Raw genomic sequence first — 72089 nt, forward strand, 5'->3', positions numbered from 1 at the left:
TCTCCCTGAGCCACATTTCCCAGCCCTCTCTCCCTGAAGCCCCATTTCCCAGTCCCCTGTCTCCCTGAGACCCCATTTCCCAGTCCCCTCTCTCCCTGAGCCCCCATTTCCCAGCCCCATCTCTCCCTGAAGACCCATTTCCCAGCCCCCTCTCTCCCTGAGCCCCATTTCCCAGCCCCCTCTCTCTCTGAAGCCCCATTTCCCAGCCCCCTCTCTCCCTGAGCCCCATTTCCCAGCCCTGTCTCCCTGAAGCCCCATTTCCCAGTCCCCTGTCTCCCTGAGACCCCATTTCCCAGTCCCCTCTCTCTCTGAGCCCCCATTTCCCAGCCCTCTGTCTCTCTGAGCCCCACTTCCCAGCCCCCTCTCTCCCTGAAGACCCATTTCCCAGCCCCCTCTCTCCCTGAGACCCCATTTCCCAGCCCTCTCTCTCCCTGAGCCCCCATTTCCCAGCCCTCTCTCCCCGAAGCCCCATTTCCCAGCCCCCTCTCTCTCTGAAGCCCCATTTCCCAGCCCTCTCTCTCCCTGAAGCCCCATTTTCCAGCCCCCTCTCTCTACCTGAAGCCCCATTTCCCAGCCCCCTCTCTCCCTGAGCCCCCATTTCCCAGCCCCCTCTCTCCCTGAAGCCCCATTTCCCAGCCCCCTCTCTCTCTCTGAGCCCCATTTCCCAGCCCCCTCTCTCCCTGAAGCCCCATTTCCCAGCCCCCTCTCTCCCTGAAGCCCCATTTCCCAGCCCCCTCTCTCTCTGAGCCCCATTTCCCAGCCCCCTCTCTCCCTGAAGCCCCATTTCCCAGCCCCCTCTCTCTCTGAACACCCATTTCCCAGCCCCCTGTCTCTAAATTAATGCATTAGAGATTCCAGCCTTGGCAAGAATGTATTACAATATGGGGAATAGCATTTAACTCTTTGCTTGCCTGAGATTTAAAAAACTGGTCACAATGCAGGTTGATATGTAACTTATAGCTACTTTATTTCAGGTCTCTTGCAAGAACAATGGAAATGTGACTGTTGAGATAATCACCATAAACAAAACAATAATTTGGTTTCAGAATTACAATTGCACCTAAATTTAAGGTTCAACCTAAAAGGAACGTCTAACAGGAGAACCTTTATATGCAAATTATTGCATTTTATAAATAGAATATTGATTTAAATTTAAATACATTTGGCCTGTTTTATGTTGAGAATATCGACTCTCCTGCCTTAAGTAAGGCTTTTCACCCTGCCCACATTCTCTGGTGGCATCAATTATAAAGATCATCTCTGGGATTGGGACGCTGCCGTGTGGGGTGGGAGGGTGCGGGTAGCATGGGTACTTTTAAATTCCAGCAGGTTTCCAGTTGATAGCTACTAGTTTCAGTTAATGTCTCTGATGCTTGCAATAGTGTTAGGCCACAGCAATTGTAGCCACTGGGCCGCATTGCCATTCCACTGCTGGCCTGTGAAATATTGGCCAGCGAAATGCTGCCCAACAGCAGTTGAGTACAGGGGCTTTTGAGGAGGGGGGTTCTGGTGATCGGGCACAAGTTAGAGGCAGAGATAAAAGTAAGCAGTCTCGGTAATGGGCAGGGTGTGTTGTGTATTTCTCCTTTGCAACAGTAATCTATCTTAGTGCTCCGGTTTCCCCCCACAAGTCCCAAAAGGCGTGCTGTTAGGTACCCGACCAGGCGCCAGAGTGTGACCACGAGGGGATTTTCACAGTAACTTCATTGCGTGTAATGTAAGCCTACTTGTGACAATAATAAAAATTATTATTATTAAACACTGTTGTAACTTGCAATTCAAATTGGCCAGATTATCAGCACTCACAATCAGAAATTCCTAATGTGTACAAATGTAATGGCCTAGCTAATGGTTACATAATCAGGTGATTATAAATAAATGTTAATCATCAATAGTTGACCTAATATAACTGTGTTAAAATACATAATAGAAATATATTACACTTTTGGAAACTATCCTGGACTCCTCAATCAATTGACCTGCAGAATTCCCCGTTGCTGCACCTTGAATCAGTACTGGGCGATTTTGAATAATCAGCACGAGGTTCATGGTCATGGGTCTGTAACAGAGATGGAACAAATAACGCTTTAACATCACTGCAAAAGCAAAATACTGCAGAAGCTTAACTCAAAACAGAAAATGCTGGAAATTCTCAGCTGACCTGGCCGCATCTGTGTAGAGTGAAGGAGGTCACTGTTTCAGGTCAATGATCTTTGATCAAGACTGAAAAACGTTCAAGGTCTAGGTTGTATACAGGCTCCAAACAAGAGGGGTGAGGGGGGGGAGGATAGAATAAAAGAGAGGGTCTGTGATAGGGTGGAATAACAAATGCGATGATGTTGCAAGACAAAAGGAGGTGGCAGTGGGACAAGTAAAGAAATAAATGATGGATCGAGAGGAGGCGAAAGGGGAATAATGAAATCAATACCAACAGGTGCTGCCTGAGAAAATGGGAACAGTGGTTACGATCTGAAATCGTTCAGCTGAATGTTGAATACGGAAAGCTGTCAGGCATTGGAGGCGACCCAATGCAGGTTGAGCGACTGGTTTGCAGAACGCGTCCGTCCAGTCTGAAAGCGTGACCCCCACCTTCCAGGCCCCTGTCATTTTAATTCTCTGCCCCGCTCCCACTCTGTCCTTGTCCTCCTCTACTGTTCCAATGAAGCTCAACACGAGCTTGAGGAACAGAACTTCATCTTTTGATCAGGTACATTACAGTCTTCCAAACTCAACCAAAGGAGAGGATAAAAACTCAGCAGTGGTGCTGGGGAGGACGCAGCGCTACCAGGGACTGGCTGAAAACAGAAAGGGCTTTCTGTTCGGTTCTGAATCCTGTAGTCCTTGCAAGTCTCTTTACAACTTTGTGGGGGTGCTGTTCTATATGGTCTGTGAACACAATATGCAGCTTTCTACACCCTGCAGTTGGCAGTAATAATTGCAGCAGCTTCCTTTTTGCAGTAATTTCAGTTTATTGCATGTTGGAGTTCCAATCATCCTCCCAGGCCTCCAGTTCCTAAGTTTTCTTCCTTGCTCTCCACTAGCTTCCAATTACATCCTGGTGGATGCAGACTGCTGATTATAGACAGGTGGCTAACTGCAGATCTTTACTGGTTGGCTTCTGACTGCTTGCCATGGATGGCTGTGTTTCAGCTATCTGCAGGTAGTAGCGAGTTGGCTTAGTTGTTAAGTTGTCTAGACTTTGGTGCCCAATTCTGGACACCTGTGGTTATTGTCCCTCTAAGGGCAACACAGCAGAGTATGGGTCACCTGGCCATCTTTACATCTGGCGACGAGGATAAAGTATCCTGACATTGCCTCTGGCCTGACACCTGTGAGTATCCTGTTTTAATCGAAGTCTAAAAACAAGTATTCACCGGAATGCCACTCTTTGGGCAAATAGATCCATTTGACTCCTCCAAGGAGGACTAGACACAATACCTCGAGCATCTTGGGTATTATTTCCAAACAAACAAAATAGGAGAGGAGGCAAAACACAAAGCGATTCTCAGAAGTGTTTGGTAAATTCAGACCTATAATCTTATTCATAGTCTTACAGCCCCAGGCATGCCCGACTCCAAATCATTTAATGAGCTTATGGATTTAGTGAAGGCTCAATTGGAACCTCAACCATCAGTCATATTCCAGAGATTCAAATTTAATTCAAAGGTGAGAGCCCCAAGCAAATCAATTGCGACGTACATTGCTAAACTGGAGTAATTGTCAGATTATTCTGACTTTGGAGCCACCCAAAATGACATGTTATGGGATAGGTTAGTCCGTGGCGTGAGCAATGACGCCATTCAATACAGATTGCTTGGAGAGGTCAACTAATTTTAAAATGAGCAATGGAGACAGCTCTGAAAAGGGTCCACAAGAGCTGCAGAGTGCACAAAATGGCGCTATTCATCAGCTAGAGTGAAGCAGCTGCAAAGCGGGGAACAATTTGAGCCACCAACAACATAAACAAGTACGGAATAGGCAATCAGTCAGTAATGGTTCAAGATGAATGTTACTGATGTGGACGTAACCACACTCCTGAATCATGTCGGTTTAAGGTTTTATTGATACAAAAGAGGACATTTGATAAAGCAGTGCAAAGCTCAGTCAAGATCACTGAGTAATCGATCAACCAAGACGTGACAAGTATAGAATGTGGAAGAGCCTAGAACAATGGGCGGGATTCTCCGTTGGCTGATGCCGAAATTGGGAAACGCGATCGGGTGCCAATTTGACTGCAAATCGCAATTCCCCAGCACATTGACAACGGCATCAATGCGGTCTGGAACTCATGTACAGTAAATACCGTTTCCACGTCATTAGCGGGCCTGACCTGGTATTCTCCGGGGCCTCCGCGATTCTCTGCCTCCGATGGGACGCATTCCAGACAGCGCGGTTCACCTGTGCTTTTAAAAAGCGTGAAGCCGGCATCGTGGCTGATGAGGGAGAGAGAGGATGTAGGACAGAGAGCAGAACTGTGAGCTGCTGGCAGACACTGGTCTTGCTGGCTGGGGTAGAAGGGGCCGGGGGGGGGGGGGGGGGGATTACAGGGGAATGGGCCAAGTGGTCAGGGTGACCCCCATGGGACTGGGGCAGTGTCCAAGCACGGACAAACTTTGCCGCGGCCTGCAAGGGAGCCATCTCGCTGCGCACCCACTGACCACCCAGCTTGGCCCCTGGTTCTGTAGACTGCCACCGGCCATATGGGTGCCTCACCCCATCTCCACATCCCACCTTCCGCCATACCCTCTTCCACCTGGCCGCCACCCGCTGGCGGGGCATCATGCGGCCCACCCAGGGCAGCGCCCACTGTAGCCTCTATGGGGGTGTCGGAACGTACTGCTGGAAAGGGCAGCATCAGCCGACGGTACCCTGGCATCAGGGATGGATGCCAGGCCAGAGGCCCCATGGTGCCTGGCACCAACGGAGATTGGGGGGGGGGAGAACATACGGGTGCAGAGCCTGCAATGCCAACTGGGGCCACCTGTAGACGGTTTGACCTGGTTGAGAACGAGGGTACACACCATCTAACATGTCAGCCTTTCACCCCCTACAGACAATGGATATTGGAATTCAACCAGCAATGGTGGCCTTCCTACTAGTCGCCACAGCCCTGGGGGATGTCCTGCGACTGTACGAGCTGGCGCTGCTCGAGGAGGGGGAGGATGCTGCAGCAGTAGAGGGTACAGCAACGGAGCATGCTGCACAGGGATAGGAGGCAGCCGCCCAACAGGCCGAGGATGAGGAAATGCCAAGGAGGTGCCGCATGAGGCCTTGCATCCACCAGCAGCACCTGTCATTCGAGGACCTGCCGGACTGGGCATGCCAAAGACGCCGACTGAGCAGGGAGACAGTGTGACATATCTGCCAGATCATGGCGCACCTGGCACCACGGGGGTAAGGGGGAGATCACCGCTTCCGGTGACCGTCAAAGTGACAGTTGCCCTGAACTTCTACATCACGGGGTCCTTCCAGGCGCCAAGGGGGGACTGGTCCGGGATCTTACAGACCTCGGTGCTCAGGTGCATCCACGCCGTCATGGAGGCCCTATGTGCCCAGGCGGCTCAATACATCCATTTCAATGTGGACAGAGCCCACCAGGATGCCTGGGCAGCGGGGTTCGCCACCATGGCCGATATGCCCCGGGTCCAGGCGGTGATCGATGGGATGCATGTTGCCGTACGAGCACCGGCGAATGATGGACTGCGGTACACAAACTGAAAGGGATTCCAGTCAATGAACGTGCAGATGATTTTTAACCATGAGCTGCGCATCACGCACGTCTGCGCCCCTTTACAGGAGCAGCCCATTGGATTTCGGCGGGAACCGGAAGTTCGACCTCTGGCAAGTCCCCCCCCCCCCCCCCAATAAATTCTGGTGGAGAGGAAACCCGAGACACTACACGTGTAGTGTCTCCCACCCACCCTCCTCCTCTAACCTAATAATAAGACCCATTGGTGTAAGGTAAGTGCCATATTATATTATATATTATTAGCATTGTGCAGGCCAAGGATTGGAGGTGGAGGAGCAGTCTCTGTCAGCGAGAGAACCTGAGAACATCTCAGAAGGTAAGCAAGTGATTTTTACTTTTATACCTTTTTTCAAATTGTGTGTGTCGGGGGGGACAGAAAAGCTGTGACCTGAGTGGCTGGTTGGGATTCTAACCTAAATTTTTTTGACTATTTGGGAACTAATTAAACATAATAACTTAATTATAATTTAGAGGATATCTAAGCCAGAGATCGGAGGATATTATAGTTAGCTATCGCATTTCTATTAGAAATCTAGTGCTAGGAAACAGATAGTTGACAGTAACTTTGTAATTAAAAAAAAAAAAAAAGTATTTATAAAAAAAAAAGACAAATTTTGATTTTAATTAATTGACGCAATGTCAGTTAGAGGGGTGCTGTGCTCTGACTGTGAGATGTGGCAGGTCCGGGAGGCTTCCAGCGTCCTGGATGGCTTCATCTGCAGAAAGTGCACCCAACTGCAGCTCCTCACAGACCGCATGGTTCGGTTGGAGCAGCAATTGGATGCACTTAGGAGCATGCAGGTGGCGGAAAGCGTCATAGATCGCAGTTATGTAAGTGTGGTCACACCCAAGGTGCAGGCAGAGAAATGGGTGACCACCAGAAAGGGCAGGCAGTCAGTGCAGGAATCCCCTGTGGTTGTCCCCCTCTCGAACAGGTATACCCCTTTGGATACTGTCGAGGGGGATAGCCTATCAGGGGAAAACAGCAGCAGCCAGAGCAGTGGCACCACGGCTGGCTCTGATGTTCAGAAGGGAGGGTCAAAGCGCAGAAGAGTAATAGTTATAGGGGACTCTATAGTCAGGGGAACAGATAGGCGCTTCTGTGGACGTGAAAGAGACTCCAGGATGGTATGTTGCCTCCCTGGTGCCAGGGTCCAGGATGTCTCCGAACGGGTAGAGGGAATCCTGAAGGGGGAGGGCAAACAGGTAGAGGTCGTTGTACATATTGGTACTAACGACATAGGCAGGAAGAGGCATGAGGTCCTGCAGCAGGAGTTCAGGGAGCTAGGCAGAAAGTTAAAAGACAGGACCTCGAGGGTTGTAATCTCGGGATTACTCCCTGTGCCACGTGCCAGTGAGGCTAGAAATAGGAAGATAGAGCAGACAAACACGTGGCTAAACAGCTGGTGTAGGAGGGAGGGTTTCGGTTATCTGGACCACTGGGAGCTCTTCCGGGGCAGGTGTGACCTGTATAAGATGGACGGGTTGCATCTAAACCGGAGAGGCATAAATATCCTGGCCGCGAGATTTGCTAGTGTCACACGGGAGGGTTTAAACTAGTATGGCAGGGGGGTGGGCACGGGAGCAATAGGTCAGAAGGTGAGAGCGTTGAGGGAGAACTAGGGAATATGGACAGTGTGGCTCTGAGGCAGAGCAGACGGGGAGAAGTTGCTGAACACAGCGGGTCTGGTGGCCTGAAGTGCATATGTTTTAATGCAAGGAGCATTACGGGTAAGGCAGATGAACTTAGAGCTTGGATTAGTACTTGGAACTATGATGTTGTTGCCATTACAGAGACCTGGTTGAGGGAAGGGCAGGATTGGCAGCTAAACGTTCCAGGATTTAGATGTTTCAGGCGGGATAGAGGGGGATGTAAAAGGGGAGGCGGAGTTGCGCTACTTGTTCAGGAGAGTATCACAGCTATACAGCGAGAGGACACCTCAGAGGGCAGTGAGGCTATATGGGTAGAGATCAGGAATAAGAAGGGTGCAGTCACAATGTTGGGGGTATACTACAGGCCTCCCAACAGCCAGCGGGAGATAGAGGAGCAGATAGGTAGACAGATTTTGGAAAAGAGTAAAAACAACAGGGTTGTGGTGATGGGAGACTTCAACTTCCCCAATATTGACTGGGACTCACTTAGTGCCAGGGGCTTAGACGGGGCAGAGTTTGTAAGGAGCATCCAGGAGGGCTTCTTAAAACAATATGTAAACAGTCCAACTAGGGAAGAGGCGGTACTGGACCTGGTATTGGGGAATGAGCCCGGCCAGGTGGTAGATGTTTCAGTAGGGGAGCATTTCGGTAACAGTGACCACAATTCAGTAAGTTTTAAAGTACTGGTGGACAAGGATAAGAGTGGTCCGAGGATGAATGTGCTAAATTGGGGGAAGGCTAATTATAACAATATTAGGCGGGAACTGAAGAGCATAGATTGGGGGCGGATGTTTGAGGGCAAATCAACATCTGACATGTGGGAGGCTTTCAAGTGTCAGTTGATAGGAATACAGGACAGGCATGTTCCTGTGAGGAAGAAAGACAAATACGGCAATTTTCGGGAACCTTGGATGACGAATGATATTGTAGGCCTCGTCAAAAAGAAAAAGGAGGCATTTGTCAGGGCTAAAAGGCTGGGAACAGACGAAGCCTGTGTGGCATATAAGGAAAGTAGGAAGGAACTTAAGCAGGGAGTCAGGAGGGCTAGAAGGGGTCATGAAAAGTCATTGGCAAATAGGGTTAAGGAAAATCCCAAGGCTTTTTACACTTACATAAAAAGCAAGAGGGTAGCCAGGGAAAGGGTTGGCCCACTGAAGGATAGGCAAGGGAATCTATGTGTGGAGCCAGAGGAAATGGGCGAGGTACTAAATGAATACTTTGCATCAGTATTCACCAAAGAGAAGGAATTGGTAGATGTTGAGTCTGGAGAAGGGGGTGTAGATAGCCTGGGTCACATTGTGATCCAAAAAGACGAGGTGTTGGGTGTCTTAAAAAATATTAAGGTAGATAAGTCCCCAGGGCCGGATGGGATCTACCCCAGAATACTGAAGGAGGCTGGAGAGGAAATTGCTGAGGCCTTGACAGAAATCTTTGGATCCTCGCTGTCTTCAGGGGATGTCCCGGAGGACTGGAGAATAGCCAATGTTGTTCCTCTGTTTAAGAAGGGTGGCAGGGATAATCCCGGGAACTACAGGCCGGTGAGCCTTACTTCAGTGGTAGGGAAATTACTGGAGAGAATTCTTCGAGACAGGATCTACTCCCATTTGGAAGCAAATGGACGTATTAGTGAGAGGCAGCACGGTTTTGTGAAGGGGAGGTCGTGTCTCACTAACTTGATAGAGTTTTTCGAGGAGGTCACTAAGATGATTGATGCAGGTAGGGCAGTAGATGTTGTCTATATGGACTTCAGTAAGGCCTTTGACAAGGTCCCTCATGGTAGACTAGTACAAAAGGTGAAGTCACACGGGATCAGGGGTGAACTGGCAAGGTGGATACAGAACTGGCTAGGCCATAGAAGGCAGAGGGTAGCAATGGAGGGATGCTTTTCTAATTGGAGGGCTGTGACCAGTGGTGTTCCACAGGGATCAGTGCTGGGACCTTTGCTCTTTGTAGTATATATAAATGATTTGGAGGAAAATGTAACTGGTCTGATTAGTAAGTTTGCAGACGACACAAAGGTTGGTGGAATTGCGGATAGCGATGAGGACTGTCTGAGGATACAGCAGGATTTAGATTGTCTGGAGACTTGGGCGGAGAGATGGCAGATGGAGTTTAACCTGGACAAATGTGAGGTAATGCATTTTGGAAGGGCTAATGCAGGTAGGGAATATACAGTGAATGGTAGAACCCTCAAGAGTATTGAAAGTCAAAGAGATCTAGGAGTACAGGTCCACAGGTCATTGAAAGGGGCTACACAGGTGGAGAAGGTAGTCAAGAAGGCATACGGCATGCTTGCCTTCATTGGCCGGGGCATTGAGTATAAGAATTGGCAAGTCATGTTGCAGCTGTATAGAACCTTAGTTAGGCCACACTTGGAGTATAGTGTTCAATTCTGGTCGCCACACTACCAGAAGGATGTGGAGGCTTTAGAGAGGGTGCAGAAGAGATTTACCAGAATGTTGCCTGGTATGGAGGGCATAAGCTATGAGGAGCGATTGAATAAACTCGGTTTGTTCTCACTGGAACGAAGGAGGTTGAGGGGCGACCTGATAGAGGTATACAAAATTATGAGGGGCATAGACAGAGTGGATAGTCAGAGGCTTTTCCCCAGGGTAGAGGGGTCAATTACTAGGGGGCATAGGTTTAAGGTGAGAGGGGCAAAGTTTAGAGTAGATGTACGAGGCAAGTTTTTTACGCAGAGGGTAGTGGGTGCCTGGAACTCACTACCGGAGGAGGTAGTGGAGGCAGGGACGATAGGGACATTTAAGGGGCATCTTGACAAATATATGAATAGGATGGGAATAGAAGGATACGGACCCAGGAAGTGTAGAAGATTGTAGTTTAGTCGGGCAGTATGGTCGGCACGGGCTTGGAGGGCCGAAGGGCCTGTTCCTGTGCTGTACATTTCTTTGTTCTTTGTTCTTTGATACCCGGGCAGTCTGTACAACGCCTTCATCTTGGTGCGATTCCTGACATGTTTGAGATGCCCCCTTGCTGGGGGGATGGCTCCTGGGTGACAAGAGTTATGCACTGCAGTCGGGGCTGATGATACCTATCCGGAGGCCACAGGCCGCTGGGGAAACCCGTTACAACGACGCCCATGCAGCGACCAGGAGCATGATCGAGTGGTGCTTCGGCCATCTGAAAATGCAGTTCAGGTGCCTGGACCGCTCTGGATGGGCCCTCTAGAATGATGCCGAGAGGGTCGCCGCATCGTGGCAGCCTGCTGCATCCCCAACAACATCGTGCAGCAGAGAGGCGACATCCCAGAGGAGGAGGATGAACACCAGGCCTCCTCCTGTGGTGATATGCATCACTGTAAATACACAAGGGGTTAATGTAAATACACTACAACTATGATGTGTTATGTACTCTGGGATAACACAGGCTGCAACTCGATGCAGCTTTGACCAAAAGATACTCCAGACTTTGAAGTAAGTTCAATGTGATTTATTGAACCATTAGCACAGTTCTCTATGAGTTCGACTCTCCTGCTAATCTTGCTATAGTAACTCAGTCGAACGAACCAGTCTGCTCTAAGCCACGTGGTGGGTGTGATGCTTCTGATCTGCCCCTGTCCTACTCTCTAAGTGTCACCTGTGGAAAGAGAAAGAGCATGTGTGCCCTGTCCTTTTATATGGGTTGTGTAATGCCCCCTTGTGTAATGCCACCTCTGAGTGTCCCGACTGCTCATTGGTTGTGTCCTATTCTAAGTGTTCATTAGCTGCATGTCTGCATGTCATTACGTCTCTGATGCTCCCTCTAGTGTTTACTTAGTTGTAGTGTATTTACATTAACCCCTTATGTATTTACAGTGATGCATATCACCACACCTCCGACAAGGAGGATGTGGAGGAGGGGGAGGATGGGCAGGACATGGAGCCCCGGCAGGCATGGGAAATCGTATGACGTGTGCACCTGGGCCAACGCGCACGGGATGCTCTGATCGCCTTCAGGTTCACCGACTGGAGGGGGTGAAACTGGCCAGAGGCACGGACACTGCATCCCACCCCCACACACCCCTTCCTCCCCCGGCCACTCCCCTTAGCTTGAAATCCCCTCCGTGATACATACCTGCTGCACTACGTAGTGTGGGCCCTGGGTTGGCAGTAACAGCGGGTCTGGTCAATGGGATGAAGGCCTACTCTCGTCTCGACAGTGCCGGCATGCTCGTGGCCATGAAGCACAGCAGGTTGACCATCTCCGCCTCGGAATGCACCCCATCACCCATTGACTGGGCCACCACCTTCTGGGACTGGGACACTTCCCTCTTTGTCTGCAGCATGTCAGCCAACGCCTGAGCAATGCCGCCAACGTTCCCAGCCGTGGCCTGCTGTGACACCTGCTCAGGAGCGCAGCTGCAATTTCCAGGTGGCTCTGGCACATGGTTGCCTGTGAGGTGGCAAAACTGTCCTGGGCCTCAGTCAGTGCCTGCATAGAATGCCCCAGGCCTTGGACATCCTGATCCATTGCCAAAACCGTCGCCTCCAATATTTCCACCACGGACGCCACACGTGCGGTGTTGGCCTGGGTGGCAAGCATGGTCGGCACCACCTCCTGCTCCTGCACGCGGTTGGACTCCTCCTCCTCGCCGACAACCCCTCATGCGATCCCTGGCTCTGCAACTGCATCTACACAATCAATGGAACTGTTCGTCCCAGAAGTTAAAAACCCATCTGGACAGCAGCTAGTCCCTGGGGTAGGCCTGCCCTCCGACTGTCCGCTCCCTCAGATGTTCTTACCTCCACCTGCTCTACCGGATCAGCTGAGTGGTGGGCACCAGAGAGTGCCCCAGGGGCCGATTCCCTAAAGTGCCCAACCGAGGTGAGTGCCTCTGGGATGGTGGAGGGTGTTAGAGACAGCTGTGACGGGAAATCTGTGTCTTCCTCAAACTCGAGCTCCAGGGTGTCCTGCATCTCAGGGTGAGGGCTGTTGTCCGAGCTGCTCTCGTCGTCAGTGCTCGGCTCACGCATGGGGACTCAGCTGTGGAACTGTCTGGGGGCGGGGAGTGCCAGATGGAGCCGCCCCATCACCAGCAGGTCCTGCACGACATAAGACAAGACCATGATTAGACCACGGGACATGGGGGAATGGGGGTGAGGGTGGGGGTGAGTGTGAGGGTGGTGTGGGGGTGAGGGTGATGGTGAAGGTGAGGTCGAGGGTGAGGATGGCGTGGGGGTGATGTTGGGGTGAGGGTTGACACGTATCAAGAGGAACTGCAACTAAGCGGGGTCTCACATCCTTGCCCATGGCCAAACTCCACCCTGGTGACCTCCCTTTCCTCCAGGCCGCTGACCACGTCCAGGGCCCTCTGCGCTGCCATGGTCAGGTGCCACAGGTCCGGCGGTCCCTCTCCAGTTTTCTCCCGCTCCCAGCGGTTGTGGCAAACCTTCTCCTGAGGGGTGGGGGGGGGGAAACGGAAAAGAACAGTGTTAGACAGTCCGATGCAGGCAACCCAGGTGGTGGGTAGCTGGTGGCCTCAGTGGCCAGGGCACCCGATCATGCAGGGTGGGGGCTCGGCTGCGGGCGAGGGGGTTATGGGTGTGTGGGATGGGGTTAGTTCTATGGACACAGTGTTGCCTACTCTCCCTGGCCACCCTGAGGTCATGCAGTTTTTCTGGCACTGCTGGCAGGTCCAGACGGTGTTACGAGTAGCGCTGACCGCCTCTGCCACGTGTGCCCAGGGACGGTGAATGATGGCGGCTAGCAGCCTCCTTCCCGGGCCTGGGTACGGGCTCAACCGCCTCTCCTCCACCGCGTCCAGAAGGGTCTCCATCTCGGCATCGGTGAAGCGTGGGGCTGCACATTTTGCGGTCATCCTGTTGGCTGGGATGGTGTGTGTGGGGAGTGAAGTCTGTATATGTGGCTGCAGCTTGTCAGCCTCCTGAGTATCAATCGCGGAACCGGTGAATCCCGCACCTTTTATCATTGGAATCAATGATAGTGTCCCAAGTGTTCCACGTGGCGCCGATGCTAACCCCTTAACAGTAACTGAATCAGTTCAGGTGGTTTTACTGTCATGGAACTCCACGAATCCTGCATCGGCATCAACACTTAGTCTCAGGAATGGAGAATCCGGCCAAATGTTTCTGGCATTCACTCTGTTTAATCTAAAAACAGGCAAGACAGGCCCTATTACTGTGATGCTCCAGGTAAATGGGAAGCCTCTTAAGATGGAAGTAGATACAGGGCCATCAACCACTGTGATGGGCGAACATACGTTTCAGTACTGAAGAGAGGAGTCCATGGGCAGCACGGGGGCGCAATGGTTAGTGCTGCTGCCTCACGGCGCCGAGGACCCAGGTTCGATCCGGGCCCTGGGTCACTGTCCGTGTGGAGTTTGCACATTCTCCCCGTATTTGTGTGGGTCTCATCCCCATAACCCAAAAAGATGTGCAGGCTACGTTGATTGGCCACGCTAAATTGCCCCTAATTGGAAAAAATGAATTGGGTACTCGAAATTTATAAAAAGAAAGGGGAGTCCAACTATTGAATTTTAACAGCACTTCTGCCAAGTTGAATACTCCGGATACCTATCCTCACTGGAGCCAAAATCTTTAACTGTTAGGAGAACATCTGGGCCAATTCTACAAAACAACTCGCCTCTTGGAAAATAATTCATGGGGATCTTTCAGGTCAGCACACCTAGCTGTCTAACGGGGGCATGTGTGCTTCATGATGCATCAATACTTGTTTTTGTGTGTGTGTGAGGGGTTGTGTGTTTGTATTTTGTGTATTTTGCCTTGTCTGGTGTTCAGAACATAGAACATAGAAAAATACAGCACAGAACAGGCCCTTCGGCCCACGATGCTGTGCCGAACCTTTGTCGTAGATTAATCATAGATTATCATAGAATTTACAGTGCAGAAGGAGGCCATTCGGCCCATCGGGTCTGCACCGGCTCTTGGAAAGAGCACCCTACCCAAGGTCAACACCTCCACCCTATATCCATAACCCAGTAATCCCACCCAACACTAAGGGCAATTTTGGACACTAAGGGCAATTTACCATGGCCAATCCACCTAACCTGCACATCTTTGGACTGTGGGAGGAAACTGGAGCACCCGGAGGAAACCCACGCAGACACACTCCAATAAAAACATAGGCTCAAGGGCAGGCTATTCAGCAACTCCCCGAAGCCTGTTCTATGATTTAATCAGATCTTGCTGATCAACTCCATTATCTGCTTTTGTTCCATAACCTTTGATACCCTTATCTAACAAAAAATATTTCAATCAAAGTTTTGAAAACGTCAATGGACTCTGTATCCATCGGCTTTGGGGAACACGTGCCAAATCTTCAATACCACTTTATGAAAAAAAGTTTCTCAAATTCACTTCTAAATGGCATGGGTTTAATTTTCAGATTGCATCCTCTTGTTCTGGATTCCACCACCGGAGCAAGTACTTTATCTGCGACTGTCCTTTATCATTATGAAGACTTCGATCGATGCTTTGTATCGCAATATTCACAGTTTTCTTTTCGTGGGATTGAATGTTTTGCTTCCATAGATTTGCAGGGAACTACTAACAGACATGCCTCCTTGTGAAATACATCCTCTGTATCTACTTATTGAATTCCTCAATCATTTTAAATATCTCAGTTGGATTATTCGTCAATTTTCTAAGCTAATTGGAACATAAGCAATGTTTAGAATTTAGTCCATTATGCCCTCATATAATTCTGGTGAATCTGCTCTGTGCTTTTAAATTATAATACATTAATGATAATACATTTAATTCACAATCTATGTTAATAATGTAGATGTGGGGACTAGATGCAATATTTCCAAGTTTGCTGATTCAATACAACCAGGTAGGGTTATGAGTTCTGAGGAGGCTGTACAGAAGCTTCAAGGGGGCATAGCCAGGCTACGTGAGTGATCAAGAATGTGGCAGATGGAATACAATATGGAAAAATATGAAGTTATCCAAGGTGGTAGAAAAATAGAAATGCAGCTTATTTCTTAAATGGTGAGAGATTCAGGAGGGGTTGATATCCAAATGGATCGGGGTGTCCTTATTCCTGAGTCACTGAAAGCTGACGTCCAGGTGCAGCAAGCAATTAGGAAGGCAAATGGTATGTTGTCCTTTATTGTAAGAGGATTTGAGTACAGAAGTAGAGATGTCTTACTGCAGTTATATCGGGCCTTGGTGAGACCTCACCTGGAGTAGCACGTGCGGTTTTGGTCTCCCTACCTAAGAAAGGGTACACTTGCCATAGAGGGTGTGCAGCAGGGGTTCACTTGACTGATAGCAAGGTTGACGGGACTGTCCTATGAGGAGAGACTAAGGAGACTAGGCCTGTATTCTTTAGAATTTAACAGAACGAGAGGTGATTTCATTGAAACATATAAAATTCTTACAGGGCTCAGCAGGATAAATGCAGGATGTTTTTCCTGGCTGGGGGTCTAGAACCAAGGGTGACAGTCTCAGAATAAGGGGCGGGCTACTGCGATGAGGAGGAAGTTCTTCACTCAGAGGCAGGTGAATCATTGGATAAAAACAAAATACTGGAGATGCCGGAAAACTGAAATACAAACAGAACATTCTGGAAACAAAACTCAGCTGGTCTGGCAGCATCTGTGGAGAGAGAAACAGAGTTAATGTTTCGAGTCGTCTTCAGACTTGGAAAAGTATTTTTAGAAGGGCAAACATAGAAAGAAGTGTGGGGTACAGGGATGTGTATAGAGATGGCTATGTCTCTGATTGAGACTTAGGAGAATAGATAGGCTTTGCGTAAAGGCAAGATCAAGTGAGTGATCATGGAAACAAGCTTTATATAGAGGGAAAGGTTCAAGGAGGGCATAAGGACGGTGAGGAGCAACGGCAAAGTGAATTGAAACGAAGGTCGAAATAACCCAGGATAATTAGATACTTAAGCTAAAGTATATAATTATTTTTGGGAGAAATTGTTTTAACCTCTGATTTGAACATCGTTCATTGGGACTGCAACCGATGTCTCAGTCTCTCCCTCCACTGGGATAGCGTTGGGTTCTGCAGCTTCTGAAGGGCTTGCAGGTTGTTCGTCGGTTTCAGCCGTAGGGACCTTATCCTCTTCCGTTACTGACTCCGTGTCCTTTTCAGGAGACTGGACCTCATCTGGTTCTAATCATAGTTCAACATAACCATGTCAAAATATGTCATGACACACAGCATTGGCTCTGCTTAAAGTGAAATTTTACCCCCAGTCAAAATGACGGACGGCTGCTTGTACCAGAATCTACCGTAACACCAGGGAATAGATTTTAACTTTGAGGTCAACCAGGAGAAAGGTCAAACAGGCTGTTGATTCACTATCACCCATGTTACACTGTGGCGCAATGTCAAGATCTACCCCTCAGCAGTTCATTCAAAAAAATAAGAGCGGTGTACTGCACGATCTGATACAAAATCCATACATCCCAGAGGACCCATATTGAAATCTCAATCTGTGCTGTATTATCTATCCTCAGCCAAAGCAGCAGTTGGGCATAAAGAACTGGCTTCGGTGCCAGTGAATCAAGAAACAGGACAAATCAGCCAGGCTTCCAATCTTAATCAGTATCCAGTGAATTTTGCTGGGGATTGAATGTGTGAGAGAACAAGGGGATAATGAGTGGGCTGCTCACTACAGTCCAAGTGGCTATCAATAGCTGGCCCACGCTCCCACAAGAAGAATGGCCACTCGGGCAAGGTGTCACAAGACAACTTGTGTCAATGGAGTATGGAACTTCCCGCACATGACTCAACATGTTGAGGAGATGAAGGGAGCGAGCCAGTGGGCAAGGAGAGATATATTCAGCTTTCAAAGAAGGATAACTAATACGTTTCTAATTTTTATTCACATCTTTCATTTAAATTGTTTTGCTGAAAAGCTTTTAAAGCTCTTCCTTATCACGAATAATTTTTAGTTTATATTTTTAAAATAACATTAACAAGAAGTAAACAGTCATTCAGGAAAAAAATAACTCCCAATGGGATTGTAAGACATAAAAGCAAGAGGACTACCCTTGGTATCCAGTTTTGGACAGTTTTGTATTATCTTACCTTACCAGGTGTGGAGCAACAAACAAACCAATAAAATTGTGAAAAGGAAATTAAAATTGTATATTTATTATTACACTTGGTTCAATGGTTAAGATCAGTGTTGGAAAACCCCAGTTCTGAAATTACTATTTCCAATAAACTCCATGAGAAGTGAACATTGACAAGAAGGGAAACCAAAAGGAATTTAGCGTCAAAGTGCCCAACCCAGCTCAAACAAAGACAAAGAAAAAATTCACCCCCACCCTGAAGGAGAGGGCAGTCGTACATCAACACAAATACAGGGTTGGAAGGGAAGAAGAATGTAACAATCTGAGCCTCCCATGAATAGCACTTTACCACTACTCCTGTGATATCTCAAATATGAAAGGTTCTTGTTGTTATCTGAGAGCAGAGAAATAGTGAAAGGAGCTTTGGAGAGGGGCCATCCACTTGTCGATAGTGCAATGAGTGTGATTCATGCATTTGGATGTGGAGTACAATGTGTTTATTATTGAAATGCACGTGTGTACCTATGTGTATATATGCATGTGCATATGTATATTTGCTTTCAGGCGGCTCCATTTTCAGAACATGTGCACCTCTGAGGTAGATTTTCAAAAATCTTTTGGTAGGCAAGTATTTATTGATTTAGCTTGTAAAATCTGTTTTTTTTTAAATTTAGAGTACCAGCGGGAGGGCCAGGGTACCACTTTGCCCAGAGCTCAAACACCCAGGAGTCTCTAATGGCCTGGGAGGATCCCACCCCCCAAAGGGTGCCATAACTTCTAATCCACGTTTGTGGAAACCAGTGCTAAAAGCCACCATGGCGAAATCTCCCAGGTGAACCCTGTAATTCCCGGGTGACGGGAAATCCGATTATTTAAATATGGCTCATTTAAATATATTCATTTGGATCTCGCCCAGCGAGGGCAAGATCCAGATCGTGACTTGCGAGATCTCATTAAATCTCACAAGGCGTTTTGAGCCTCCTGACGTCACCAAGTCAGGTGCGACGAGGCCATTAAATTGTACCCTCGGTCCCTTCATCCAAGTCACTGATATAGATTGTAAACCTACTACCATCTTCTTCTTCACTGCATATCACATTTCAGAGTTCCACGTTCTTTGCAATTGTTTAAACTATGCCCTTTGTGACATTAATATATGTCAAAAAGAATAACAATCCTAATACCAAAATCGCTGGATACTACTGCAAACCTTCCTCCAGTTTGAAACCATTCATCTTTACTCTTTGCTCTCTGTCTCTTAGCCAATTGTTTTTCCATGTTGCCAGTGACCCTTTAACCCCATAACCTCCATTTAGCTAACAAGTCTATTTTGCCTTCAGCAAGTCTGTGCATACAACATCAATCACAATGCCCTCGGAGACCTCTCCATTACTTCAAATAAATCAATCGAATTTGTCAGACATAATTTGCCTTCAACAAAATCTGCACTGGCTGTCATTTATTAACCTATATTTTTTTCACATTTATTATTGTGTCCCCACCACCGACATTAGGCTGACTAATTATATTTACCACGTTTCCATTGCTCCCCTATGCTGAGCAGAGGTGCAACATTTCAAACCTTCCGGTACACTGGCACCATTCCTTTAGCTAAGGAACGTGTAAAGATTATGACTAGAACTTCACTATTTCCATCTTTCTCTCTGCAACCTAGGATACATCCAGACCGGTTGACTTTTCTATTTTGAATCTCTTGGAATCAAACATAGAACCATCCTAGCCTGGGGGACTCGGTAACTCACTGGATGAATTCTTTCAACTCCTGAACTAACAGCATATCAGGCGTTTTAATTGTTTCTACAGGTATTTAACCCACTGGTTTGACAACATTTCTAAGAACATCCTTCAAATGGGTTACCGAATCATAACGGTAGGTTAGCTGCAGAAACTTACTAATATTGTGCACATCACATACCCTCTGAACTTCCTTCTTTCAATATTAAACCATTGACACAATCCAACAGACACGCTGCGCCTGGCGCAGCCTGGCCGATAGAGGCCAGGAGACCCCGCTCCCGGGGTCAACCACGCTCACAACTCCTCGCAAGATCGCAAGATGTTGTGATGTAAATCCCGCCCATTGTGGACAGGATCACTGTTTAGAAAATCTGCATATTAAGTGAAACAGTTAATTTAACTTTAATATGCAGTTTCTCGAGGTACCAGAATTGTTGGGATCTATCCCCTTCACCTCGCAGACCTCGGATGAGCGCCGTTCAGTACTGGTCTCCACAAATGGCACTCCTGGGGGTCTCCCAGGGGAATGGAGGCCCCCAAGTGCATGCCCTTTGGGCAGGGTGGTACCCTGGCACTGCTGGTGCCACCCAGGCACCCTGACATTACCAGCCTGGCACCATGGCAGTGCCATCTGGGTGCCAGCCTAGCACTGCCAAGGTACCCAGGTGGCACTGCCAAGGTGCAAAGCTGCCATTTTTTTGTGTGCTGGCGATCGGGCCAGGAGTGCCCTGCATGGGTTTTGGGGGCGGGGGGAGGAGGGGGCTGGGGACCCTCACATTGTACGTTTGGCCTTGGGGGGGGTGGCGGGGATCACGTCGGGGGGCTGCGGAGATCAGGAAGCCATTTAAAATCGCTATACTGAGGAGTTCCGGCGAGCAGAGCTCATCAGTGTAGAAAACGGGGCTATGTACAGCCTTGGCTGCACGTTCCCCGCTGAGGCCCCTTATTTAACGCGAGTGGCGATTTATAGCCATGTGTTTCTCGGCGCTGCGAGCGCCGGGAAACACGCGGCTAAACGGGCTCACTATGGGACTTTTTCCCATTTAGCTGAATCGCGCCCCATTGTCTCCACTCCTATCGACTGGGCTGACAGAAGTGAAGGGAGCTGAAATCCAGGCGAAAGCTTCCAAGTTCCCAATTCTAGTGGGGACAAGTAAAATGAAAATCAAGGGCAGTGCTTGCCAAATGTCAGATATGTGCTGCTAACAGGCAAGGGCCTCTGCCAGTAGCACAGATTCACACAATTAGCATCGAACACAAAGAGGCAAGTCCTTCTGTCATTATTCAGTTACTTATCCTTGTATGAGAAAAGGAAATTATGTAGATTCTGTGAACTGTTCCATGGATATCATTATATCCACATGATCATCCCTAATACGAAACACTCTATTGTGTCCAGTACAATTTATTATTTTAATTACTGCAATTTACTCGTTCTACACACATAGAGAACTGGGACCATGGAAAAGCCATATGTGCAATGTAACTGGGCATGGTGAAGATTATAACGATATCAGATTTGAATGGCGACTTTCTCAACCGCCTGTGGTGGCAAGGGAAAAAATTCACAGGAGATTTGTTTGAAAGATTGCATAAATTAATTGCACACAGTCCTAGCTAGTGCAAATTTTACATGGTATATCCAAGGAAATGGTTTCATAAAAGGCCTTCCCTTCTCCCATGCTTTAAGTTCCTAATGTTATTACACAGAACAGATTGACCACACTAGCCCATCATTTCAAATTTGTTTTTTTAATGAATACTGGACCATAAAGGTTGTTTTGACAGGACATTTAATGGTACTGTCCATTTGTTAGACCTGCCTATGCTCATTTAGTTTTCACTTTTAAATCAAGTCGTTGAAAGCTGACAACATCAACAGGGCAAGCAACCTTGACCAATCAAATTGAAGGATTGTGAAAATAACTGCACAAGGTCCGAGAAGGAAATGTAAATGAGAGTTTAAATGTCACATTAGGTACGACAAGATAAATAAAGGGAAGAGGAGATTAGATTAGGAGGGAAATAAGACAAAAAGGAAAAGGAAAAGTTTATTTTTAGTTTTGAATGTTACAATTTCTAAATCTCTAACAATTAAAAATTGGAGGAATACAGATTCCACAACTGTAATAGTTACTTTTCTGTCCTCGAGAGCTTAATTGGCGGTAATTAATACTCATCACACAGTCAAACGAGTAGTTAAACGGGAATGGTTAAGACTTCACTTTACGTGGTGAACTTAATTCATCATCTACTGTGCGAATGCAACAACTTCACAGCATTCAATACATTTTAATGATGAGGCAGAAATAATATGCCATTTTTACAACGCTATTAAACAGTCACGCAACTTGGAGGCCAACCTTTGGACATTTGAGTATAACTGCACCTCTCACCTTAAGTTGCTATGCCATTTTCAAATAACAGCGAAGGTCAGTATGGGCAACACAGTGATTAGCACTGTTGCTTCACAGCGACAGGGACCCGGGTTCGATTCCCAGCTTGAGTCACTGTCGGTGCGGAGTCTGCATTTTCTCCCAGTGTCTGCGTGGGTTTCCTCCGGGTGCTCCGGTTTCCTCCCACAAGTCCTGAAAGACGTGCTTGTTAGGTGAATTGGACATTTTGTAGTCTCCCTCAGTGTACCCGACCAAGTGCCGTAATGTGGCGACTTGAGGATTTTCACAGTAACTTCATTGCAGTGTTAACGTAAGCCTACTTGTGACACTAATAAAGATTATTATAATTAGACTCACCAGTATTTTGACAGCGAAATTTAGGTCATTATTATTCTCCACAATTATTATACAGTGCAATTGTGACAACTTAGACCAATTGTTGTCTTGAACTCTATGTACAGGATGTAAAGCCCATTCATTGATACAAGTAGGTAAATATTTTAACCGTCCAATATAGTAGCATTTCTAGTGTTTATGGAAGCACAACAAATTCTGCATACATTATATTTAATGTGTTATATATATGCAGTATTACATATAAAATACCTTCATTAGGTTCTAAATGTAATATCAAATTGATATGCACAAAGAGGTGTGTAAGAGGGCACATTAACATATTAGTTAGATATAGCACTTAGGCAAGGGGGATCAAAGGATATGGGGGGAAAGTGGGATAGGCTATTGAGTTGGATGATCAGCCATGATCCTAATGAATGGCGGAGCAGGCTCGAAGGGCTGAATGGTCTCTTCCTGCTCCTATTTTCTATGTTGCTATATGTGGAAGATTGGTCAAGTTACCAAGAGGAAACTTGACAAAAGCCACTGACTGGCGAGTAAGGGTTATTTCCCAAAGTGCCAAGTGTATTAATGCTTATATGTCATGCATAAGATTATTAGTCTGTCACTGTAAAGGAATGCTAGTCGGGAAGCTTCAGAGGATCCAAGAGTATGTAAAATACAGTATTGTTCTCCCATTGTCAGCCTACTATAGCTTCACTTCACAAAATTGTTTAACAAATCCACACAATGTACCCAGATTTCGGCACATAATTGAAGGAAATTATCATATTTGCTTTATAAATAATTGTGAAAAGTAATTATGAAAATATATTGACGTTTTGTTTTGTTCGAATTATAAAATATTATTCTGCACACTGACATACTTTCTGCATTTAGATCATAAAAATATAATATAAATTGGTTTAAAATTAATCTTCCAAGTGCTGATACTGTAATATTAGATTGTTAATTATACGGTCAGTTTGACTGAGGAATGTTATCCTCTCTCAGTTTCAGCCAATGACATATCCTTTGTTTCTTTGGCTACATTTAGCCAAGTCATCATATTATGTTGTTAAGAGCCTGAAACGTGTGAAACAAATGTTGTCTTAGCTTAAGTTTCAACAAATCAACCTGCGTAGGCTGACAAAGGAAACATCCATCTACAGGGGGAAAGAAAGATAAGCCTATGATATATTTCTATTGAAATATATCATTTCTGGTTGGAGAGGTTGTTTAACCTTTTACTGAAGCTGGCGGTGGCAGAATTTCTATCACTTCCTCTTCCAATGCAGCCTCTCCCTCCAATGGGTTGTCGTTGGATCCCACAACTTCAACAGAAACTTCAGGTTGCTCGACACTTTCACCTGTAGGTTCTTTGACCTCTTCCGTTTCTTTGACCTCTTCCGTTTCTTTGACCTCTTCCGTTTCTTTGACCTCTTCCGTTTCTTTGACCTCTTCCGTTTCTGACTCCGAAGCCTCTCCACTAGTTTCAACAACTTCAGGAGGCTGGACCTCATCTGATTCAAACAGCAGATCAATATAGGCATGTTAAAACATATCCAGACTCCGTATTAGCAACACTTAGAAAGGAACTTCATCCCAGACAGGCTGATGCAGGGCTGTTTGAACAGTGGGCAATGCATGTAGCAGCCGCTATGGTCGGATACCAAACCATGCAGACAATATCCGGTATTGAAATCTCAATCCATGCTGCATTTCCTGCAGCTGCAGCCAGGAATTTGCCTCAGCTCTCGTGGATTATGGAAAGAAATGAATCAGCCAATCAATCTAATCCTAATCAATATCCAGTGAATCTTGCCAAGAATTGAGTGTGTGTGGGCATCAGGAGAGGACTAGATCATAATTAGCAGCAAAGCTTGTCACATTCTCACAGCCCATCATTGCCTAGTCATCACGCAAAAGAAGAATGGCCACTGGAACAACATGTCATGGGGGGGGCGGGCACAAGGTGTGACAAAGGAACTAGGGAGTAACGTAACACAGTCCAAAGATGTGCAGGTTAGTTGGATTGGCCACGCTAAATTGCCCCTTAGTGTCCAAAGGTTAGGTGGGTTATGGGGATAGGGTAGGGGAGTGGCCTGGGTAGGGTGCTCTTCCAGAGCATGGGTGCAGTCACGATGGGCCAAATAACCTCCTTCTTCACTGTAGGGATTCTATGATTCTATTCTATGTGGAGAAAATGAAGGCAATAAATTAGAGGTGGGAAATCCTGTTGTAATAGAAATAGATGTCTGAGTTAAGAGGGAGTGGCCTACAACACTAAGCTCCTGAAGAAATACTGCTGTTACTGCTTGTAGCCGAGGAGATTTGCTGCATGGTATGCCACGCTGAAGGAATACTGCACTAGAAATCCCCCATGGGAAACAGCACTGCATCAGCAAGCACACACCCATAATCATGAAGCCCTTCCTACCCATGAAGGTGACTGGGGTGAAGTTTCCCATCAAAATCCAAAACACACAAAATACCACATAGAAGCCTCCATACCAAATTAATCTGCCATGCTAAAGGCATGCAATTAATTTTTTCTTTACATGGACAGTCATTAGCTGGAACTCAAAACAGGAGTGGAAGAAAGAAAAGGCAAACGACACCACTGACAAAACAGTAATTCCTCTCTTTTATAAAATAATAGCAGTTAAATAAGGAACGTTATAGTAACAGGAATGTTACAAGGACTCAGAGACTCTCCATTAGTAAGGGAGCCATAATATTTCGTGGTCCATCAGACAGCACCATAGGGAGGGGATTACTAAATTAGGGTTGGTAGCGGATGAATAAACATGAAAAACGTATAGCGGTTGGCATGGAAAATATGTTCAGCATTCTAAAAGGCCAACTGAACAAAATGCAGCAATTGTGCTTCCAATTCCATACACATGGCCATAAGCACAAACTTTCATTTAAAACTTTTTGTTGAACAGGTCAAGCTCTACCTCCGCTGCAAATCAACAAGTTATTTTTTTTGATGCATTGTTGCATAAATAAGCATTCATTCAGTTTTTTAAAAAATTCCCCATGAGACTCAAAAAACAATACAAGAGGACTACCCCTGGCATCCAATAATATATCCACATTTTGGACTGGCGAATTCTTGGCATTTTACTCTGTAAAGTGTACAACAAAAAACACAGGATTAAATAAATTCTGAAAAGGAAATCACAGGTCCACATTTATTATTAGTCATAAGTCTTCTTGTCATATTTAAATATTGGAATAGGAACATTCTGCTGCTATGGTTAAGATTAATGATTGATTGAAAGTTGACTGAAACAATAAAGCTACTTTTTAAAGATAAAGACAAAGAGAAACAAACATAGAGACGAGGGAAGAGCAAGAAGGATTTGCCCTCAAAGTGCCCGGTTAAATTTAGCTGGAGTTTGACTCCATCCCGGAGTCACACATTATCACAAATAAAGCAAAGGGCGGGGAGAACTCATGCAAAGGATTCAATTTCCCAGAACAGAAGAATGGAAGAAATTTACTGCTAGGGTTCCTTTTTCAAGTATTGCAAATAAGGCTTTTATCTTTCTTCGATCCTATTTATTTCGATGTTTTTCATTCCATTAGAATCAATATTCATGCTCCTTTTTCGATTTCCGGATTCCAGACTAGTGCATATCCTACACACATTGATCTCTCTGTTCAGAAAGATTCCCAGTTAGAGTATGTGGGATGTGCAGTATTGAAGAGGGAACACTTCTCATAGCTAACTGGAACCCTCGTGTTTGCGCATTTTGTATGCCTATACCAGATGTGTGCTTGTCAGTTTGGATGTATATACACATTTGTATACACATGAGCGTGCACTTATGTATATTGTGTACATAGAGTCTAAATATTTTAATGTGTGGATTTCCCTTTGTCTAATTTGGTTTTTAAAACATTATGATCCTAAAAATCCACAATCCAGTTGTAGATTGTGAAGCTATTAGGGCAAGCAGGAGCATGGTTCAGGGTGGGGCCTGTTCCCATTGAGTTTTCACCGTGTTCCAGGAAATACTTGATTTTCTGGGGAGTGGGGGTAAAATCTGAGACTGGATCTCGGGTCCCCCAGCCAGGTGTTTCGCGGCGACGTGCCTATAACCCCGCCGCTTGTCAATGGGATTTTCCGTTGAAACCACCCCACACAGTCAGGAAACCTGCGGGCGAGGGTGCGCTGCGAGAGGGAAATGTGAATCGCAACGGCCGGAGAATTCTGGCCCTGATATGGGTAGAATCTTATTGAAGTGTTAGGGCTTTGCCTGCCGGGTAAAAAGTTGATGTGTGATCCACGCTGCCTATTTTCGGGAAGGTACACTGAATCATGACCCAATTAGGCAGTGGCATGGCTAGCAACAGACCTTTCTGTGCAATCAAGACCCCAAGGGTGGAAGCCCCGTCTACTGAGAGCTGCCGGCCAATCAGATATCAGTAGCTCTTGTACTCAGCAGCTCCACTGGGCAGGTGGTGGCTGTTGCCAGAAGGGCAGGCACCAGAGTCCCAGGATCACAGAGCAACCTAGGCCCAAGGCCACTGTTAAGTAATGTTGCGGGAAGTGGAGTGTCATGTGGTGTGGACCATGAGGAGAAGGGTGCAGGGGGTCAGCATCAAGGGTGTAGGGGGTATGGCTTTCAGCTGCTCTCCTTCCTGATGTCCAGCTCCTCAATCTGACAATGAGCGCTTTTGGTCAAGGGAGTCACTACAGGAGTTGACAAGCTGGCTGCACGGTTTTAGTTACTTGCATGCCACGTGGTCACAGACTCACCCACCACTGCAGCAGCAGGATGAGGCCCTTAAGTAGTAATGAATTGACCAGTGAAGGGCCTCAGTAGGTGGTGGAATGGGAAAATCGACCTTGAACCTTCCTACCCCGAACTTGATTTTGGTGGAGGCGGAAAGGTGGCGAGGTTCCGTAGGCCTTCATCCCACCTAATGACGTACGGAATCCCACCATCATCCCACCTAATGCCGTACGGAATCCCACCACCATCCCACCTAATGCCGTACGGAATCCCACCATCATCCCACCTAATGCCTTACGGAATCCCACCACCATCCCACCTAATGACGTACGAATCCCACCATCATCCCACCTAAGGCCGTACGGAATCCCACCATCATCCCACCTAATGCCGGATGGAATCCCACCACCATCCCACCTAATGACGTACGAATCTCACCACCATCCCACCTAATGCCGTACGGAATCCCACCACCATCCCACCTAATGACGTACGAATCTCACCACCATCCCACCTAATGATGTACGAATCTCACCACCATCCCACCTAATGACGTACGAATCTCACCATCATCCCACCTAATGCCGTACGGAATCCCACCATCATCCCACCTAACGCCGTACAGAATCCCACCACCATCCCACCGAATGCCGTACGGAGTCCCACCATCATCCCACCTAATGCCGTACGGAGTCCCACCACCATCCCACCTAATGCCGTACGGAGTCCCACCACCATCCCACCAATGACGTACGGAATTCCACCACCATCCCACCTAATGCCGTACGGAATCCCACCACCATCCCACCTAATGCCGTACGAATCCCACCACCTTCCCACCTAATGCCGTACGGAATCCCACCACCATCCCACCTAATGACGTACGGAATCCCACCATCATCCCACCTAATGTCGTACGGAATCCCACCACCATCCCACCTAATGTCGTACGGAATCCCACCACCATCCCACCTAATGCCGTACGAATCCCACCACCATCCCACCTAATGACGTACGGAGTCCCACCACCATCCCACCTAATGATGTACGAATCCCACCACCATCCCACCTAATGATGTATGGAGTCCTACCATCATCCCACCTAATGACGTACGGAGTCCCACCACCATCCCACCGAATGCCGTACGGAGTCCCACCACCATCCCACCTAATGCCGTACGGAGTCCCACCACCATCCCACCTAATGACGTACGGAGTCCCACCACCATCCCACCTAATGACGTACGGAATCCAACCACCATCCCACCTAATGACGTACGGAATCCAACCACCATCCCACCTAATGACGTACAATCCCAACACCATCCCACCTAATGACGTACGGAATCCAACCACCATCCCACCTAATGACGTACGAATCCCAACACCATCCCACCTAATGACGTACGAATCCCACCATCATCCCACCGAATGACGTACGAATCTCACCACCATCCCACCTAATGACATGCCCTTCCTGCTCCCAAGCTCGCCATCAGCGATTCTGTTCTTTCGGCTCCTCTCTCCAGAGATGCTTCCTATTTATTTTTCCAGCATTTTCTTTTTTTATTTCAGATTTCCAACATCTAGAGTATTTTGATTTTCAATAAATTATGTTTGCTGGGGAATGGTACAAATGTCGCATAGCAAATGGCACTGCTCCATTAATCTGACAGTTTAAAAAATGGATATTTTCAGGTTCTTAATTTCCAATTTTGGTGTGTTAGCTGGAAGAGGTACTTTTGTGGAGTGTGTACTATGTTTGTACACTTTTTTTCAGAAAAGCTTCTGGGCTCTTACTAATTTGGAATTCCGTGTTCCTTCATAATGGGATAGATGTTTTTTTCACCTCCCAACTAAAACTGCCACTGTTTGTGTTGCAGGGACAGTATATACCCAATTGCATATTAAGAAGACAACCTCAAATAACTCATGTATTAAGACAACAGAAAGATAACTAGTTATACATTTTATTTATTCATGTACATGGTTCCAAAAGAAAGCTTGAGAACACACTGTTTTTGTTGGAAGCCAATTCACTATTTATGACTAACTGTAAGCATTAAAATGTAGCAATTTATGTGTACTCACCATCTTCCTCTGTAAACATAAACAGGATAAAGAAAGAAAATTGTAAATAAAAAGTAAACAGCTTCAACGTCTTTTAGGTAAAAGGGTATGAATTTGATTAAAAAGTATTGCGTAGAGCAGAGATCACCTCATAATGGAGGTAGTACCGTATATCATTAAAAAGGGCAGAGAGGTCTTGTGGGCTAGGTTTGATCACCTAAGGAGATCAGAGAGAAATTTTCCATATATTTTTCCTCTAATTGGCCTAAGTTTTTATCTATTTCTTTGCTCCTCCCATGAGATTGCATGGCTTTAGGACGGGGTTGGGGCTATCTATTCTGGTGCACAGACCACCTCAACCATTTGGGACAAGCCGAATAGATCAGCATGTCTTCCTCTTCTCTGTCGTCTTCATTATGTTCCTGTAGAGGTGCTGTGGCAAATGATGTACATCCTTTCTCCCTCTTCACCTAAAAGTCAAGTTTTACCAAATGTTTTTTTTATGAAGGCAGTGTCCCAACAGTGGACCCATGACAGAGTCTCAATTTTTAAGCAATTTAAATAAGTGTTTTATCTGACTGGTATACCCAACTAAGATTTGGTGCACCTTTTTGATTCCTTCCTGAAGTAGAAATATCAACTATAGAGAAAGTTACTTTTCTGTTCCATCAAATTATGATATGAATTTCTGTGTACCCCTTATAATTCAAAAGGGTTTCTGTGTAGGATAAAATTTAATTATGCAACATACATAACACAGAAAAGTGGGAATTTAATGCAACAGAAATTGACTGATGAGATCATTTGAATTAAGAAGCTCAAGAGAAGACTAACTCAGAACAATGTTGTTTTATGTGGAGTCATTGTGAAACTAATCGCTACATAATCCAAACTGTATTAATGGATTTTGTCCTCTCCTACCAGCTCCTGCTTTGTGAAGAGTTCCTCTCACAAGGTCACAAGATTGAAACAAATCGAAAAGGCTGTTCAGCTCGTGAAAGTTCATCTTTTCGGGGAAAAGAAAATCTACAACCATCAGCACAGAACCAGCTGTTTCCTAAATGATTCTAGTTTGTTTAGGCCTCCATTAAACTACCTGGAAGGCAGTTCCCGGTGTGAAGAAGAACTTCCTGACAGTTATAAATTTACCCGTTGCCAGTTTAATCCTGTGATTCCCTCATCCCTCTCGTCCATGTTTAATGTATCGCTGCCACGTAAACCTTCTGACCCTGGCTACGATTCAGCAATTCCTACTGTGAAGTGTACACACTTAATGTTGGCTAAGCATAGGATCAGCTTGGCTGCCTTGCCAGCCCCTTAGTAGCCTCACCGCCCAGGGTCGCACTTCGGGAATAGTCAATTGGGTGAGGTCGTGAAAACCCCCTATTTAAAAGATGGGCAAGAGTTTTGGAGTTGTCGTGCATCATGTAAGGGCTCTCTCATGAGTAATGTAAACATATCATTATAAAGTGGGCAGTCGGCGGTGCAAGCAGCTGCATGGCTTCCGTGCAGGCTGCGGCAATGGTGTTCCATGCCAGTCCACCCCGACGTACCGTTACTCCCCCTGGCCCTGGCAGAAGGCCCCTGGCCCGCAGCACAACTATCAGCACACTATGGCAATTCCATACCCCCTCGCTCCCTCTCAGCAGCCATGGCGCCTGTTTCACGATTTTTGAAAGCAAAAGTGAACCTCGCCGTCGGGAATTCCCCCCAGTGGAGGTGGAGCATCACAGAGGCCCCGGAGAATACGGGGTCAGGCCTGCTAATGATATGCAAAGGGCGTTTACTGTATGTGCGGAGTGGAACGCATTGACGCCGCTATCGAGGCACTGGAGAATTGTGACAACGGAGAATCCCAGCATGGCATCCTTAAAGGGCATGATAAGCTAGATGCTGAGAGATTGTTTTCTTGCGTTGAAGACCTAGATCATAGCTCCAAGTGTGGAGCCAGCCATTTATGACAGAGCTGAGGAGGAACCTCTACATTCAGAGATTGTTGAAAATTTGGTATCCTCGCCCCAGAGATTGTAGGTGGAGCATAGCATTGGCTGCTGCTTTTGCTCGAACTCCGTCATTCATACGATCATCGTGTCTCCACCTCACTGTCTGTTTAATGTCAGCACAGAGAGTGGTGGATGCTCAGTCGATGCATATATTCAAGTCAGAGACCACTGGTCTCTGCGGGAATTAAGGAATGTGGATATCTGGCAAGAAAATGGGAGTTGAGGTTGAGGACCAGTTATGATCTTGGCAGACACGATGGGCTGTCTGGCCCCCACTCCCACTTCTGGGGTGGGATTCTCCGGTCCGCCAGCCAGGTATTCCTACGTGGCGCGCCCTCACCGGCAGAGCAGAGGATCCAGCCGATGGAGAAATCACTCTGTTTGCACTCTAGTCCTCTGCATAGTTATAGCTGACGTTGAAGAATTATTAATCTTCCTCAGTTAAAAAACATTCTCTGCAATCTTGCTATAAATTAGCAGCATCACCCAATATTTGGCATATTAATGGTTAACCCAGAGGTAACCATCTCAATTCTCATCTCTGAATTACATTTACAGATGAAACTGTTGGTCCTGGTGCATCTATTGTGCATCCATTCTCTTATAATTAGTCAAGCATAACAGTGTTCACAATGCAGCGCTTGATTCTTTCTGTCAGCAAGTCAAGATGCAAGATTAAACGTCCTACTGAGAATGGTGATGTCAAATCTTTTGATAATTATACTACCTTGCACAAGCATTTGCCCACGGCAGTCGCAGGGAAATAGGAAATGGGAGCAGGTCTGGACCACATGGCTTGTCGAGCCTGTTCGACCACTCAATTCAATCCTAGCTGATCTTGAGCTTCAATTCCACCTTCCCACCTGCTCTGCATACCCCTCGATTCCCCGAGCGACTATAAATTCCTCCAAATCTGGCCTCTTGCACATCGCCAGTTTTTACTACACCACGGTAGCATTATGGATAGCACAATTGTTTCACAGCTCCAAGGTCCCAGGTTCGATTCTGGCTTGGGTCACTGTCTGTGCGGAGTCTGCACATCCTCCCTGTGTGTGCGTGGGTTTCCTCCGGGTGCTCCGGTTTCCTCCCACAGTCCAAAGATGTACAGGTTAGGTGGATTGGTCATGATAAATTGCCCTTAGTGCCCAAAATTGCCCTTAGTGTTGGGTGGGGTTACTGGGTTATGGGGTTAGGGTGGAGATGTTGACCTTGGGAAGGGTGCTCTTTCCAAGAGCCGGTGCAGACCCGATGGGCCGAATGGCCTCCTTCTGCACTGTAAATTCTATGAAACATCCGTGCCCATACTTTCAGCTGCCTATGCTCTCAGCTCTGGAATCTCTTCCCAAAATCTCTCCACCTCTCTCTCCTCCTTTAAGACAACCCTTAACATCGATCCCTTTGACCAAGCTTTTCTGTCTTCTCTGGTTTAACAACCCCTTTTGTGGTGTCAAATCTCATTTGAAAAACACTTTTGTGATGCGCCTTGGGGTATTTTACTAAATTACAGGCACTGCATAGTTGCAAATTGCTGTTGTTGTTTTTTAAAAAAATATGTTTATTCAGAATTTTTCAACAAAAATTTTCAACCATTCAAACCCCCCCCCCCGTAACAAAAAAGAAAAGTAACAGAGCAAGACATAAACATATCAATCCAACATAATACAGAACTTGTACAATGGGTTCCTCCCGCGCATATTGACTTTCCCATATGTTTATGTTTTTCCTTTTTCAAGTGCCCCTAGGAAAACCCCCTTCCCCGCCCACCCATATATCCCCCCCCCGAAAGAGACGCCCCCCCCCCTCCCCTCCCTCCCTGGGTTGCTGCTGCTGACCGACCTCCATCTAACGCTCCGCGAGTTAGTCTAGGAATGGTTGCCACCGCCTGAAGAACCCCTGCGCAGACCCTCTCAAGGCAAACTTTATCCTCTCCAGCTTGATGAACCCTGCCATGTCATTTATCCAGGCTTCCACACTGGGGGGCTTTGCGTCTTTCCACAATAGCAAGATCCTCCGCCGGGCTACCAGGGACACAAAGGCCAGGATACCGGCCTCTTTCGCCTCCTGCACTCCCGTCTTGTCTATCACTCCAAATAGTGCCAACCCCCAACTCGGCTTGACCTGGACTTTCAGCACCTTAGACATAGTCCTCGCAACACCCCTCCAGAACCCATCCAGTGCCGGGCACAACCAGAACATATGGGCGTGATTCGCCGGGCTTCCTGAGCACCTCCCACATCTGTCCTCCACCCCAAAGAACCTACTCAGCCTCGCCCCTGTCATATGCGTTCTGTGAATAACCTTAAACTGTATCAGGCTAAGCCTGGCACACGAGGAAGAGGAATTAACCCTACTTAGGGCATCAGCCCACAGACCCTCTTCAATCTCCTCCCCCAGCTCCTCCTCCCATTTGCCCTTCAGCTCCTCACCCAAAGCCTCCTCCTCTTCTTTCATCTCCTGATATATCGCTAACACCTTGCCCTCTCCGACCCATACACCCGAAATCACCCTGTCCTGAATCCCCTGTGCCGGGAGCAACGGGAATTCCCTCACCTGTCGCCTCACAAACGCCCTCACTTGCATGTACCTGAAAGCGTTTCCCGGGGGTAGCCCAAACTTCTCCTCCAGCGCCCCTAGGCTCGCAAACGTCCCATCGATGAACAGGTCCCCCATTCTTCTAATCCCTGCCCGATACCAGCTCTGAAACCCCCCGTCCATCCTTCCTGGGACAAACCGATGGTTATCTCTGATCGGGGACCACACCGAGGCTCCCATCGCACCCCTGTGTTGTCTCCCCTGCCCCCAGATCTTTAGCGTTGCCGCCACCACCGGACTCGTGGTGTACCTTGTCGGCGAGAGCGGCAGCGGTGCCATCACCAGCGCCCCCAGGCTCGTTCCTTTGTAGGACGCCATCTCCAACCTCTTCCATGCCGCCCCCTCTCCCACCATCACCCACTTACGGATCATCGCCACGTTGGCTGCCCAATAGTAGCCACCCAGATTCGGCAACGCCAGCCCTCCTCTGTCCCTACTATGCTCCAGAAACCCCCTCTTTACCCTCGGGGTCTTGTTTTCCCACACAAAACCTATGATGCTCCTGCCTACCCTCTTAAAAAAGGCCTTGGTGATCATAATAGGAAGGTACTGGAACACAAAAAGAAACCTCGGTAGGACCATCATTTTAATCGACTGTACCCTGCCCGCTAGCGAGAATGGCAACATATCCCATCGTTTGAAGTCCTCCTCCATCTGCTCCACCAGTCGCGTCAAATTACGTTTATGCAGGGCCCCCCAACTCCTAGCTACTTGGATCCCCAAGTACCGAAAGCTCCTTTCCGCCCTCCTCAACGGTAGGTCATCTATCCCTCTTCCCTGGTCCCCTGGACGCACCACAAAGAGCTCACTTTTCCCTACATTGAGCTTATAGCCCGAGAAGTCCCCAAACTCCCTGAGGATCTGCATGACCTCCACCATCCCCTCCACTGGATCCGCCACATACAGCAACAGGTCGTCTGCATACAGCGACATTCGATGCTCCTCTCCCCCTTGGACCACCCCCCCTCCATTTCCTGGACTCCCTAAATGACATGGCCAAAGGTTCAATTGCTAATGCAAACAGGGGGACAGGGGGCACCCCTGCCTCGTCCCTCAATACAGCCGAAAATACTCCGACCTCCGCCGATTCATAACCACACTCGCCATCGGGGTTCTATATAGGAGCTTAACCCAACTGATAAACCCCTCCCCAAAACCAAACCTCCGCAACACCTCCCAGAGGTACTCCCACTCTACTCGGTCAAAGGCATTCTCCGCGTCCATAGCTGCCACTATGTCCGCCTCTCCCTCCACCGATGGCATCATAATCACGTTTAGGTGCCTCCGCACATTGGTGTTTAGCTGCCTGCCCTTTACAAATCCCGTCTGGTCCTCGTGAATCACCCCCGGTACACAGTCCTCAATCCTCGTAGCCAGCACTTTTGCCAGCAACTTAGCATCCACTTTAAGGAGCGAAATTGGCCTGTACGACCCACATTGCAGTGGGTCCTTCTCCCGCTTCAGGATCAAAGAGATCATCGCCCCGGACATTGTCGGGGGCAGGGTCCCCCCCTCCATGGCCTCATTGAAACCTTCAAATGTGTCTCCTGAAGCATGACCACGTCTGCCTTCAGTCCCTTTAAGTGCGCGAACACTCGGGCCCTCTTAACCGGCCCATTCAGGCCCCTCACATTCCACGTTATCAGCCGGATTGGGGGGCTCCCCCCCCCCCCCCCCCTCACCCCCCGCCGACTAGCCATCTCCTGTTTTAGGTCAGTCCCATGCCCGCGCCTCCCGCACCCTCCAGTCCCCCAGACGGGGGACCCCCGCCCCGACCACCTCTTCTGTTTTCAGTTCCCGCTCGGCCAATGCAGCAGCAACCCTATTTCCCCCCTCCCCCTCCCCCCGCTAGATCTATATTTAGCTCTTTTGCTCCCCCCATAACACTCCCGTAAGTCAGTTGACACCTGCTGACCCCGGCTTCCCCCGCCTTCCCGTTGACACCCCCCCCCGTGTGGAAATCCCCCCTCCTCCTCCTCCCCAGCAATCGGTGTTCGCTCCTCCATCCCTCCTCCGTCCTTCCCTAACGCGGGAAAAAGCCCGCGCTTTCCTGAGCCAGCCCCGCCCCCTCTGGCGCAGCTCTGTTGCGGCCTTATCCCAATTCCCCCATCCCCGGGCCTCCCCTCCCTACAGCACCGGCACCCACATTCCCCACAGTCTCCCCATCAGATCTCTTCCCCCATCCCCATCCATCGACGCACCCGTGGAACATTCCTTACGCATAGTTAAAACCCTGTATACAACCGACAGCCCCTTCACAACCATAGACCCTCAGTTTGAGTCCAACTTTTCAGTTTGTAAAAAGGTCCAAGCCTCTTCAGGCGTTTCAAAGTAGTGGTGTCGATCCTGAAATGTGAGCCACAATCGCGCTGGCTGCAGCATTCCGAATCTCACCCCCTTCCTATGCAGCACCGCCTTGGCCCGATTAAAACCAGCTCTCTTCTTTGCCACCTCCGTACTCCAGTCCTGATAGATTCGGATCACCGCATTCTCCCACCTGCTGCTCCGCTCCTTCTTGGCCCATCTCAGGACACACTCTCTGTCCACGAAACAATGAAACCTCACCACTACCGCCCTTGGCGACTCGTTGGCCTTGGGTCTCCTCGCCAGGACCCGATGAGCCCCATCTAGCTCCAGGGGACTCGGAGAGGCCTCCGCACCCATCAGCGAATGGAGCATCGTGCTCACATATGCCCCGGCATCGGCCCCAGCCACCCCTTCAGGGAGACCCAGAATCCGAAGATTCTTCCTCCTCGACCTGTTCTCCAGGTCCTCGAATCTTTCGGCCCACCTCTTGTGCAGTGCCTCGTGCGCCTCCATCTTCACCGCCAGGCCCAAGATCTCGTCCTCGTTGGCTTTTTCCCGCACCTCTCGGATCTCTACCCCTTGGCCCTTCTGGGTCTCCTTCAGCCCCTCGATCGCCGTCAGCAGTAGCGCCAGCACCTCTTTCTTAAGCTCCTCCACGCAGCGCCTGAGAAACTCCTGCTGCTCCGGCCCCCATGCTGCTCGATCTCCACCCTCCGCCATCTTGTTTTTTCTCCCTCGTTTCTTTCGCTGCTCCAATGCCGCTTTTTGTACCGCTCCACTTCTGGTCCACTCCATATACTATGGAACGGGGACCTTGCTCGCACCTTCCCACACGGGAAGTCGTTGAAACATTTCCGTTGGGGCTCCTCTAGAGAGCCCAAAAGTCCGTTCTAGCGAGAGTCGCCGAAATGTGCGGCTTAGCTCCGCATCGCCACAACCGGAAGTGAATTGCTGTTGTTGTCATATAGGCAAGTAGTTTGTTAGCTCAGCTTGTGTCACTTATGGGTTGCAGACATGTGTCAGAGATGGATTTCTCTTTTTTGTCTGTCTCAGGAGGTATCATTACTTTGGAGTGAGTGTTCTGTGTACATAGGTACACAGTCTAGTGACTGGTTTCATGGGCCAGGCAATCCTTCCTTTTCCTTCCTTTCAATTGTTTCTATGAACTATAATTGAATCTTCTTTTGCAATCCACTAAACATTTTTTTGGGGGGAAATTATTTGCTACCATCAATGTTTATTTTGATGTCACATTCTCGGCCAGTCAGAACAACCTAATGCCAAGTAACACCAAACAAGCCGAGCCCCACATCTCCAGGCGATAATTGTAACTGCTGAATACGAGCTCAAGCCTATTGCAACGAGCGCATAATGAACTGGGGAGCTTGTAAATTTAAAAAAGTTACTCACTCTTTGGTTGCCGAGCTGTCCATTCACTCTTTGGGCGTTCTATTATCTGTGCAATTCTCTCATTGTACCTGGCTTTGTCCTTGTGGAGAACTTTGTACGTCTGTGTAAACACATTCCAACATTAATTTGTTATTCTGAAAAAAACTCAAACGTTTGTGAATTTTCCCATGTTTCTACATATAACGAAAATAGAAAATAAGTCATTTATTTTTAATCTTCTTTGAGCTCTCTCGATCCATACACACTACATTCCGCCTGGGAGTTCAGAAAGGTAATCTGTAACTGGGTCTTTTCCAGTGTTGCCCTGGAACTGCCGAATTGGACATTCAAGACTGTGTTTTAAGTCAACAATGTCCAAATTTACCTTCCCTTTCACTATGGAGCAGCTCACCACCACTCAATAGCTGATGTGAAACAGGGAGTTTGGTGCACTGAGAATTCTAGCTGTGAATTCGCAACCCTCAAATCCAGGAAGATGGATGGTCTATTGTTCAAAGTAGAAGACTGTGATCTTAAACAGGCATATGTGGAAATGTGTTTAATTAAACTAGTTCTTACATAAACACTTCCGCCTGCAATCACCGCACCGACTATCAGAGCGTATATCATGTTCTCTGTTGAGGAGCCTGGAGGACCACCAGAAGACATCTGGCGGATGGAGGCTGCAAAGTAATACAAAGCCATCAGTGTAAGAAAATACAGAATCTTAAAAAAGTTGAATGTCGATCTGGTCATTGTTGTTAACATTGATGGGATAATTTAACTGAAAATGTTGAAAAGCATAAACACTGACAACACTGTCTTCTGTATCTATTTGTGCATTCCCAACCGTTATGTTACATTTAATTCAACTTTATAATAATATTTCTAATACCCCATAGATCAAAGCATTTAACAATGCACTAACTCAGGCAGGTTGACGTCCTGTCATAAAGCACAAAAATCAAAGGTCAAGCCTTTATTAATATTTCAATGCTGGGATCAATTAATTCTTGAATTGCACTCCAGTCTACTACATATTCATGTGAGTTCAATCGGGAAGTTTTATTGGATTTGCAGGAAGTTTTCTTTTCTTCAGACATTGGTATCATGGTGGGCAGTAATGGACATCAGACTCCATTAGCACCCCGTTTCCCTGGGTTTCTGTGGCTATGACTCATCTTTCATTCTCACTCCACAGTATAAATATTTCCCACTTTCTCTGTCTGTTAGCTTTGACAAAGAGTCATCGGACTTGAAACGTTAGCTCTTTTCTCTCCCTACAGATGCTGCCAGACCTTCTGAGATTGATTTCACTGCCTCTGTCTGGACTGCTGTCTAGCTTCCAGGCAGGAGTCTCTGTAATGGGGGGCTTCCAGGTAGGGGGTTCTCTAACGAGTGGCTTCAAGGCAGGGGTCTCTCTTATAGGGGGCTTCCAGGCAGGGTCTCTCTTATGAGGTGTTCTCTGTAATTCGGGGGTCTCTGGAGGGGTCTGTCGTGGGAGTCTCTGTACCTGGTGGATTTCTGGTGGGGGTCTCTGTAATTGGATGTCTCTACATAGATGATTTGTTATGTTCTAGGTGTAACATAAGCGGCTTCCTTGTGGTGCACTTGACAAAGGAAGGTTCAGACGTGGAGATAACTTCAACACGTTTATTAAACTATTTACACTTCTATTACTCGGGTTCGACACTACTGCTAATCCTACTATAGCTACCCAGACTGACTAACCAGTTGCTGCAATCCACGTGGTGGGAGTGATATTGAATCAACCCTGTGTCTCTACTCACTGACTGTCTCCACTGGAAAGAGGCAGATCATGTGTGTGGTGTCCTTTATATATGGGTTGGTGTAATGCCCTCTTGTGGTCGTGCCACCTCTGTGTGTATCGTGAATGTCCATTGGCGGGGCAGCACGGTGGCACAGTGGTTAGCATTGCTGCCTACGGCGCTGAGGACCCGGGTTCAAATCCCGGCCCTGGGTCACTGTCCGTGTGGAGTTTGCACGTTCTTCCCGTGTCTGCGTGGGTTTCACCCCCATAACCCAAAGATGTGCAGGGTAGGTGGATTGGCCACGCCAAATTGCCCCTTAATTGGGAAAAATAATTGGGTACTCTAAATTTATAAAATAAAAAAAAGTGAATGTCCATTAGTCGTGTCCTATCTAACTGATCTATTGGTTGAGTGCGTGTGTGTGTGATGTTTCTGGTGCTCCCTCTAGTGTCGAGCTAGCCTACATGTATTTACATTGATGCACATCACCACATCCTCCCTTTTTTATATGTTACATATTTTCTGCACACTTTGAGAAAATTGAACAAAGAGCAGGTAGATAAGGTTAAAGTATAGACAAGTCATGGGAACAGGGATTAAACAATAAGTCCAAATCATTCGTGTGAGTCCAAAAACCATCAATCATCATGGTCAAATGTCTCTCTTGGTTATGAACGCCATCAACGTTCCTGTGCCACAGAAGTGGCACCAAGAAGTGGTCAAATCACTTTGCTGTCTGATTTGGAGTCCCTTTCTTTTTCGATGTTTGCGATGGTGCTGTCGGATGGCATCTTGTAGCTGATAAGATGTTGACGTTGAAGAGGTACCATCAACAGTATCATTCGAGGTCATGGATGTGCCATATGTTGAAGTTGGATAAGACTGTACATGCTGGTTCTGGCCACATGCTGTGCAGGAAGGGTGATCACGCTGTAACCACGCCAGCCTCCAGACCTCTTTGCAACATGATGGCAGTGAAGGAATGAACCCATAACCTCAAAGAAGCTGGGGACGGGCCCCAGAATCTTAAAATGTGAAAAATTAAAGTTACTGCAGTCTGACCTGTGAAAAGTGTGACAGCACCAAAGAAGCTCCATTGCAGATGTGGAGGCTGAAGGGCAGAATAGAAATCCAATGTCCATGTGAAGGACTCCACCCAAGCATGTGGAGGTCCATTGCCAGTCCTGGTCAAAGGCAGATTCAAAGAACCTGGCCAGATCACAAAAGGGTGAGCAAAGGCCAAACCTGATCAAATGCAGAGTCAAAGGATATAGCGGGATCACAAAAAGGCTAAACATAATTCAGGGAAAATACCATTGTCAGAGCTGATCGACCATAGAGTCAATAGGCGTAGCCAGATCACAAAAGGAGGAGCAAAAGCCAAACCAGCTCAAATGCAGAATCCACAGACCTTACCAGATTACAAAAAGGGTGAGCAAAATTCACTTAAAGGCTAAATTAACCTTTAAAAAATAATCGGGGCACTAATTGAGCAGAGCATATGGATTGTCTAACCTGCACAGCAGGAAGAACACTGCTACCGGGGTCTGAAGTTGGTGCCGTACCACGTGGCAGTCGAGCTCAAATGAATGGGTAGAAAATTCAAATCAGGAGACAGAGCAAATTATAATCATTGTTTTCAAATCCATTTCCCAAGCTCAGAGAAGCAAGTCACTGGCCCAATTTTGAAAAAAGGTTCCAAGATTGCAATGGGATCCCACTGAAACTCAACAAGCATGGAAAGATGAGGAAAAAATGGTTACTGTAGTGTCATCTTGAAAAGAAAAGAAAGCTCTACTCCCCTGTTCTGAAAACAGCCATTGATAGTAAATTAAAACTAACAGACCAATTTGAACTCATGCAAGAGCCAAACCAGATGCATAATTGGGCATCATGGAGAAGAACATTTTTAGATTACAGGAATACATCAGTATTAAGTAGGAAATAAAGTGGAAGTGCAAGTTAATACATTCTTGTACCCATTTGGTGAATGTGCCAACAATGTAATTATAAGACAAGGTATGCATGAATCCTCAACCACATTTGATTTGGTATTAAAAGCCTTTGGCGAGTTGGAGTTTTAAACTCTAAGTTGTAGAGAGTGCAGACCTTAAAAAAAGGTATAGAACAAAACTCAATAAAGCACCAAAAGATCAAGCAGACCCCAGGACGAGGGACACAATACCTAAGCAAAAGCCAAGATGGTTGCAAACCGTGTCAGTACAATGAAGTGTACGATTCCAAGAGTCCAGTGCAGAGGAAAGAAGAGGCTTAAAAATAACGTTTAAAAAAAATATTGACACATTACTCAAACTTCAACAGCTGGTGGCAGTGTGGAGTTAGTAGATGGCTTTGAATGAAGGAAAGTTATCTGATGTAAGCCAAGAGAAACAAAACACGCAAAAGATGAAGCTATTTCACAGGAAAATGTTTGTATGAAAGTTGAGTTGGAAAAACTCAAACAGAAATACAGCCAGACGCAACAGCAAGCAGAAAAGTTACTCGAAAACCCGAAAGACTCTTTGAAGCATCAATATGTGGTTCTTGAAGAACACGATTGGTTAAAAAAGATGTTGAATACTACTTCAGAAAAAGCTGTGTTGGAAGCATGAATAGCAACAAACTAATGCACAAAATGCAGTGTGAGGTGGCAAGGAATCAACAAGAAAATGAACTGTTGAAAGAACGGCGAATCATTTTTCAAGATCAAATGCAAAAGGAGTACTTAACGCTTCAATAACATGAAGAAATTAAGATGGTCTTGAACAGCAGAATGGAAGAATAGCAGAACAAAGTTGAGGAGATTCTGTTGAATTACAAGAAAACTCAAGATGAGGCAATTGAGCTTTGCAAAGAAAAGAAAATGTGTTGTAGGACCTTCACATGATATAAGGATCCCTCAGTTCAAAGTTTGTTCCTCTCGAAAATTATGAAGAAAAGCAAAATTAATTTAATATCGCTAAGAATGAACTGGAGAATCAGTTGGCAGAGGAGAGTCAGCAATTTTCAATATTCCAGTCGGAAACCAAGAGATACAAGAAGGTGGGGTTACTGAGTTACGGGGATGGGGTGGGCTTAAGTGGGGTGCTCTTTCTAAGGGCCAGTGCAGACTTGATGGGGCGAATGGCCTCCTTCTGTACTGTAAATTCTATGAGACTGAAGAGCTGAATAACCAGCTTAATAGTAAAGAGGAGGCACACTATTGTATGCAGTTAAGGTCTCCTTATCTGAGAAAGGATGTTCTTGCTCTAGAAGGAGAAATTTCTTCACCCAGAGAGTGGTGAGTCTGTGGAATCCATTACCAGAGGAAACAGTTGAGACCAAAACATTGCATGTTTTTAAGAAGCAGTTGGGGTGGAAGGGATTAAAGGATATGGTGGGAAAACGGGATTAGGCTATTGAGTTGGATGATCAGCCATGATCATAGTGAATGGCGGAGCAGGCTCGAAGGGCCGAATGGCCTCCTCCTGCTCCTATTTTCTATGTTTCTAGGAAAGGAAAAGATTTTTCCATGATGCGAATGGATACTGAAGCCACGAGCAGCACTTCCAGAAGGTATTTGATAAGGTGTCGCACAAAAGGTTAATACGTAGGGTAAGATCACATGGGGTTAGGGGTAATTTATGAGCTTCGATAGAAGACTGGCTAACTAACAGTAGGCAGAGAATTGGAATAAATGGGTCCTTTTCTAATTGGTAAACTGTAACTAGTGGGGTGCCACAGGGCTCGGTCCTCGAGTCCCAACTATTTACAATATATATTAATGACTTGGATACAGGAATAGAAGGTACTATAAGTTTTCAGATGACACTAAAATTGGTAGTATAGCAAGTTGCAATGAGGAAATAAGGAGCTTCCAAATGGAAATGGATAGGTTCGGTGTGTGGGCAAATATTTGAAGTGCAAGCTCCACACAGACAGTCACCCGAGGCTGGAATTGAACCTGGGTCCCTGGAGCTGTGAGGCAGCCGTGCTAACCACTGTGCCACCGTGCCACCCCAACTGGTCGGAGAGGAAGGCATTCTAGAACGAGAGGTCATAGTTTTAGGATAAGAGCTAGCAGATTTAAAACCGAGATGAGGAGAAATTATTTCATTCAAACGGCCGTGAATCTTTGGAATTCACTACTCCAGAGTCCGGTGGATGCCAGGACATTGAAGAAAGTTAAGGAGGAAATAGACAGATTATTAATTAGTAATGGGTTGAAGGGTTATGGAGAATGGGCAGGATGGTGGAGATGAGGCGGAAAGGATATCAACCATGATCATATTGAATGGTGCAGCGGGCTCCATTGTTCAAGGGGCTGAATTGTCCAATCCTGCTCCTAGTTCTTATGTTCTTAGCACGATAACAGAACTGAAACAAGGTAAGACTTTATTGGAGACAGACCTGGCCAACAGGGAGGTCAGAATCAAGGACAAGGACAAAGCTCTGCTACAGACAGAGAAAGAAAATACAGAAGTTGGATTGGAAAACGTAAATCCAATGCTGGAGACAGATCATGGAACTTGAAGGAAAGGCACTGAATGCCTCAAACTTACTAAGCATCATTGAGATGTAGGAAAACAACATGGCTGAAATTAACATCAAAAACCTAGAATGTGAAGAAAAAAGTGAACATTTTCAAGAGAAAGCTCTCACAAAGGTGTGTAGAGTCTCAGAAACAACTAGCAGAAGCAAAATTGAAGAATGCAAGCTTGAAGGATCGCCCAGAGAATTTAGGTACTGCTAAGGAAAAACTGTTCAATGTAGAGAACCTACTTTCAAGTACAGAAGATGAGTTTGAGAATGGAAAATTAGAACATGATAAGCTTCAAGTATCAGTAGTCGCTGTGAAGTATCGTTTAAAAAAAAGTGCCTGGAATCATGGAATCATAGAATTTACAGTGCAGAAGAAGGCCTTCGGTCCATCGAGTCTGCACCGGCCTTTGGAAAGAGCACCCCACTTAAGTTCACGCCTCCACCCCATCCCCGTAACCCCACCTAATTTTTTTAGCCACTAAGGGGCAATTTATCATTGCCAATCCACCTACCCCTGCACATCTTTGGACTATGTGAGGAAACCGGAGCACCCGGCGGAAACCCACGCACACACAGGGAGAACGTGTAGACTCCGCACAGACAGTGACCCAATCCGGGAATCGGACCTGGGATCCTGGAGCTGTGAAGCAACTGTGCTAACCATTGTGCTACCGTGTTACCATGGAATGGGAAAAGGGATTAGTGATCATTTGGAACCGTTAGTTGAATGCGGAATTAACAACTAAAATTGATGACATGTTGTAACTTCATTATAAAAGGAGCAATGAAATTCTTGAACTTCAATCCAATCTGAAGTTAATGAAAGATGAGGGGCGGGATTCTCCCTTGTGGGGACTAAGTCCCCAAGCCCGCCGGAAAAGGGACGGAATCACTCCGGACCTTTTCCTAGAAAGTCCGGGGTGGTTCTCCGTTTTCAAGGGGGCTAGCAAGGCCCCGGCGTGCGTCCCGCAGCTCCGGCTGCCGGCGGGGCCCTGCAGTTATGCCCGCACGGCCGCGGATGTGCATGGCGGCCGGCCACGGGTCCGCGCATGTGCACGCCGGCTGTCTTCACACTGGCCCCCGCGCAACATGGCAGAGCCCTACAGGGCCCGACGCGGAGGAACATAGCGCCCCCACCCGCCCAGAATGAGCGTGACCGCTGATCATTAGCCCCCGATCGTGGGCCTGGCCACTGTGGAGGCCCCCCCCCCCCCCCCCGGAGTTGGATCGCATCGCACCCCCCCCCCCCCCGGCCAGGATGGCCCCCGCAGCCAGAACGGCGAGATCCAGTGGGTGGGACCACACGTGAACTATGCCGGCGGAACTCGGCGGGCACTTGGCCCGTTGTGCACGGAGAATTGCGGTGGGGGCCGCTTTCAACGGCCACCGACTGGCGCCGTGTCTCCCCCGTGCGCCCGCCTGCCGGGTCCGCGGAGAATCGCAGCAGCGCCGTCGCACCGGACTTCCAGCGTGAACGGCTATTCTCTGCCCCCGCGCCGGGCGCGATTCCGGTGGGGAGGGTCGAAGAAGCCCACCGTGATGTACAGCATGGAAGAGCAAACGAAGACTTTAAAAGTAGACAAGAGAAATTCTGAGGATTTCTTTTTTTAATTTAGAATACCCAATTCATTTTTTCCAATTAAAGGTTAATTTTGCGTGGCCAATCCACCTAGCTTGCACATTTTTGGGTTGCGGGGGCGAAACCGACACAGACACGGGGAGAATGTGCAAACTCCACACGGACAGTGACTCAGAGCCGGGATCGAACCTGGGACCTCAGCGCCGTGAGGCCGCAGTGCTAACCCACTGCACAACCGTGTTGCCCTCCAGACTGAGGATCTAATGAGTGAATAGACGGGGTGTAATGGGCAGTCAGTGACCATGGAAGATAGATTCCAAACAAATTGGTATGCCCAGCTGATGTTGTTCTGTCTGTATAAATTATTCTGAAACAAAGACAACTGAACTCACCAGAGTAATTGCTGAGTTGAATGAAAAAATTAATTGGCTTGAAAAGGAACTGGAAAGTAAGAGAATAAACACATATTTGGCTCAAACAAGTGGAAATGAAGCTTCATTTTTTGAAAGGTCAACTTCCAGAAACAAGATGGTTGTCCCTCCAGAGAGAGCAAACCTGAATCTACTCAGTAAATCTGTGTTCTTCAAACTTTTTTTCCGGGGACCCATTTTTACCAACCGGCCAACCTTCGGGACCCAACCCGGCCGACTTTTGGGACCCAACCCGCCCGACCGTTGCGACCCACGCCAGCCAACCTGAACGACCCACCATTTTCTCTTACCTTGTTTGCTGATGATAAAAGTGGAGGAAATGGTTTTGGGTCCCTTTGACCCTCGTACATGCTCCTCCAATGGAACCTGTTGGATGAAGGTGAAGCCTTCCGGTGTCGGAAAGTATGGAGTCTGCCTCTGTCCAAAGTTCTGCATTTTTTCCCGTAAAATTTTATTAAATAAACCCCCCCCCGAACTTGTAAAAAAATAAATAAAATGAATAAAATAAATGAAAAAAAAATTAAATGAATAAAATAAATTATTCTTATAATTTATTTGTAAAAAAAAATGAGTAAAATAAATGAAAAAATTAAATGAATAAAATAAATGAATAAAATGAATTTTAAAAACCCGAACTTGTAAAACAAAAAGCTGCGACCGTTTAAAAAAATAGCGGCCGCATTGCGCATGATCGTGTGCACATGCGCAAAGCGGCCAAATTTTTTTTACGCATTCGCGGCCATTTTAAAGGCCGCTTGCAGCCGGCGTTATTAAAACCGGCTGCTGCGCGGGGATTTTCGCAATCGGGAGGACGGCTCCGCGACCCTCCCGACACCCGCCCGCGACCCACCTGCGGGTCGCGCCCCCAACTTTGAAGAACACTGCAATAAATGAACAGAGTGAACATTCCCTCAAGGAAAGAATGGGACAAACCCATGGCGTCTGAACAATGAGACAAACCCATGGCATCTGAACAAGGAGACAAACCCATGGTGTCTGAACACAACTCTTAAGGAGCACAAAAAATGAATCAGTTGGAGGCATCCAAGTACCAGAAACACCAAATATTACAAATTCAACTTTGAATGAACAGGATCTGCCAAAAGCAACTGAGACTACCACTTCTCCGAATACCTCCGAACTGTCTGAATGGGATGAGGGTGAGGGGGGAGCACTGTCCGGGGTGGGGTGAACATTGTTCAGTGGGGAGATGTGCACATTGCTACGAGGGAGGTGAACATTGCCAGGAGGCGGTTCTACATTAATAGGTGAGGAGTGAAGATTGCTGGAGTGGGGGAGGGGGTCAACATTGCTGGGAGAGGAGGAGCGTTGCTGGGAGAGATGATAAATATTATTGCGGGGGAGGGGAGGAGTGAACATAGCTGAGGGGCACTTTTTCTGCCTGCTAATTAAAGCAATTGTGGCATGCAATCCATTCCGAAATACACTAATGGGTGACTGCACACCTCAGCAACGAACCCCAGGTTGTGGAAGGCTGTCACCATTTAAAGTAAACTCACAGTACTTAAAGTCAGATACACTGCTTGAAAAGGGTGTAAAGGGGCTGGAAGAGGACTTGAAGACCAAGAAAAAGCTACAAAAGTCAGGGGTCGTGCTCCAAGGTTCTCAGATGCTACACTGAGGCACTTAGTGCAAGATGTTGACAGGAGAAGAGAGGTCCTTTACCCATGGGTAGCCAGGAGGCCCTCTAGACAGAGAATGGGGATGGATAGTCGCTGTGACTGATGTCAGCAGCTTGGCCTATAGGACCTGGATGAAATGTCGAAAGCAATTTAATGACTTTACATGAGTGGTCAAGGTCAGTGAAGGCCTCCTCACATGCCATCTCTTACCAACTGCACCATTAGTCTCACATACTTCATGGTCCCCTAGCAGAAACCTCCATCAACCATGGTTCAGTCATAACTTTCCTGGTGCCAGGGTCAAGGATGCCACTGAGAAGCTGCAGGACATTCTTTTGGGGGATGGGGGAGCAGGGATGGTGGGCAGGCAGGAGAAAACCAGAATCGTGGTCCAAATTGGTACCAACAACACAGGTAGGAAGAGGGCTGAGGTCCTGAAAGCAGATTTTAGGGAGCCAGGAAAGAGAATGAAAAGCAGGACCTCTAAGGCAGTAATCTCAGGAGGTTAGAAATAGGAGGAATGAACACTTGCCTGGAGAGATAGTGTAGGAGGGAGGGCCTTAGACTTCTGGGACATTGGAACCGGCTCTGGGGGAGGTGGGACCTGTACAAGAGGATGGGTTATACCTTAACAACACAGGGCTAACATCCTCATGGGGAGATTTGCTAGTGTTGTTGGGGAAGGATTTAAACTAGCTTACCAGGAGGATGGGAATCTGAAAGACAATTCAGATCGGAGGAAAACAATGCTGGTAATAGGATGTATAAAAGTAGGAGTCAGCAGAAACAAATGCCAGATTCAAAATGAAGAACAATGTTAAAAAGGCAGAATTACAGGCACTCTATCTGAATTCACGCAGCATTCACTTTCTTTTTATCCCATCCTTAAAGTTACAAAGCTAATGCGCAGAGTGGACAGGGCAAACCCTTAATCCATCTCATTGCTTGCTCCAAAAACCAATTCAAATTGAAGCCAATTCACGGTCTCCACAAGAGAGATATACAAGATCCAAGCTGACAAGAGAAGGCATTGCATCTCATCTTGGGCTGATCTGACGCTTGATCTCAGCCAAAAGGCCGAGAAACGAGGCACGCAGAATTCACAACAAAGTGGATGAATTGACGGCACAAATAATGTTATGATGATGGAGAAAAAACATGTGGAATTATACACGGAAATACTGGACTTTAAAAGGAGACCTGAGTTTTATATTTTAAAATGGACATGAATCCCAAAGATGGCTGTGAATGTACAGTTAGCTACTGACAGAAATGGCTGCAGGAGGTTTGTCAAAGGGACAATGGAACCCTTCCATGTGTTTCCAGACAAGGTACTTCTAAAATAATCTGAAGACTGATTACCTTCACCAGAAAAGAAAAAGGACAATAATTGCCATTGCATCCCGAAGACCCTGGAGTAATTGCCTACACTGACTTGTGGGTCCCAGGTATCCAGTTGGAAAATACAAAGAAGGGGGTTAAAAGCTGCTGAGAGAGCTGCCCAAACCTTGCCTGTGTCTGTTGGTCTGGCTGTGTGTGTGCTGTGAGGAAAAGCAGCTGGAGGTTTTCCATACTGAAGGTGTGTGATACAGTAACAGAAGCAGTACTCCAAGCCATCTTTTACAGTAAGATATAAAACCTCTCTCTCTCTGAAAGTCAAACAGCCAGCAAAAAGGATCGCAGCTCGAAGACAAGAACCAAAATATCTCCACCAAACCACCTGAACCGAAGAATCAACTTCTCATCTGTGAAGTCAACTATACTGGAATCAATTTGTAACGACTGTGATCATCATAATCTACTCCTCGCAAGTCAATGACTGTTCCGTATAATGTTCTATTTATATTTACTTATAATTGGGCTCAATTCTCATTTCTAATCTGTATGAATGTAGATGTATGTGTTTACCATTTCTCCTTACCTATTTCGTAGTTAATAAGCTTACTCCATCTTAACTCAAGAAAGCCTGCTTAATTTGGCTCCTTTTTAAACTTAACTATTGGGTCCTGAAAAGGTGTCCAAGGGAAAGGAACCCTATTAGATTAAACCTTGTTGCTACCAGTAGAGGATGGGTTGAATAATCAGAGCTGGTCATCACTTCTAACCCACGTTTGTAACAATTTGGGGGGTATCACTGCTGGACGGTGACAAATCGAGGGGTCTCACCCGGGTTTACAACTTCTGGGGACGTTCACCTGGAGCTGGTCGTAACAATAGAAGTAAACAGGTGTGGTCGAATTGTCATTATGAAGATGTGGCTACAGGCTGGTGTTGTGTTAAGTACTCTGGGATAACACAGGCTGCAACTCGATGCAGCTTTGACCAAAAGATACTACAGATTTTGAAGTAAGTTCAATGTGATTTATTGAACCATCAGCACAGTTCTCTATGAGTTCAACTCTCCTGCTAATCTTGCTATAGTAACTCAGTCTAACTAACCAGTATGCTCTGAGCCACATGGTGGGTGTGATGCTTCTGATCTGCCCCTGTCCTTCTCTCAGAGTGTCGCCTGTGGAAAGATACAAGAGCATGTGTGCCCTGTCCTTATATATGGGTTGCCCCCTTGTGGTAGTATCACCTCTGGGTGTCTTGACTGCCCATTGGCTGTGTCCTATTCTATGTGTTCACTAGCTTCATGTCTGCATGTCATGACATCTCCAGTGCTCCCTCTAGTGTTTACTTAGTTGTAGTGTATTTACATTAACCCCTTGTGTATATACAGTGATGCATATCACCACATCCCCCTTTTTTCGTGTTACATAGTTTCTGTACAGTGTTAAAGAAAATTGAACAAAATAGGTAGATAAGTGGTGATTACACAATGCCAAATAATATGTATGAGTCCAAAGCTCATGAATGTATACGGTCGAGTGGCTTTCTTGTTTTGTTATTGAAGTGTCGATGTTGATGTTGTCATTGCTTTGTGAACGCCGTCAGTGTTCCTGTGCTTGAGGACCCAAGAAGTCACCAGGAGGTGTGCAAATGGTCAAATCACTTTGTTGTCTGATTCGGACTCTTTTTTTTTTATGCTTGTGGTAGCGACGCAGTATGGCATCTGTGTTGTCCAGCCTGGACTGTTTCTTGTGTTTGCGATATTGATGCAGTATGTCATCTGCCTTGAAAGCTGGTTTGCTTGTTTGTTGTGGAGCAAACCTGAATCGGTGAGATTCATTGTCATGCCATGGTATGGCTGTACTCTTGCCAGTGTTAGGAGCTGTGCTGTTACATTGTCCTGCATTTGCAGAGCTGTACCATGTCATACCAGTCATTGTTCCAGTGTTGTGGTTTTTGTCATGCTTGTTGTTGACGTTGGTGCCTTTGGTACGCTTCTTGTTTTTGTCAGTGTTGTTGTTTTTATAGGTTTTGTTGGTGTGCTTGTTGCGCTCAATGACCACACCGAGTGGAGAATTTGAGTCCTTCACAAAGTTACTTGTGTCAGTGTCCTTTGTGGCATCTGCTGTTTCATTGAGCGTGCCATCTCTGATTCCTCAGCACTCCCCGTCTGGAGTCATGTCCGATTCACTTGAATCATCTTTGCCTTGTCGATGCTCCCCATCTGGTTCTTTCTGGTTCACCTGAATCACCTTTGGTTTCCTGAAGGAGTTGAAGATTTCTGTTGCACTTACACCCGCAATGGTGAGTAGATCTATTTCCTCAGCATTGGCCACGCCATCTAGGTCGGATGTTACCATGTAGATCTCAAATCTCTGCTTGAATGCATGCCAGTTGGCACTGAGATTGCCGTGGTACCTGAGCTGCTGAGGAACCGGAATCTCGATCATCTTGCCTGGGTGCTGTTGCTGGTAGTCACGGATCTTGCTGAGTTGAACTATATAGATTCAACAGGCACAACTGGTACCATGCTGTGTTATGTACTCCGGGACAACACAGGCTGCAAGTCGATGCAGCTTTGACCAAAAGATACTCCAGACTTTGAAGTAAGTTTAATGTGCCCCTGTCCTTTTCTCTAAGCGTCGCCTGTGGAAAAAGACAGAGCATGTGTGCCCTGTCCTTATATATGGGTTGCACCCTTGTGGTAGTGTCACCTCTGGGTGTCTTGACTGCCCATTGGTTGTGTCCTATTCTATGTATTCATTAGTTATATGTCTGCATGTCATAACATCTCCGGTGCTCCCTCTAGTGTTTACTTAGTTGTAGTGTATTTACATTAACCCCTTGTGTATATACAGTGATGCATATCACCACTGCTGGGACGTGAATATTCAAGGATGTTCACCATTTAGAAAGAACAGGCAAAAAAGGAATAGAACCGTAGAACCACTACATTGCAGAAGGAGACCATTTGGTTCATTGAGTCTGCGCTGACCCTCTGAAAGAGCACCCTAACCAAGCTCCCGCCATATCCCTGCAACCCCACCTAACCCGCTCATCCCTGGACACTAAGGGCAAATTAGCACGGCCAATCCACCTAACCTGCACAGCTTTGGACTGTGGGGACCCGGAGGAAACCCACGCAGACATGGGGAGAATGTGCAAACTCCACACAATCACCCAAGGCTGTAATTGAACCCAGGTCCCTGGCACTGTGAGGCAGCAGTGTTAACCACTCTGCCACCGAATAGGAGCTGTGTTGGTGCTGATAATAAGGGAGATCAGTATATTAGTGAGAGACGATCTTAGATTGGATGAACAAGATATAAAACCTGTTTGGGTGGAGCTAAGAAATAGCAAGGAACAGCAAACATTGGTAGAGGGTATTTACATGTGACAAAACAGTAGTGATGATACTGAGCATACTATAAATCAGAAAATTAGAGATGCATATAACAACGGTAATACAGTAACCATGGTTGACTTCAATCTACACTTCCAGCTGGGAGAGGCACAGTTTGGGAGTGGCACAATTTGGGTGTGGCACAGTTGCTGCTGAGCGGGCTCTCGCCTTGGCAGTGCTTCGTGCATCGGATGATAGCCACCATCAAAAATGTTGCCTTGACAGAGAATTTTGCTCTGCGGTACAGGTCGTCAAAGGTCACTTTGAGAGATTGTGGGATACCTTTAGAAGAGCGGTGGAGGCACATGAGAGGGTTCTTGCACTTGAAAGAGCACTGCCCCTGCTCAGGGGACACCTTTTCTGTCGGTGAAAACCTACTGCATGGTGGTCGGGTATCCTGACGGTTTCGAGAGATATGGGCCGAGTGGGATGTCCCCCTGATCCCAGTCCTTGGCGAGAGACGGGGGATTAATTCCTGACCGAGTTCGAGAATTGACTGCCATGCTTTTGTAATTTTGATTTGGAGGCTGTGTGCATCAGATTTGATGGAGCACAGCGTATCCTGTCTGCGAGGCCAGGGGTCGAGAGGGCCCACCGATCACTGGTCCTTTGTCGTCCTATTCTCGATGCTCGTCATGAGGGGTTGGATGTGGTTGAGCGGGTTGAATCATTCTCCCCGGCCGGGAGTGAGGCTGTGGACCTGGGCATTGGAGAGACAGTATGATGGAGGTGATGGTGTCTTGTGCTTCGATCGATGGAATCCTGGGGAGTGTTTGTTGATCCTGCCTCATTCTTTGCCTTCTTGTGCAACATGGAAGACATTGCAATCCTGCAATCTGCCTGCAGTTCTTCTGAACATGCTGCTACTGTTGTTGGTCCTCTCTTCCTCTCCTTTTGTTACAATTGTGGTTCTGCCTTGGGACTGGGATTAGAGATTGTGTCGCGTTATGCAGTATGCCTGTGACACCCAGTAGATCTCGGGTTTCCATGCCTTTTCTTTTGTTAAGATGGGTATGACAAATCCTTTCCTTGCTCCTACGTGGATGCGGGTGGTCTGGAATCCGGGAAGAGAAGGCTGCGCTGGATCATTGACTGATGGTATTAAGCCAATTGTGATGTTGTCCTCCTGTTGCACATGTGCTCATGTGGGTTAATCTGTATCTGCGTTTTCTCTTCTTTGCTTTGTGTGCTGACTTTGTTGCATCGTTTTGTTAAAAAAGTAAAATCTCCACAAAACATATATTTTTTTAATTCTATAGATTCTGGAATGTGCCTGGAGGTTGGAAGGTGGAAAATGTAACCCTGCTATTTAAGCAAAGAGGGAGAGAGAAAACTGGAACTACCAATCTGTTAGCCTAATGTCAGTACTGGTGAAAGTATTAGAATCTAAGGATAAGTGGACACTTGGAAAATAATGATCTGATTGAGTAAAGGATTTAAGAAAGGGAAATCATGTTTGACTAATCTTAGAAGTTTTTTGAGGATGTTATTAGCAAAATAGATAAGGGGGGACCAGTGGATGTTGTGCATTTGGATTTTCGGAAAGCTTTAAGGTCTCACATTAGATGTTAATAAATAAAATCAGAGCACATGGGATTGGGGTAATATACTGTCAGGATAGGGACAGCAAGGTGGTGCATGGTTAGCACTGCTGCCTCACACCGCCGCGGTCCTAGGTTCTATCCCGACTCTGGGTCACTATCTGTGTGGAGTTTGCACATTCTCCCCGTGTTTGCGTGGGTTTTGCTCCCACAACCTAAAGATGTGCAGGATAGGTGGATTAGCCAAGCTAAATTGCCCTTTTTTGGAAAAAATGAATTGGGTACTCTAAATTTATTTTAGAAATATATACTGGCAGTACTAAATATTGGTTAACAAAGGGAAAACAGAGAATAGGAATAAAGGGGTAATTTTCAGGTTATCAGGCTGTTACTAGTGGGGTACCGCAAAGATCAGTACTTGGGCTCCAGCTGTTCAGAATTTATATAATTGATTTGGATGTGGGGACCAAATGTAATATTTCCAAGTTTGCAGATGGCACAAACTAGGTGAGAATGTGTGTTGTGCAGATGATGCAAACAGGCTTCAATGTGATTTGGACAGGCTTAGTGAATGGGTGAATGGGTAAGTATGTGGTGGATAGAATACAATGAGGTTAAGTATAAGGTTGTCGGCCTTTGTAGGAAGAATGGAGATGTACAGTATTTCTTACATCGTGAGAGATTGGGAAGCGTTAATGTCCAAAGGGACCTGGGTGCTCTTGCTCATGAGTAACTAAAAGCTGAGATACAAGTGCTGCAAGCAATTTGGAACTTAACTGGTATGTTGGTCTTTATTGGAAGAAGATTTGAGTACAAGGGTAAGGATGTCTTGCTTCAATTTTATACAACCTTGGTTAGACCACACCTGGGATATTGTGCACAGTTTTGGCCCCCTTACCCAAGAGGCATCAGCGGTTCGCCAGATTGATTCCTGGGATGGCCGGGCTTCTCTTTGAGGAGAGATTCAGGAGACTGGGCATGTATTGTCTAGCTTTTGGAAGGAGAGATGATCTCAATGAAATTTACAAAATTCTTACAGGGGCTAGAAAGGTAGATGCAAAAAGGGTGCTTCTCCTTGCTGGGGGTCTAGAATGAGGGGCACAATCTCAGAATTGAAGTAACAATAAAAACAAGTCCAGGGTGTGTTTGACAGAGACCCCTGAAGCAAGGCATCGAGGAGCTTCCAAATGTTTACTGCCTGTGTACAATTGTGTACAGGAATAGACAAGCAGGATGCTCCTTCCAGAAGTATCTTTCTCTCGAATATTCAATGACACATGGTTTCATAGATTATCATAGAATTTACAGTGCAGAAGGAGGCCATTCGGCCCATCGAGTCTGCACCGGCTCTTGGAAAGAGCACCCTACCCAAAGTCAACATCTCCACCCTATCCCCATAACCCAGTAACCCCACCCAACACTAAGGGCAATTTTGGACACTAAGGGCAATTTATCATGGCCAATCCACCTAACCTGCACATCTTTGGACTGTGGGAGGAAACCGGAGCACCCGGAGAAAACCCACGCACACACGGGGAGGACGTGCAGACTCCGCAAAGACAGTGACCCAAGCCGGAATCGAACCTGGGACCCTGGAGCTGTGAAGCAATTGTGCTATCCACAAGGCTACCGTGCTGCCCCCTGTCCCAATGGTCTGACATCAGTAATGATATACATTAGCTATAGCATAATAGCTGTTAACACTTTGTACTCCAAGAATAAGGGGCAAGCCATTTAGGACTGAGATGAGGAGGAATATCTTCACTCAGAGGGCAGTAGATCTTTGGGATTCTCTACCCGGAGGGCTTTGGAGGTTGGGCCATTTTGTTCAAGACAGAGGTTGATAGATTTCTGGATACTAATGATATCAACGGATGTGGGGATATAGCAGGGACAGTGTCGGTAAGGTAGACCATCAGCCATGATTTAATCTGATGGTGAAGCAGGCTTGGCGGGCTGAATGGTCTGCTCCTCTGTTACTGGATTGGATTGGTTTATTGTCACGTGTACAGAGGTACAGTGAAAAGTATGGTTCTGCGTGCAGCTCGGACAGATCATTCTGTACATGAAAAGAAAGTACACAGTAGGGCAAACATAAAATACACAATGGGTGTAGAAATACAATATGGTGGCACGGTGGCACAGTGGTTAGCACTGTCACTTCACAGCACCAGGGTCGCAGGTTCAATTCCCACTTGGGTCACTATCTGTGCGGAGTTTGCACGTTCTCCCTGTGTCTGTGTGGGTTTCCTCCCACAAGTTCCGAAAGACGTGCTGTTAGGTGAATTGGACATTCTGAATACTCCCTCTATGTACCCGAACAGGCACCGGAATGTGGCGACTAGGGACTTTTCACAGTAACTTCATTGCAGTGCTAATGTAAGCCTACTTGTGACAATAAAGATTAAAATTATTATTAAATTAGGTATATTGGACTTCTTTTGAGTTTGTTAGGCAAGATGATACTGGGATAAAAGCAAAATAGTGATGCTGGTGGTAAACATTTGCTCTGCAGATGAGTCACATTAACTCTGTTTCTCGCTCCACCACCGATGCTGCCAGACCTGCTGAGTTTATCCAGTATTTTCTGTTTTTATTTCAGATCATATTGGGCTGCTGGACTTTGGGTTTTCTAGACTAAAAAAAGACTTCCAGCACCTCCATCATGATTTCCCGCAGCTTGTTGTCCCTGGATCCGGTCGCTAGCCTGAAGTAAGAAGCTCCAATAGCACGTTGGGCGCTTCGGGAATAAAAACGTGTTTCAATTTCTGGCAATCAAAGTGAGAGAGAGAGGGCAAGGGCATCTGGCAGAGAGAGAGTCCTTCTCTCTAAACTAAACAGAGCCACGGTCTGCGGTTTGTTTACCAACCTCTCTTCAATTTACTATTAAATCAATCATTGGCAAGTCAGGGCAATAAACTTAAAAGAAACACCCATTCATTCAGCCTCTACCCCAGTGACAATCTGATCACTTTTCCAGGCTTCCCCGGGCGAGCTAACGAAATGATGGAACTTTAGGAGGTTTTCAAACTGGTTGCTGGATTGGGAGGGGAATGGGTGGTAATGTCCTGCTCTCTGGCGCTGATTCAGCAAAGCATCTCCATGTGCCCGGGGCTGAATGCTTTCATAACAAGCTTTAAACGCACACACACGCGAGTTTTATCCGTTCTGACACAAAACCGGATATTAAAAGCCGTCCGCCTCTCTATTGCTCCAAAAGGCATCGCTTTGTGAATAAGGATCAGCCTTTTTGAAATGGAGCGTGTGACCTTGGCTGTATTTCCCTGTAGGACAACGAGTTCACTGCAGCTTTACTCCCATTCAACACACTGACCCCCATGGCTGTGCCCCACTTATCCCCCAAAAATCTTCTGTTCCTTTAAAACTAATGGGAGTCCGCCAATTGCTGAAATATTGATATTTTACACAGCGATGCTGTTATGAGACAATCATTATTTATTTAACTTGCAACCCACCCCCGGCATCAGCAGCAACGAGTGAAACCTCTGACAGCTCCTCCACTGCATTACTTAGAACAAATAAATAAACCTGCGCTTTTAGGATTATTCAGACAAGCACCAGCACTCACCATTTCTGTACACGTTTCTGATGAACCGTGAGGAGGACGGGACCCTTGTCAAGGGCACCAGGTTGTACCAGGCGATCCTGCAGAGGTACATTGTGACAATGCCAGTGGATTTGGGGTAGTGAATGGGGAGGAGGTGGGTGTCTGCAACACTCGGCGCTGTGCTGGTTCAGAGCAGGAGATTCCGGGCTCTTTCCCTCCCTCTCTCTCCACCTCTGCCTGATCCAACCTCTCGTAGCGTCACGTCGAGCGCAAGCGGAAGAGTGTGTGTGCAGGCAGCGCAACCTCAGAGGTCGCCCCTGCTGTGTGGCTGCTCCTGCATGAACACGCCTCACACACACACACAAAACAACCCGAATAGTTATTAAACAGCCGAGCACAATGTCCCAAAGCTGCAGTGTGCTGTAACCACATCAGCTCTTCAATGGCAAACCGCGCAAGATAACACATTTCAGCCACATTGTAGACACCGAGTTCCAGCACTGTGTGTGTTAGGATATTTTAGGAAACTCAACTGAAGATGCACATGGCACTTTTTTTGACTTAAAATTGTGCTGATTCTATCACCGCAATCCTCCCCCCGAATCCAAATGGGTAGGGTGTAGGGCCTGTGAATGTCCATGTTACTGTTCCCTGTGGAGCCTTGTGTCGAGCCTTTTTGTATCAATTTGCCTATTTAAATTGCTGATGCTGTCAGATCTTGGTGGCTTAATTTACAATTCACCTGCCAGTCCAAATCAGCTCCCACCTCCCAAAATTCAGACAGACTAACTAACCCTGCATGGAAGAAAATGAGCAGGAATAGGGATGAATAGCAGAAACTGGGATGGTGAGAGGCTCTTTGGCCACTGGGTGGGGGGAGGTTCACAGCCAAGGACAGTGCTATTGACACCCAGCAGCCAGACATTCACTTCCGGGCGGGAATTAAAAGGCATTAATAGGTTGACTGAAGTTTGCCCCTCCCTTGGCCAGGAATACTGAGCCCCAGCTCAGGTTTAGCTGACTTAATGCCCATCTGTGTTTCCTTTCTTGCATAAACTGTCTGAATTAGTGCAAAGCAAACCAGCGCTTTCCCGTCTGTTTTTTGTTTGAAATTGAAGTCATTTTTGTTTTTGGCTTAGAAAGTGGACGCATTAATTATTTCAATTAATTCACATCAGCATCAAGAGAAATGAAGTCACGGCCACCCCACCACCACAACAAATTTTTTGATTTGTCAGAAGGGGCTTTCCACAGTAACTTAATTGCAGTGTTAATGTAAGCCTACTTGTGACAATAAAGATTATTATAAAATGGGAACATTAAAATCTTCTTATACACGTTCTCAGAACCACAGTGATATTAAAAATTCACAGTGTAATTGTTATGGCCAGAGTTTAGGGAACCCCAAAGTGTATCATGGAGTACACCTGACCCACAACTTTTACTAGATTGTGGTATGGGGAGCACACGGCCCACTCTACAGGTGAGTAGAGCAGAAATGGAAAAATATATTTTAAAGCAAAACAATGTTTATTCTATGAACTCAAGTTAACCTTTTTAAAACATACAGTGAACATCTTAGCAACCATTAATTCAAATACAACCCCCAAAGAATATAAGACGAAGTAATCCTTTAAGCTTTCCTTTTAACATCCATAAGACTTAAAACACCTTTTACTAGAAGCACATCAGGTTAAAGACACTACTGTTATTAGTTTTAAATCACCAGGATTGATTTACAGTCTTTAGATTACAGAGATAGATTCAAACACCTTCTGGCTGTGACTGCAGCTATCCAGCTCTGAAAACGAAACTAAAACACACCCTGCAGCAAATAGCCTAAAACAAAAGTAAAAAGCTGACAGACAGCCCAGCTCCACCCACTCTCTGACATCACTGCAGTAGTAAACACCCATTTCTTAAAGGTACTCTCACTACAGATATTTATATACACAACCATTTATAAACACCCATTTCTTCAAGGTACTCTCATATGAAGCCTCCCCCCAAGAAAAAATACCCCATCAATTTCAAGATGGTTTCAGTTTTCACCTTTTCACCATTCTTTAAGAAATGCACACAGTAAATATACTTTTTCGTTTCAAAAAACAACACACGCAAACAGGTATAATAATATAATCCATTTTTTTCCCGTTCTTCTTCCTCCAACTGAAATCCGTCATGATTGACAGTCTCTTTGAACAAGAAGGTCCTTGCATGATCCGTCTATTTCTCTACGTCTCGGCATTTCTCTTTAAAGTCAGATACTTTCGTTCAATCTTATCACAGAGTCCCTTGTAATTCTCCAACACATGAGCATTGGCTATCACAGCTTTCAGGCAGTCAAATGCCTGTTGAAAGTCCGCTGTCCACTGAAATTTTTGATGTTTCTTCAGCAAGTCCATCAGTGGAGCAATCACGCTACAAAACCTTTGCACAAATGTTCGATCAAATCCACTCATGCCAAGAAATCACATTATTTCCCTTCGTCTTGAGGGTATTGGAAACACCTCAATAACTGTTGGTTTCACATCCCGTGTGACCATTCGACCCTGTCCGATTGTAGGGCCAAGGAAAGTGACTTGGGCTTTTCCAAATTCACTTTTGGCTAGGTTTATCACCAAACCCGCCTCCTGAAGTCGATCGAATAACTCCATCAGATGTTTTAAATGTTCTTTCCATGTCTGGCTGAAAATTACCAGATCGTCGATGTATACCGCACAATTGGATAATCCTGAAACAACTTTGTTAGTTAACTGTTGAAATGTGGCTGGGGCGTTTTTCATGCCAAATGGCATAACTTTGAATTGGTATATTCCATCTGGAGTCACAAAAGCTCAAATCGCCTTCGCCCTTTCGGATAAAGGTACCTGCCAGTAACCTTTAAGTAAATCCAGTTTGGAAATAAAAGCTAATTGTCCCACTTTCTCAATGCAATCCTCCAAACGTGGGATAGGATAAGAGTTCATTCTTGTAACTGCATTGACCTTTCTATAGTCCACACACAACCATTGGTTACCGTCAGGTTAAGGCACCATCACTATGGGTGAGCTCCATTGGCTGCAACCCACTTTAATTATGCCATTTTTAAGCATACTCTCAATCTCTTTGTTAACCTGTGCCAATTTTAAAGGGTTAAATCTGTATGGATGTTGTTTGATTGGAACAGCCTTTCCCACATCTACATCATGTATAGCCATTTTAGTACTTCCCAATTTATCTCCGCAAACTTGCCCATGTGATATCAATAACTCTTTCAGGTCAGTTCGTTTTTTTCTGGAAGGTAACTCAACAATTTATCCCAATTTTTAAGAACATCCTCGTTTTCCAATTTAATTTGAGGTATGTCAAATTCACAGTCATCTGGATTTGGTTTGTCACTTTGAGTTAGAATCATTAAAACCTCCTCCTTTTCCTCTCCAACCTTTTCAAAGTACCTTTTAAGCATATTCACATGACACACTCGGTGAGTCTTCCTTCTATCTGGTGTTTTTACCACATAATTCACTTCACTTAATTTCCTTTCAATCTGATAAGGTCCACGAAATCTAGCTTTTAAAGGTTCACCTACCATTGGTAACAACACTAAAACTTTAACTCCAATGGCAAAACTACGAACTTTGGATTTCTTGTCCACTACCCGTTTCATCACATTTTGTGCAAGTTTTAAATGTTGTCTAGCCAATTCACCTGCTCTATTCAATCATTCCCTAAAATTTGACACATAACCCAATAATGTAATTTCTGATTTTTCACTCACCAATTTTTTCTTAATCAATTTAAGTGGTTCTCTTACCACATGTCCAAAAATTAGTTCAAAAGGACTAAACTTGGTTGACTCATTAGGTGCATCCCTAATTGCAACAGTACGAATGGAATTCCTTTATCCCAATCCTCTGGATAATCTTGACAATAAGCCCTCAACATTGTCTTTAATGTCTGATGCCACCTTTCTAACGTTCCCTGCGATTCTGGATGGTACGCAGTTGATTTAAATTGTTTTATTCCTAAACTATCCATAATTTCTTTGAATATCCTTGAGGTAAAATTCGATCCTTGATCTGATTGTATTTCTGTGTATATATCTAGTAAAGAATTTAAGTAACTCCTCCACAATCTTTTTTGCTGTAATATTACGTACTGGAATGGCCTCTGGAAACCTAATAGACACATCCATTATAGTCAAAAGATATTGATTCCCACGCTTTGTTTTAGGAAGCGGTCCTACGCAATCAATTAGAACCCTTGTAAAAGGTTCCTCAAATGCTGGAATGGGTATTAAGGGCGTAGATTTTATCACTGCTTGAGGTTTACCGATCACTTGACATGTATGACATGATTGACAAAATTTAACTACATCTTGATGTAGTCCAGGCCAATAAAAATGTTTCTGGAATTTAGCTTGAGTTTTCCTTATTCCCAAATGACCTCCCACTGGTACCTCATGTGCAACTTGAAACACCTCCTTTCTATACTCTACCAGCAATACTACTTGATGAACTTCTGCCCACTTTTCATCCGCCTGCATATGTAAAGGTCTCCATTTTCTCATCAAAACATCACTTTTACGGTAATAACACTCTGGTTTCCACTCAGATTCCTCTTCCGTATATGCTTTCTGATATATCCGTTTTATTTCTACATCTTTTTGTTGTAATTCCGCCAATTTTCCTGAACTAAAAATATCCACCTCATCCTCCACCTGTTCTTTTTCAACCATCTAATCAAAAATCGTTTCTGATAATTGCACTTCAACTTCATCTTCACTCTTTCATTTCTCCTCTTGTCCCTTAACCTGTGACTTTGCAACCTTGTTACTACACAATCCGGCAAAATCCCAGGATATTCGTCCTTCAACACTTCAGTTGTCTGATTTTCCACTGGCTTATCCACCACAGTAGGCATCACTCCCACCTGCAATCCATCTATATCATTACCCAAGATAAACTGTATTCCTGGCCAAGATAGTTTCTCTATTACTCCTACTACCACTTCATCACTCTTCACTGGACTTGCCAATCTTACCTTATATAATTGAACACTATTCCGCTCACCCTGAATTCCACATATTACCACCTTTTCTGGCAATATTCTTCCCAAACTACATAACTCCTCATCTCTTACCATTAAAGATTGACTAGCTCCCGTATCTCTTAAAATTGTGACTTCTTTACCTGCTCCTCCTGATACACATGAGTAAACTTTACCCACACGAGTAAATTCTTTAAAGAGATCTGTCACCTTCTTATCAATCGCCTCTTCATCAGGCTGTACAACTTTTGCACCTCCTTCGCTTCACTTGGGCTTTCCTTTACCACTTTAACAAACCCTGCTTGCTGTCTTATCCTGTTTTACTACATCAGCCTTCCCAGTGCTTTTCTTCAACCACCAACACTGTGACTTTACATGGCCTAGTTTATTACAGTGAAAACATTTTACATTTTTCATTTCTATTCCACACTCCTGGATTTCTTTTTTAATCTGAGATACACTCTCCTTATTATCTCCCATCAGATCACCTTTACCTTTACCACTTGAGTATTTCTCATGTCCCCAGTTTCTATCCCTCACAGGCTGAAATTGATGTCGGAAACCAAGCTTTGATTTATGAACTAATTCATAATCATCTGCCATTTCTGCTGCTAACCTCGCAGTTTTAACCCTCTGTTCTTCCATATGAGTTCTCACTACATCAGGAATTGAATTTTTAAACTCCTCCAAAAGTATAATTTCTCTGAGAGCTTCATAGGTTTGGTCTATTTTCAAAGCCCTTTTCCACTTATCAAAATTACTCTGTTTGATCCTTTCAAACTCCATGTATGTTTGACCAAATTATTTCCTTAAATGTCTAAACCTTTATCTGTAGGCTTCAGGCACCAGTTCATATGCACCGAAGATGTTTTTTTTCACCTCCTCATACGTCCAAGATACCTCCTCCGGTAGTGATGCAAACACTTCACTCACCCTACCTATCAGCTTTGTTTGAATCAGTAATACCCACATGTCCTGTGGCCATTTCATTTGTTTAGCCACCTTCTCAAATGAAATGAAAAAGGCTTCTACCTCCTTCTCGTCAAACCTTGGCAATGCTTGGACATATTTAAATAGATTCCCACCAAGCCTTCGACTTTGATGCTCTTTCTCACTATCCTCATCAGCATCATCCAACTGTACGTTTCCCTTTATGTCTGCCAATTTTAACTGACTGTCATGTTTCATGGCCATTTTCTGAAGTCCAAACTCTCTCTCTTTATCTTTTTCCCTGATCTGTATCTCCCTTTCTCTTTCTTTTTGTTCTACCAGGGCTATTCTTTCTTTTCTCCTTTCTTCTCTCACCTTTTTTCCCCTCCCTCTCTCTTTCTTTTTCCTCTCTCTCGCTTTCTCTTTCTTTTTCCTCGCTCTCTTTCATATTCAAGCTGCTTGAATTCTTTCTCATGTTCCATTTGTTTAAGTTGTAACTGAATTTTTGCCACTTCCAATAAGTCAAACTGTATCTCAGGTAACTTTAAATGCTTAGCCACCACCATAATTACCTCATTTTTAAACATTTTGTCAGGTAATGTTAACTGCAATGTTCTTGCCAAATCTAACAGTCTGCTTTTCGTCTCTGTCGTAAGGTACTGCGTGTGACTGTTTCCACCCCCAAAAACTTCTGAGGCTCTGAAAGAGCCATTGTTCACAACACACTCCCTACTTTAACTAAAATACCACACCTGATAAGCAACCACAAAATGTTCACCCCTCACTGTCTTTAAGTTCACTAAGCCAATCCAATAGATAGACTTTTATCCCGGACGAGCCCCCAATTTGTTATGGGCCAGGGTATAGAGAACCCCAAAGTGTATCATGGAGTTCACCTGACACACAACTTTTACTAGATTGTGGTGTGGGGAGCACACGGCCCACTCTAAAGGTGTGATAGAGCAGAAATGGAAAAATATATTTTAAAGCAAAACAATGTTTATTCTATGAACTCAAGTTAACCTTTTTAAAACATACAGTGAACATCTTAGCAACCATTAATTCAAATACAACTCCCAAAGAATATAAGACTAAGTAATCCTTTAAGCTTTCTTTTTAACATCCATAAGACTTAAAACACCTTTTACCAGAAATACATCAGGTTAAAGTCACTACTGTAATTAGTTTTAAGTCACCAGGGTCGATTTACAGTCTTTAGATTACAGAGAGAGATTCATACACCTTCTGTCTGTGACTGCAGCTATCCAACTCTGAAAACTAAACTAAAACCCACCCTGCAGCAAACAGCCTAAAACAAAAGTAAAAAGCTGACAGACAGCCCAGCTCCACCCACTCTCTGACATCACTGCATTCTTAAAGGTACTCTGACTACAGATATTTATACACACACCCATTTATAAACACCCATTTCTTAAAGGTATTCTCACATGACACAATGCAATATACTCATTTTATGCTGATTGATCATTTTTAATACAGACGACATCACTAGTTAATCTAACCAAGAACTTGAACACAGAATCCATACTACATTATTTGAATATTCACGTAAGGTTCATTGATCTGGGTGTATAGCGCCGAGTCAACAAATTCTATCTTTCTCCAGGGACCCTGCAATTCAAAGGACAGCCCATTATCTGAAATGGATTGTTCACATTGTGAAATAAACTGATGTAGGAGCTACGCTTATTATTATTCCTAAAAAGCCTGTTGGACTTTAACCTGGTGTTGCAAGACTTCCTACTGTGCCCACTCTAGTCCAACGCCGATGTCCAATCTCCACATCATTGTTAAATGACTCGGTAAACCGAGCTACATGCCCAATGATGAAATCCGCCAAGTCTGTGCTGTTGGTTGGCCTCCGGACAGGCAGTACATAGAACATAGAACATAGAACATTACAGCGCAGTACAGGCCCTTCGGCCCTCGATGTTGCACCGACCTGTGAAACCACTCTAAAGCCCATCTACACTATTCCCTTATCATCCATATGTCTATCCAATGACCATTTGAATGCCCTTAGTGTTGGCGAGTCCACTACTGTTGCAGGCAGGGCATTCCACGCCCTTACTACTCTCTGAGTAAAGAACCTACCTCTGACATCTGTCCTATATCTATCTCCCCTCAATTTAAAGCTATGTCCTCTCGTGCTAGAAATCACCATCTGAGGAAATCTCAGGGAGATATCTGAGGAATCTGTCCACCCTATCTAATCCTCTGATCATCTTGTATGCCTCAATTAAGTCACCTCTTAACCTTCTTCTCTCTAACGAAAACAGCCTCAAGTCCCTCAGCCTTCCCTCATAAAATCTTCCCTCCATACCAGGCAACATTCTGGTAAATCTCCTCTGCACCCTTTCCAATGCTTCCACATCCTTCCTATAATGCCGCGACCAGAATTGCACGCAATACTCCAAATGCGGCTGCACCAGAGTTTTGTACAGCTGCAACATAACCTCATGGCTCCGAAACTCAATCCCTCTACCAATAAAAGCTAACACACCGTACGCCTTCTTAACAACCCTCTCAACCTGGGTGGCAACTTTCAGGGATCTATGGACATGGACACCGAGATCTCTCTGCTCATCCACACTACCAAGAATCTTACCATTAGCCCAGTACTCTGTCTTCCTGTTATTCCTTCCAAAATGAATTACCTCACACTTTTCTGCATTAAACTCCGTTTGCCACCTCTCAGCCCAGCGCTGCAGCTTATCTATGTCTCTCTGTAACTTGTAACATCCTTCTGCACTGTCCACAACTCCACCGACTTTAGTGTCATCTGCAAATTTACTCATCTTGTAACATCCTTCTACGCCCTCCTCCAGGTCATTTATAAAAATGACAAACAGCAGTGGCCCCAAAACAGATCCTTGTGGTACACCACGAGTAACTGGACTCCAGTCTGAACATTTCGCATCAACCACCACCCTTTGTCTTCTTCCAGCTAGCCAGTTTCTGATCCAAACTGTTAAATCACCCTGAATCCCATGCCTCCGTATTTTCTGCAGTAGCCTACCGTGCGGAACCTTATCAAACACTTTACTGAAATCCATATACACCACATCAACTGCTTTACCCTCATCCATCTGTTTGGTCACCTTCTCAAAGAACTCAATAAGGTTTATGAGGCACAACCTATCCTTCACAAAACCATGTTGACTATCTCTAATCAAATTATTCCTTTCCAGATGATCATACATCCTATCTCTTATAAACCTTTCCAAGACTTTGCCCACAACAGAAGTAAGGCTCACTGGTCTATAGTTACCGGGTTGTCTCTACTCCCCTTCTTGAACAAGGGGACAACATTTGCTATCCTTCAGTCTTCTGGCACTATTCCTGTAGACAAAGATGACTTAAAGGTCAAAGCCCAAGGCTCAGCAATCTCCTCCCTAGCTTCCCAGAGAATTCTAGCATAAATCCCATCCGGCCCAGGGGACTTATCTATTTTCACACTTTCCAGAATTGCTAATACCTCCTCCTTATGAACCTCAAGCCCTTCTAGTCTAGCAGCCTGAATCGCAGTATTCTCCTCGACAACATTAGGGTGGAGGTGTTGACCTTGGGTAGGGTGCTCTTTCCAAGAGCCAGTGCAGACTCGATGGGCCGAATGGCCTCCTTCAGCACTGTAAATTCTGTGATAATCTGTGATTGTCTTCTTCCTGTGTGAATACTGATGAAAAATATTCATTTAGCACCTCTTCTATCTCCTCGGACATCATGCACAACTTCCCACTACTGTCCTTGACTGGCCCTACTCTTACCCTAGTCATTCTTTTATTCCTGACATATCTATAGAAGGCTTTAGGGTTATCCTTGATTCTACCTGCCAAAGACTTCTCATGTCCCCTCCTGGCTCTTCTTAGCTCTCTCTATAGGTCCTTCCTAGCTAACTTGTAACTCTTGAGCGCCCTAACGGAACCTTCATGTCTGATTTTTACATAAGCCTCCTTCTTCCTCTTGACAAGTGTTTTGATTGCTTTAGTAAACCACGGTTCCCTCGCACGACCACTTCCTCCCTGCCTGACAGGTACATACTTATCAAGGACACACAGTAGCTGTTCCTTGAACAAACTCCACATTTCCATTGTGCCCATCCCCTGCAGTTTTCCTCTCCATCCGATGCATCCTAAGTCTTGCCTCATCGCATCATAATTGCCTTTCCCCCAGATATAACTCTTGCCCTGCGGTATATACCTATCCCTTTCCATCACTAAAGTAAATGTAATCAAATTGTGGTCACTATCACCAAAGTGCTCACCTACCTCCAAATCTAATGCCATAATTGGCCTCAGTGCCTCTTATGGAGGGAAGAAATAAATATCAGCCAGTCACTTCTACGGAAATGTGTAGACATCAGGCAAATGTGGGGTCAGATTCAGCTGCGCTGGCGACAGAATAAAACTCACCACATCGTCTCAAAGTCATGATGTTGTAATGAGAAGGCGCCAGCAAGGCATCGGGCTAATCAGCTGAGCAAACGTGCATGAGGCGAAGAGGAGAAATTGGAAGGGAGAAATTTAAAGCAAACTTGCAAGATGGTCCACATGAAAAAATGAAGAAACTGGGAATAAAGAGCCTCAGCTACAATAATTCTCAGTTTTAAGAATCTTGTGGATATAGTCGTTTCAGAACATGTAACAATAGACATTAGAGACCTGCAGCCATATGAAGTCCAGTCCCAAGAGGGAAAACGTTGGCATGTTCTTCACCCAGTAACAACTGATACCTAAGGTTAATAAAAAATCCTGCGACTTCCGGGTGCAGCGATGACCAGCTGAGTCGCACGTTTCGGCAGCTCCCTGTGAAACGGACTTTTGGGCTCTTGATAGGAGCCCCAACGGCAATTTTAACGGCTGAAAACACCGTGCGGTAAACCAGAAGGGTGTTCCCCCTGGACACGGATGGAAAAAGGAGAGGAAAGTGGCCGGATTGCAGCGGATCCTTTGGAGCAGCGGCAAGGAAGGCAAGCAGAAACCAAGATGGCGTCGGAAGGTGGCAGTTTCATATGGGGCCCTGAACAACAAGAGTTTTTGAAACGCTGCGTGGAGGAGATAAAAAAGGAAATGAAGAAAGAGTTGTTGGCCCCGATATTACAGGCGATTGAAGGGCTGAAAGAGGAACAAAAGACCCAGGAGCAGGAGCTTCGGGTCGTGAAGGCGAAAGCAGCAGAGAATGAAAACGATATACAGGGCCTGGTGGTGAAGTCGGAGATACAGGAGGCACACCAGAAACGATCTGTGGAGAGGTTGGAGGCACTGGAAAATAACGCAAGGAGGAACAACTTGAGGATTCTTGGCCTTCCTGAAGGTGTGGAGGGGGCAGACGTCGGGGCATATGTGAGCACGATGCTGCACTCGTTAATGGGAGTGGAGGCCCCGACGGGTCCGTTGGAGGTGGAGGGAGCATACCGAGTTATGGTGCAAGGATCGAGAGCAGGAGAAGCTCCCAGAGCCATAGTGGTGAGATTTCTCCGTTTTAAGGATAGAGAAATGGTCCTTAGATGGGCGAAGAAAACTCGGTGTAGTAAATGGGAGAACGCGGTGATCCGCGTCTATCAAGATTGGAGTGCGGAGGTGGCGAGAAGGAGGGCGAGCTTTAATCGGGCCAAAGCGGTACTTCACAAAAAAAAGATAAAGTTTGGAATGCTGCAACCGGCAAGACTGTGGGTCACATATCAAGGGAGGCACCACTACTTTGAGACGGCGGATGAAGCGTGGACTTTTATTGTAGAAGAAAAATTGGAATGATTGGACTACGAAAATGAACGTTTGGACAAAGTGGTGGAACGAGTGGGGGGGGGTGGCGAAGAGGGATTGTATGATTAATCCTGCGGTATGGTAACTTTTCTTTCTCCCACAGGTGGTGATGGGGGGAGGTGGGGAGGGAGAGGAGATGGGGCGTTGGCCATGGGAGGCGGGGCCGAGGGAGAGGCGCGGGCTTGGTTCCTGCGCTATGATAATTATGGCGGGAATAGAGAAGCAGGAAGGAGGGGGCGCCGCACGGGGCGAGCCGTGATCACGGGGGAAGCCGAGGTCAGCCAGAGTTTGCTGACTTCTGGGAGCAACATGGGGGGAGTAATTACGCTAGTGGGGGGTCTAGCGGGGGGGGGGGGGGGGGAGGGGGGAATTACTGGGTTGCTGCTGCTGGGGAAAGGGGGGAGTGGGTACGGGAAAGGATGGGCGGGGGGGCACCGTCTGGGAGAAATACAGCTGCGTGGGAACTGGGCGAGAAGCTGGAAAAAGATGATGGCTAACCGGCAAGGGGGGGTTGGGAAGCCCCCCAACTCGGCTGATCACGTGGAACGTGAGGGGGCTTAACGGGCCGATAAAGAGGGCACGAGTACTCGCACACCTTAAGAAACTTAAAGCAGATGTGGTCATGTTACAGGAAACGCACCTGAAACTGATAGATCAGGTTAGGTTGCGCAAAGGATGGGTAGGGCAGGTGTTCCATTCGGGGCTGGATGCGAAAAACAGGGGGGTGGCTATATTAGTGGGGAAGCGGGTAATGTTCGAGGCAAAGACTATAGTGGCGGATAACGGGGGCAGATACGTGATGGTGAGTGGCAAATTACAGGGAGAGATGGTGGTGTTGGTAAACGTGTATGCCCCGAATTGGGACGATGCCAATTTTATGAGGCGAATGCTAGGACGCATCCCAGACCTAGAGACCGGAAAGCTGATAATGGGGGGAGACTTTAACACGGTGTTGGAACCAAGGCTGGATAGGTCGAAGTCCAGGACTGGTAGGAGGCCGGCAGCAGCCAGGGTGCTTAAGGATTTTATGGAGCAGATGGGAGGGGTGGACCCGTGGAGATTCAGTAGACCTAGGAGTAAGGAGTTCTCGTTTTTCTCCTATGTCCATAAAGTCTATTCACGCATAGACTTTTTTGTGTTGGGTAGGGCATTGATCCCGAGGGTGAGGGGAACGGAATATACGGCTATAGCCATTTCGGATCATGCCCCACACTGGGTAGACTTGGAGATAGGGGAGGAAACAAGAGGGCGTCCACCCTGGAGAATGGACATGGGACTAATGGCGGATGAGGGGGTGTGCTTAAGGGTGAGGGGATGCATTGAAAAGTACTTGGAACTCAATGACAATGGGGAGGTTCAGGTGGGATTGGTCTGGGAGGCGTTGAAGGCGGTGGTTAGGGGGGAGCTGATATCAATAAGGACACATAAAGGGAAGCAGGAGAGTAAGGAACGGGAGCGGTTGTTGCAAGAACTTTTGAGGGTGGACAGACAGTATGCGGAAGCACCGGAGGAGGGACTGTATAGGGAAAGGCAAAGGCTGCATGTGGAATTTGACTTGCTGACCACAGGCACTGCAGAGGCACAATGGAGGAAGGCGCAGGGTGTACAGTATGAATATGGAGAGAAGGCGAGCAGATTGCTGGCACACCAATTGAGGAAAAGGGGAGCAGCGAGGGAAATAGGGGGGGTGAGAGACGAAGATGGAGAGACGGAGCGGGGAGCGGAGAGAGTGAATGAAGTGTTTAAGACATTTTATAAAAAATTGTATGAAGCTCAACCCCCGGATGGGAGGGAGAGAATGATGGAGTTTTTGGATCGGCTGGAAATTCCCAAGGTGGAAGAGCAGGAAAGGATGGGATTGGGAGCACAGATCACGGTAGAAGAAGTGGTGAAAGGAATTAGGAACATGCAGACGGGAAAGGCCCCGGGACCGGACGGATTCCCAGTTGAATTTTACAGAAAATATTTGGACTTGCTCGCCCCGCTACTGACGAGGACCTTTAACGAGGCAAAGGAAAGGGGACAACTGCCCCCGACTATGTCAGAAGCAACGATATCGCTTCTTTTAAAGAAGGAAAAGGATCCGCTACAATGCGGGTCCTACAGACCAATCTCCCTCCTCAATGTAGATGCCAAGGTCTTGGCCAAGGTAATGGCAATGAGAATAGAGGAATGTGTCCCGGGGGTGGTTCATGAGGACCAAACTGGGTTTGTGAAGGGGAGACAGCTGAACACGAACATACGGAGGTTGTTAGGGGTAATGATGATGGCCCCACCAGAGGGTGAAATGGAGATAGTAGTGGCGATGGATGCCGAGAAAGCATTTGATAGAGTGGAGTGGGATTATCTGTGGGTGTGTTGAGGAGATTTGGGTTCGGAGAGGGGTATGTTAGATGGGTGCAGCTGTTGTATAGGGCCCCAGTGGCGAGTGTGGTCACGAATGGACGGGGATCGGCATATTTTCGGCTCCATAGAGGGACAAGGCAGGGATGTCCTCTGTCCCCATTACTGTTTGCACTGGCGATTGAGCCCCTGGCGATAGCGCTGAGAGGTTCCAAGGGATGGAGGGGAATACTTAGGGGAGGAGAAGAACACCGGGTATCTTTATATGCGGATGATCTGCTACTATATGTGGCGGATCCAGCGGAGGGGATGCCAGAAATAATGCGGATACTTGGGGAGTTTGGGGATTTTTCAGGGTATAAATTGAACATGGGGAAGAGTGAGCTGTTTGTGGTGCATCCAGGGGAGCAGAGTAGAGAAATAGAAGACCTACCGTTGAGGAAGGTAACAAGAGACTTTCGTTACCTGGGAATCCAGATAGCTAAGAATTGGGGCACATTGCACAGGCTAAATTTGACGCGGTTGGTGGAACAGATGGAGGAAGATTTCAAGAGATGGGATATGGTAGCATTGTCAATGGCAGGGAGGGTGCAGGCGGTTAAGATGGTGGTCCTCCCGAGATTCCTCTTTGTGTTTCAGTGTCTCCCGGTGGTGATCACGAAGGCTTTTTTCAAAAGGATAGAAAAGAGTATCATGGGTTTTGTTTGGGCCGGGAAGACTCCGAGAGTGAGGAAAGGATTCTTACAGCGTAGTAGGGATAGGGGGGTGCTGGCACTACCGAGCCTAAGTGAGTATTATTGGGCCGCTAATATTTCAATGGTGAGTAAGTGGATGGGAGAGGAGGAAGGAGCGGCGTGGAAGAGATTAGAGAGGGCGTCCTGTAGGGGGACCAGCCTGCAGGCTATGGTGACAGCCCCATTGCCGTTCTCACCAAGGAACTATACCACGAGTCCGGTGGTGGTAGCTACACTGAAGATTTGGGGACAGTGGAGACGACATAGGGGAAAGACCGGAGCACTGGGGGGGTCCCCGATAAGAAACAACCATAGGTTTGCCCCGGGGGGAATGGATGGGGGATATGGAATGTGGCAAAGAGCAGGTATAACGCAATTGAAAGATCTATTTGTGGATGGGAAGTTTGCGAGTCTGGGAGCGCTGACCGAGAAATATGGGTTGCCCCAAGGGAATGCATT

General features: G+C 46.3%; 1 protein-coding gene across 2 annotated transcripts; it reads right to left on the reverse strand.

Moving 5' to 3' along the window:
- Positions 1–942: 942 nt before the first annotated feature.
- Positions 943–57088, reverse strand: mgarpa (mitochondria localized glutamic acid rich protein a). Of its 2 annotated transcripts, none has more exons than XM_072495592.1 (6): positions 56831–57088; positions 37599–37702; positions 37041–37140; positions 23278–23430; positions 16324–16509; positions 943–2059 (listed from the first exon to the last, which is right to left on the reverse strand). In XM_072495592.1, exons 1-6 carry the CDS (start codon positions 56919–56921, stop codon positions 2052–2054), a joined length of 642 nt encoding a protein of 213 aa, XP_072351693.1. In that variant the 5' UTR covers positions 56922–57088; the 3' UTR covers positions 943–2051. The 2 variants fall into 2 exon arrangements, with proteins under 2 accessions (XP_072351693.1, XP_072351692.1); XM_072495591.1 differs by having other exon boundaries at positions 23152–23430; positions 56831–57085.
- Between the last annotated feature and the right edge of the window lie 15001 nt (positions 57089–72089).

This window comes from Scyliorhinus torazame, chromosome 3 (genome assembly GCF_047496885.1).
Source record: "Scyliorhinus torazame isolate Kashiwa2021f chromosome 3, sScyTor2.1, whole genome shotgun sequence".
Taxonomy (NCBI): Eukaryota; Metazoa; Chordata; class Chondrichthyes; order Carcharhiniformes; family Scyliorhinidae; genus Scyliorhinus; species Scyliorhinus torazame.

What these genes read in the sequence shown, in the direction of transcription:
- mgarpa (XM_072495591.1), bottom strand. Translation starts at nt 56,921, where the DNA reads ATGTACCTCTGCAGGATCGCCTGGTACAACCTGGTGCCCTTGACAAGG. An exon ending in TTGCAGGCGGAAGTGTTTAT is followed by an intron (nt 37,141 to 37,598) that starts GTAAGAACTAGT and finishes GTGTTTACACAG; the next exon opens with ACGTACAAAGTTCTCCACAA. An exon ending in GACAGCTCGGCAACCAAAGA is followed by an intron (nt 23,431 to 37,040) that starts GTGAGTAACTTT and finishes TGTTTGAATCAG; the next exon opens with ATGAGGTCCAGCCTCCTGAA.